Genomic DNA, 72089 nt, shown 5'->3' on the forward strand with positions numbered 1-72089 from the left:
TGCCACACAGCAGAAGTGAGTAGCCAGGAGGAATGCTCAATCACTCCACAGGAATGTGCCAATAGAAAGTACACTAACATTCATGAAGCCACCACCTGGAACAGTAGAGCTCCACTGTGGCTGCTGAAGATGAACTTAACATCTTCATAACCATGCTTTCCAGGAGAGGCTTGTGGCCTCACAGAATTTACCTGGCTTTTCCAAATCTCACAAGGTGGGTCTGCTTTTTTGAAGTTAGTCACATGCAAAGCATTCTTGAAATGGAAGTTTTTTGGATTCTCTTTGGGAAAAGCATAATCCATAATACAGAAAATTACCAAAATGGTGAGACAGATTAATAAAATCATTGGCAGCCACAAATGAGAGCGGTCTGTTGCATCATCCCTCAGACTTTTTGCCCCCTGAAAGTTTGATCAAAGTTTTAGAATTTAATGACATTCACAGATTGGCTTGGTACAGAATAACACTTCATTGTCTTTCCAGGGATAGCAGAGCAGCCTGGACTTTATTGGAATATGTCAAAGAAAAACAAAGATAGTCAGGATTTGAGCTCCCTATGTGCTTTACTTCTGTCTGTCCCTTGTGTTCCTGGATTTGGAGGCTCTCTGCCAGACATTATAACCCTGGATGACTTACAGTTGTTTCCACTTCTTCCCTGAAGACATGTAATATAGTAGCCTCTCCTGTGTTCAGAGTATATATTACTCATCTCTAGATGAATCAGGTAGGACTAACTAGAGACCAAAATTAAACGCTTTGGTATTGCAACTCTCTATAGTTGTTTTAATTAGAATTTTGTATAAAGGAACACAAATCCTATCTTCCTGGCCCAAACTTGAGGAAAGTTTGATTTTAATGATATCAAGAGGCTTCATTGAATGCCCAGGCCTCCAAGAGTATAAGACAAGGGCAGCAGAAGTCTATGGATTATCACCAATAACATAAGTCCATTGCATTTTGTTTCTGTTCTGTCACTAATTATTTCTAGAATAACAATTCAATTGGTCCAGATGACCTTTCTGTTCCGAGGCACAGGTTGCTAACAAGCCCTGGGAAGTCCCCTCTTCAGGTCAAGGGTTCACCCTTGGTCCAATCAACTATGTTATGATTGGGAAAAGAGGCTACATGATCTACTACCCATTTAGCACAGGCTGATTTTCTGAGAAGGAACATGTTCAGGCCAGTCCACCAAAGCCTTTGTGATACAAAGCAAAACTCTTTGAGGCTTTTGAATTGGCCCTTGCACATAGCTGGCAGGCTGGTAGGGAAGGGAAACTAAGGTCTGTTTGCATGAGGACCTCAACAGCCATTAGAGAGGGAGCTTATCTCAAGTTAAAAGAGAGCCAAGCATGTGGCAATTGATTAAGTAGTGGCCATTGATGGGGCAAACTGTGTGGTGACTGTTACAGTCCTTCAGCCTGGATTGTTCTCAGACCAGGGCCCTACTGGAGAAGACAGAGGTGAAATTTGAGAGGCCTGTTTGAAACCCCAACACCCATGTTTTTAATTCTCCAAGAGAATATAATATATGGAGGAGTGATATTCTCTCTCCTTAGCCTCAGAACATGGACACTCTTTCGTCCTCATAGGCATCAGCTATTGCCAGCAGAAGAGGCAGTATCCTGACTAGGATAATAGGTCAACAGATTGTACCTATTTTAGGAGAATCCCAGGAATTCCAGTCAAGTTTAGGAGGCACTTTCGAGGAGGTGGGTTCCTCATGATGCATTGGGAACAAGAGCCAGTGACATAGGGGCATTATCATTAATGTGATCCCATTTGTATCTGTGGGCTAACAGGCTAATAGTATATGGAGAGTTGTCTAGTGACAATTCAGTTAAATTACATTATGGTTATTTATGGCTAGTTTAAATCACTTCTTTCTTTCAAATAAGGTTATTTTATTTTATAATTTCTACATGTTTGCCATCAGATACATTCCTGAATTGACTGAGTTTATATATTCTTAAATATTTTAGGAGATGCTCAATTTTATTAAAACATAGGAATGACATTCCTATTAAAAAAACTATATATATACTGCTAATTAATGAACTTGCTGAAGCCACAGATAGAAAGTTTGGACTTCTTTGTTAGTATTCATCTCTACTTATCTAAATTCCATAAGGGATTCACTGATAGCTGTCCGTAGTCATTGTCCAGCACTTCCAAATACTGTTTACATGAACTCTCTGATCATGGCCTCCCACTTTTACCTCATTTAAGAACAAAGCACTAAGTTCCAAACTTTTAATATGTAGCACTGAATATTAAAATAGTAACATGGAAACAAAGCTAAACAAACATACAAATGACAAATAGTTGATTTAGATGAGTAAAGCCTCTGTACTTCTAGCCTTCTGCCAACGATTACAAGCTAGCTCTTTGGAGTGAATATTCTTAGTGGGATTGGTTGATTTCCAATGGATGAACCTATCAAAATCTGATTCATATTTTCTCTTTTAAAATCCTTTTTGTATGTAAATTCATTAACCCAAGTCTTTTTTGGAGGGGATGGAGTTAAGGATTTTGCTGTAAATTTTCATCTTTGAAACTAGGATGAGGCCTAGAGGAAGGTAGACAAATACATTTCTACTAACCATCTCCCTTTTTGTTTTTTATTTTCTCTATTTTTATATTTTATCTCTCTTCATCCTTTTCTTTGCCTCTCTCTTCCCCTATCTCCTTCCCCACTTGCTGTTTCCTTTTTTCCCTCCTTTTCTCTCCTTTTTTTATTTTTTTATTTCCTTCTTTCTGTTTTCTTTCCTCACAGTTTTTCATTGGAGTAGGGGTAGTAGTGGAGGGAGGATGGTCTCTTAAATCAGTGGCTTTCGACTGGAGGCAATTTCGTCTCTCGGGGGACATTTGACAATATTTGGAGAACTTTTTTGATTATCGCAACTCAAAGAAGGCATGGGGAGTGGTGATTCAGGCACCACCCCAGTAGAGAACACTGGGTAGAGGGCAGTGATACTGCTAAACATCCTACAGTCCACAGGACATCACCCACCCCCACCAACAAAAATGGTCCAGCTCCAAATATCAATAGAACAGTAGTTGAGAAACCCTACTTTCCATCAAGATGAATCTGTATTGATGAAGAACATAGAGGATAAGAAGAATGGAGACAGGGCCTTTTAGGGTCCTGGTTCTTTCTTTCTATCCACAATTGCTGGCTGGTTCTTTTAACTCTTCATCTACCACAATGAATATAAAGTTTATGTACATAGACCCACCTCTGCTGGTAGCAATGGCTATAGTTTCAAACAAGCAGATAGAAAAACCCATTAAAGTTGTGTTATGTGGGAAATGTGAAAGACAAAGCTTTCTCTTGATTTGTTTTCTCAGAATGTGTGTTTGGCAGAAGATATGCTAGGGAAAACAGATGTAAATAAATGCAACTGTGGTGAAAATTTTCATCTAGACATTTGACAGAGTTGGGGGAGATTACATATTCTTTGGGTTACTATGACAATTGTAACAGATAGGCTTAAAGGATTAAAGATTAAATTAATAAAGAGAACAAGGAAGTCTATAAATATCTGGTCTTATTGTAATTGAGATGGTTAACCATAAAGCAATGAAAGAAAACCCATGGAAAACATTTGGTTCGCAGTGGCAAAAACAGTTAAAACTTACATCGGTACAGGCAGGGAAGTTAAGATGATAAATACTTGTAGTACCAGTTCTAGTAACTCTATTTGATTGTGAACCAAATACCTAGATGCCATTGCACATAGGATGTGAATATTAGTGGCCCACTTTATCTAGGTCACTTGACCATAAGCAGACAGTGGAAGAATGGAAATTGGCATCAAAAATTTATTTTCTTTCCATATTACAAAACAGAAGAACTACTAGCCAGATTATAACCTAACTAAATTGGTCAGTAAAGCCAATCACAGTTTTATAAAGTCTACACTAAAGCTGAGGAAGATAAACTACAACTCGGCAGAAAATTTACCAACATGTCAGAGTTAAATAAGGGGAAAAAAGTTGTATGATACATACTGGTAACAGCTAACCTTAATAAAATTTGACACAGCAGTTGGGATGCCCAGGCCACTGGTTCGGGTATTATTAGAGGGGCCACTGGGCAGTTTCTGCACAGGACTGGAGAGGAAACTTCTGCAGAACTGGGCCCTACACCCCTCTGGCCCTTGGCCTTTTCTGGGCCCTAACAGTGTTACCCAGGTACTGGAAAACTGGAGACCAGTTAATTAAGTTCAAGTACAAAGTCTTGGACATCTTAGATATGCTGGCCCCCTATTACTAATTTTCCCTCAATCTTTTTTCCCTCCATATTTCTCTGGGACATTCACTCCCCTACTCCTATCCTCACCCAAGATCTTACTCTTCATCTTTTCCACTATGTCTCTGTACTTCAGACCCTTCTCACAGCATTCCTATTTTGTGGCTCCAACCATGGCTGGTTTCTCATGTATAGACATCTCTTGCCTTGTAGCCCTCCAGATGAGTGTACTTCTCCCTGTTCACAGCATCCCTCCTTCCCCACACCTTCTTTGATACTGTTCTCTTAATTCATGAATTATTCTCCCTGTCGTGAAGCTCTCACTGAGCTTGCTCTATCCTCTCCATGCTCTGTTATTGTAACCTCCTCCCCTTTTGATCCACCCCTTATTCAGTCTTTTCTCCTCTCCAACTTCTCTCAACACCTGAGTGAATTCTTTCATTCATATAGGCAATGCATTTAGCACCTTCTTTCCATTTCTTTGATCTCACCGCCAGTGGCCTTCATCACCACTCCACATCAGTAATTCTCATCTACATCAACACCTTGCTATCATGCAGACTATGCAATACCTGAGATCTCAAGCTCCATGACCCTTCTCTATGGTGGCAACTTCCTATCCTTCCTACTCTGTCACTCCAACAGTAGGCACTCCTCAAACTTCTCAGTTTGTTATAAACTGTGCATATTTGTGTCTGTACAAATTCATTGCTTCTAGTATCCTTTGGGCTTCAAGATCCCCTGCCACTTATCATTCTTTCTTTTCTGGTTAGTGTTTCCATTTCCCTCAACAGCTCTGTCCCCTCTCCAAGGCCTGTCTCTGTTAGTAGATGGACAGCCCTATTTAGCTACCTTAAATCATGTATGGAACATAATGGTGTTTAAATATAAATAGATGGCCTTGGTTTCTACTTACGAGAAGTTTGAGATTAATTGGGAACTCTTTAATTTCTTGTCTCCTCCCTGTCTGCAAACTTATTTATCTCTATATCCATTCTCTAGACCCAAAGGAGACATTATCTTTCCTGTTCCACCCATCTCATCTGGAACCCTACTCTATCAGCAATCTTTTTTTTTTTCTGTATCTTCAGCTTCTTTCTCTTTTCTTCTTCTCTTAGACTGAACTGTGATCAAGTTCTCCCATTCTAGGAAAAACCAGGACAAGATTTTTCTTTATTGTGTGATGCTTATGGATTTTTAGACAATCTTTTTCTTCCCTCCATTATAGCTCATTCTTTTTATGCTGCAACATCCTGTTTACTAAGCCCACTGCAACTTGACTTTGGCTGCTGATACTGTTCAGACCAAGCTTGTTGGTGACTTCCACATCGCCAGATGCTCTGGGGAATATTCTATCCTTGTGTTAGGTCACCTTCTCTGGAATACTTCACATTTGGGGGCCCACTCCTATTTTTAAGGCTCCCCCTCATCTCCTTCTTCTTTACATCAGTGGCATAGTATATGGATACACCACTGATTGCTCACATCTTTGTCTTGTATTTGCCATTCTCTCTTCTTGAGATATTTTTATCTCCATTCCCCTCTGTCTTCTCTACCTGGAAAAATCTCATTCATCCTTCAAATTCTAGCATAGACATCCTCCTCTTTGCTGCCTTGGCAGATTTAATTTCTCAGCATGAATATCTTACTACTAAGTATGCTTTAGCTGAAGACCTCTTTCTCCAAATTGGGTTTCCAAAAATCTTTCAGTCACAAAGTCTCCTATTTTAAGGTAGAAACATAAGAAGAAAAGATGAACGCTTACATCTTAATCTAATAAAACCTCATTTCATGTATCTTTCCATTTGCTTATGGAGGCAGTGTTGACACTGTAACTAGTCATTCCTTCCTCTACCTCTCTATCTTCTTTATCTTTCCCCTCCATTTTAGTGCATTTTTAATTAACATTGACTCTGGCTAATTAGCATTGACTTCTAACATTGAAGCTGGTTTAGCAGAAGTATTTACAATGTTTTGAAAACTCAAGCTAAATTCTTAATTTTTTCAGTCTGAGTTTTAAAATGGTCTTTGGGTTTTTCTTTAACAAATTGCATGATTTTTAAAAGACATGGTTTTCCTTATAGCAAACTACATGCCTCTGCTATGTAAGAGAAGCATAGGATTTGGGTATAGGTTCAAATGTAAACATGTAATTATATTAGACCAAAAAAAAAAAAAAGAACAATATAGTCATTTTGAAGGCCAATGATTAAGTCTCAAGTATAAATTACTATTCAGTGCAACTGAATAACATTTTATCAAGCCCCTTGTGTTAGATTTTAGTTTATAAATTTTCAGGAAAAAGTATTAGGTAAAAAAATGGACTATGATGACACTGAAGTCCTGTGTATAATTGGGGTAGAAAGATCTCTCCAGCTGTGCTTTTGGCTGTCTTATGTCTTTCTGTTGCTTATATGTTAGTGGCACTGGTGTCACTGATACTTCTGGGCCCCATTGCCATGCAGATTGATGGCAAAAACATTTCTGGCCAATATGGCTTTTAGATGTCGCCTGTCTAGACATAGTCAGGATTACTGGAAACCTGTCTCTTTTCTTTATTTCATGGATACTTTACCCATTTGCACTTAAACCTCAGTCTCTGGGGTATGGACATATTTTTTCAGCTTTGATATTTCATGGGCCTGATAGGTTTTGTTTTATGATTTTATAGTTAGCTATATTTGGCCCTGCTCTCTCTTCCTCACATCCTTACGAGTTAGTGAAGTAGGTTTACCCAGAAGGATATCCTAAATGTTTTGCACATTTTCAGTGTAATAGGTATAATAATTCTGAAACAACTCCTTTTTATAATCTTTTTTCATATTTCTTCCTCCTACACTCCACCATTATTATGGTTAGGGCAGGAGTGTATAATTTAAATGCTACCTCTGGAGGAGGAGAGCAGAACATGGGGGAGTTCTGTTCCAATGGGAAGAAAGAGGAGGAAGCCCACTGCTCCTGGATCCAGAGGGATCATCAAGAGAATGAGTGGGTCAGAGGGAGAGTGGAGGAGTCGGTATGTTCTTGAGAGGCCCTTGTGTGAAAGACGCTCAAGGTGGGTGGTGGGGGGATGCCACGTGGACTGAAAGTTGCTGTCTTCTCTCTGCAGTTAGGTCTTTCTGTATATCCAGATACCATTTTGAAGAAGAATAAGAGGAAATGTGAAATATTGTGTCTTTAAACCACACAAGGTGACATGGTTATCTAAAATACCTGCTCAAACCATAATGGTCCTTTTGAGTTTACTAGATTGGGCCAGATTTAACCCCTCTTACCTCTTCTGTCCTGGGTGCTGTGGGCTTGAGAGGAAGATTAGTTCAAATGTGAAAACAAAGAAATTACATTTTTCTTTGCACATGAATATATTTAAATATACTTGGGACCCTGTTATATATAGATGAGAAAACATGCCTTTCTCTCCCTACAGCATTGAGTCAATGGTCATGAATGTAGGTTGTGGGTATGGGCCAGAAAGGTCTTGTCCCAAGATGAAATTGTTTAGCACATCCTGAAAATGGAAAATAGCTGCATTAATGTTAGGTGTGGGGAAAGTATTTGGTAAAAGCAAGACCCCTGAGTGACTTCTGTTTGGGGATTGACCCTTGTTGGGGATGGTGTGAAAGTTTCTCTAGCCATTTGTATTGTCAGGCTGTTTGGAAACTGTGCTTGACTCTCCTACCTCCATTCCATACCAGCTGATCATTAGAGCCAATTACTGTGTTTTTAGTTTCATTGCTAGTAATTGGTTGAGGAATGGATAAGCTTACACTTACTTGAGCCAAAGAAAGTCAAGGAAAATCTTTCTTGGGACTCACAGAAAGAAGTTGTTCCCCTAAGAGAGAATTGATAGGTTAGCCTAATGATCTGGATGGCAAAGTGGAGAGATGATGAAATGGAGTCTCAGATGATGGGGTTGAACCATTGGATCAATTGACCCCTGAAGTGTGCTTCACCTCTGGACTGCTTCTAGGATGAGCTAATGTATTTCTTCATAGTTAAAGTAACTTGGAGATGAGATTCAGTTATTTGCAGTGCCAGACAACTTAACTGAGACATAGGCCACTGGTACTTTTCTCCATGGCAAAGAATAGAATTATTTAGAGAGACAAAACTTGTTTGATCATTGCTTTTATACCAAGTGTATATTATACAAGGTATTTTCTAAAAATCTATTTTTAATGCTCCCAGGTAGATAAGAAATTCATTAGCTTATTAGGAATATCTGATTCCATTCCTTATTTTTCTAGTAACTAGGGGTGCAAACATTAGTTTCTTTAGGTTTGTTTCCTCACTTGTGAGATGAAGGTGTTAGACATGAATCTCATTGGTTCTTAGAGCTTAGTGTACATTTTTAAAAATGTGTGGGCAAAGTGCTTAAAAAGCAGATTCTTGGGAACTTCCTCTAAAGATTCTGATTAATTCTTGGCAAATTAGTTCTAGAGCTATTCTAATGCAAGGTAGTTTAAGGATCACACTGAGGAAATCTGAACTAGAGACATAATAAGATCCTTTAAAGTTAGCTCTAAGTCCAATTTGTCTGACCCATCAACAGTTCGTACCTATACCATTTCTTTACTTTATTCTTTTCATTGTGAAGAAACCGTGGGTTCTAACAATGAAGCTTTATTGGGATGGATGACTAAATGTAGGAGGTTATAGAATCATCCTGTAGGAAGGAACCACAAGAGGTCAATGCAGCTCACCTCCTTGCTTCTGGGCTTGGCTCTATCAAGTGCCCAGACAAATGGGTATCTGCTTCTGTCCACCGGGATCTCAAGAAAGTGATGCCATATCTATCCTGGGTTGTTGATTTATGTGAGCGCTTTCTAAGCAGATAATTCAGGGAATCATATAGTCTGACTAATCATATGTTCACATTTGTGGATTTCAACATAACCTGGTATGGGTATCTGATTGTCAAAGATTTGGGAAATGAAATAAAACACCTGAAACTAATTTTGTCCTGAGTACCATTTAATCATTGGAGATTTGAAAAGGAATTCTTGACCTCATTAGAGGGAATGCTTGAACTGGCAGTTTAAAGGAAGTCTGGTTAAATTGACCTTCATAATTGAGAAAATACTAACTAATGGAAGTTCTTCCTTATAGTTGGTTTAATTTCCTCCTTCTGCGATTTAAGCTGGTTTTCTCTTACATTCTTCTCTATGGAGTGGGAATAACTGTAATTACCATTCTCTCTATAATAATCATTCATTCTTTTGAAGAGTTATTAACTTTCCCTTCAGTCTTCTCTTTATAAGGTTTAAAAAGTTCCACTTCTCTTAACCTATGTTCCATTTTTCAAATATTAGTAATTTTCATTATGTGTCCTTGGACTTGTTCCAGATTTTCTGCATCTTTAAGCAATAGTGTTGTAAATAGTACTAAAATAATAGCTCTGGCCATTATATAAGGTACAATTTCCAAGTTTCCATGCACTTTTTTTTCTTTCTGTAGAGAGACCAGTGTAGTGGATTCAAATCCCAGGTCTGACACTTTGGCAGGTTATTTAAACCCTGGCCCCAGTTTCCTTGTCTGTGAAGTGGGTATAATAATAGTGCCTCTCTCATAGGATATTTGGAGCATTAAATAAATTTATATACATAAAGAACTCATGACTACACCTGGAATATAGCTATTATCATAGAGTGGTAAGTCATGGAAAAAACGAGACTGCAGAAAGAATATTGGATTTCCAAAATAAAGCTAGTTCAATTCATGTAGAGACCACATTGTATGTAAATAGTATAAGGTTTATCAGCAATGGAAGAAGAACTTGCATTGTTTATAGTGAAAACCCTTAATGTTGCATATATTGCTAGCTGTGAGGAAAATGTTGCAAGATACTTGGGTTTCATGCTTTTCTCTGTTACTTATTAATAATAGAGACTTGTCTTGGGACTTAGTGGATGCATCCATAAAATAAGAATAACAAGCCTCATCCTCCTGAACTACATAAAGTTTTTAGTTTCTTTTGGAGGTCTAGTATGTGAATTTCTAAAACTAAGATTTGGTTAGCAGATGGTGGAAGATGGGAGAATAAAGCTGCAAATCATAACAGTAACAATATACTGAAAAAGAGGAAGAGAAGATGAAAATAAACAAGTCTCCCCTCTAAATACCAAAATTCAATGGCAGAGCCTGAATCCAGGTTGGTTTTAAATGCATGCTTTTCCATCTTATTTGTAGGTAATATGGTGTGGAGTTTTAGTGTATAGACACTGGCATTGACTTGAATTTAGATTATGACTGGTAGACTAGTCAGGTTACTTGTCTTCTTTGGGCTTCAAATGCCTATCTGTAAAATGGGGATATGTGTGCCTAACTTACAGGGTTGTTTTAAGAATGAAATAATACATATAAAAATGAGATAATACTTAACAGAGTGGCAGTACATTATTAGTGCTCAATAAATGGTACCTGTTATAATAATTATGATAGTTCTCTATTTTGGAAGTATCAGTATTCAAAATAATTAACTCTTCTTGGTCTTTCTGAACATGTGTGTTTCTGAATGCTATGCTGATAGCTTACCTGTGGGAGCCTAAGGTTTTGGGGAGTGAAGGTTTAAGTGATGAAGTAGGAACAGGGAATGGGATGGGAATATCTTCTTTCCAAATCTGAATACACTTGTTCAAGTGAAGTGTTGGTGGAGGATGAAGGGCAGCCCAGAGGAGAAGGGAGGTGGGGAAGGCAGAATGGGAAGCCACATATGATAATGCAAACCACATTTCCTGGCTTGACCACTTAGTTTTTTCCTCTTGGGAATTTTTTACTGGTATTTTGCCTTACTGTGAGTCTTTGCACTTCCTGTCATGAACTGGTTAAGAAGATAATTATACCATGGTTATGGGAAATGGTAATGAAATACACCTCACTACACAGCAAGAGAACAAGACCTCTGCCATTTGGGAGAGACTGGAAAAGCAAGCCCCCCCTTTTAAAAGTAACATTTGTTACTTTTAAAATTATAAAGTAATGTTATCTTATTTTAGAAATTTTTGAAAAACACAGAAATGGAAGGATTAATAAAATGACAAGTGTACCCACCATTCAGTAATAATTACTCTTAGCATTTTTTCTTTTTATCAATCTCTGTAATTGCATATGTAGTTATGCATATATTATGTATACAATGTACAATATTTAACCATTTTATGTAATATTGAAACAAAACCTGAGTCAAAATACACATATATAAAAATGTACATACATACATAATTTTTCATCCTGCTTTCAGTCATATGGTAAAAATTTCTTCATAGAATTACATTCTTTTTTCTTTTTAAAAAATATTTATTTATTTATTTTGAGAGAGAGAGAGAGAAAGAGAGAGAGAACAGGGGAAGGACAGAGAGAGAGGGTGAGAGAGAGAATCCCAAGCAGGCTTCATATTGTCCGTGCAGAGCTTGACGCAGGACTCTATCTCACAAACTTTGAGATCATGACCTGAGCCAAAATCAAGGGTTGGATACTCAACCAACTGAACCACCTAGCACCCCAAATTACATGTCTTTAAAGTGCATATTTTATTTTGTGTTTGTAATATAATTTATGTAGCCAGATTGGTAGTTAGTATTTTTCCATTTTTTATATTATAAATGAAACGGCAAACCCTTCCCTACAAATTCTATGCTTATCTGTGGTTTTTTCTTTGAGATAAATTTCTCTCCATATATGTTAGGTGACCATACATGCTGTCAAGTTAACTTCTAGGAAGACGGTGGCATGTTACAGGTTGCTAGCAGTATGTAAAAGTTCTTATTTTACTGTGTCATCACCAAATTAACATAAATTTTTTTGAGACTTGGTTAGTTTGCTACATAATAAAGAGTTTCTCATTGTTTCTGTAATGTGTGTATGTGTGTGCATGTGTTGGGTTTTGGAAAAAAGATGAGTTTGAAAGGATTGTTGTCTATTTGTATTTCTTTCATTTGTTAATTTCTATTAATGTACTTTGCCCATAAATGGAATATTTTTACTTATTTTCTTATGAGTTTATATATACACTTGCATATGTATGTGTTTATATTTCTCTTAAGGTTGCATCATAAATGTTACATTTTCCCCCAGTTTTTTAATTTGTATTTGCATTTTGTTTATGTTATTTGATATGACTTTTTCAAATTTGGTATATTCAACTCAATCAATACTTCTCTTGGTGTTTTTAATGCTTAGAAATTCTGAGATCAACATATTGCTTTTCTTTAAAAATCATTTTTATAGTTTATTTTTATTTGTAAAATAAAACCATTTAATCCACGTTGAATTTATTTTGGTAGAGGGTATAAGATATTATACAAGTTAACAATCTTTTCTTTTTGCATAAATTTAAAGCTTTCTTTTTGTTTTGTTTTGTTTCTTTTTGGTAAGAAACAAAGATTTCCCTAAGCCAAGAAAGACTGCTGAAGCAGAGCAATCTGTCTCCCAGCTGCTGCAGTCCATGCGAGGTGGGACAGAAAGGGTCAATCACTGGCCCCTGGATCTGGGGGAGTCTTAAACCACGGGCCAGTGTTGCTATAGCAGAGCTGGCCCGTTTCTGTATTAAGAGAGGCATTTAGACAATTATGCTCTCAAGGTTCCTAGTAAAGTCATAGAAGCAACAATCTTCTGTTGATTGAATTTTAACTTAATTTAATTTAATTTCCTTGGCAATCACAGATGGTGTCATCCAGCAGCTAGAGGCTAAAAAGGGGCACTCTACAAACCGAATGAAAACATATTGAGCTATAATCAGAAGCACAAGCAAATGGAAGCAAAAGTGTGATTATCAACAGTGAGTTGCAGTGTGTATTCTCAGTATAGCAAAAGGCCAAATTGTTTTCCAAGTGCTTTGTGCAAGTTTAAACAGTAACAGTGTAACAGTGATGTCACCTAGGAAGATTCTTCTCAGGGTTAGCATCTGCAAGAGAGGGTTCAAAAATGTTAAAACTGATGAAGAAAAGGTATTACCGTGTTCTTAAATGAGTAGAATCAATAGAGTTAAAATTGCATTTGATTGGAAGCAAGAGAAAAATTTTTAGTCGAGAGTAGAATTTTATCTCAGTCTAAATCACAGAGGGACAAACACCTTGGCTTCATTGATTGTGCTTTGTCTTATGAAAATATTTATTGCAAAAATTACCATTTTTTGATGTTTGGTATTTCATGTTGCCTGAAATTACAAGCTCTCTGTGTCTGATGAAGAGATAAGGACGGACGGTAAGCATCTCATGCAGGAAGAAAGCACTTGTACTCCACTGTGTTATACAGGAGAGTCAGACGGGAGGGTGTTCTGAATCATGTTAGGGCCTCTGCCTCCAGATGTGTTATTTATCCACCCAGTTAACAGCCATTTCCTGTAATCAGTAAAAGCTGATCAATCGTCCCTGATGAAGTTGGAGCCAAGAGGTTTCTGGCCAGGGAAATGTCTGTGTCGTTTCTAATCTACCCACACAGCGGACTGGTAGGAAAGTAGCTACAATCTTCTGGAAAATAAAACTAAGCTCTCTCCCCAGCTGTTGTGGTCCTTTTTGTGACAGGGTGTGGAAGCTCAGGCCTGGGCCATTTTCTGATGTAACACTGATATGATGATACTCCTTCTGTCAGTTTTTGCTATAGATTTGGATGTTTTAAGCCATATTCACTGGGATATGAACTCACCATTGTTCATTTTTTTTCCAATTTTGGTGAATAAATGGTATGCTTTCACAAAAATTTGTTAAGACGTAACCCAGATAAGCAAGTGGATCTGAAGGTGGCTGTCAAATATCCCCCTTTTTAAAATAGAAAACCGGCACTTTGAAATGCTCAAATTGTACTATTTTCTATACCCTTGTAACAGGTCAGGTGCCAAAGCTTGATGAACGAGATAGAATCGCACAATGGTATCAAAGGGACAGCCAGCCCAGTTTATTTCCAGAGGAAAAGCTTACCAGTACACAAAGGAGAAAAAAGGACTCGGCTTGAAACCAATTCTTTCCTGAAGTGCAAATATAAGAGAAAGGACATCACCAGGAGCAGTTATCTCTATGGTTATAGTAGTTGTGTATGGCAGGTCTGCTCATGAAGAAGTAAATTATTTGATGAACCAGGGAATTATAAGCAGTTCATCTGGATGAAAAGAAAACTCTTACCAAGACTATATCTTTAAAAATTATCTGGATAATTCAGGTGAAAGCAGCCTTTTCTCTCTTCTGAATTATTTAGGTAATTGATTATGCCCATCTGCTCCTCTTCAGAGAACTCGAGGACCAAATGCTTTTTTGGCATCTCCTTTTCTGTTCTTCTCTTTTATATGACTTACTCCTGTCTAGATCAGGAGTTTCTGTGAATAATCACTCACCAGCTGTTACCAGTTCTATTTTCACCTGTTGTATTTGCAAATCTGAGCAATCCGAACCTGCTTGGGTAACATTCCCCAACTGGCTGAGAGTAACTGATTGTTTAGCTGCAAGATTGTACTATCATTGGCCACTTGAAAAGTTGTGATTAGTCTGCCTTTTGGGCATGTGTAATCTAATTGGTGGTGCAGAGAGAATTTTATTCGGCAGAGAGAGCTTATTACAGGGCTGCTTGTGTTGACACATGAAAGTTCAGGAATGGTTTGTGTAAATCTTCAGGTGTGGTGGTTCTGGTCAGAATGGTCATTTGTTTAAAAGTGATAACTCCAGTCTTCCCATAGCTGTTTTTTGCCTACTGGCTTTGGTCCTATCCCACATGATGATGGAGCACTTCAAATTCAAGAAAGCAAATGGAAAATGGACAGGATCTGACTCTTGTGACAGCCTGCCCCTTGACAGGGTTCCCCATCAGCTGAGAGTTAAGACCACAGTGTAAATATGTGAGCCCATTCGTGGAATGAATAATCACCAGCTAAAATATCTAAGTGGCACAGGGTTAAAATGAGAGTGTTCATTTTAGGGTAATTTTCTAGCCAAAATTTTAAGTAAGCTGTGTGATTTACTTAAGCTGTTTGCATAAAAGGAAAGTCTCTAAACTTGAAACCCAAACCCTTGAGCTCAAGTCTCCCCTCTGATGATTATTAGGTTCATGGCCTTGGGTAAACCACATAAGTTCTCTGCGCCATGGGTTCTCCATCTATATAATGGGTATAATGGTATCTGCCAGACCTCCGTGGGTTGTCATGAGATTTTAATGAAAACCTGAAAAACACTTAGTGAGCTGTAAGTAAGCTGTGTAATTATATACCAAAGGGATAGCTTGTTTAGAATAATAAAAGGTATTAAGCACCTACTCTGTGTCAGGCATTATTCTATTCTAAACATCTAGTTATTTATTTGTCACCATAACCCTCGTGAGGTGGGTACTATTATTCTTTGTTCCATTTTTCAGATGGAGACACTAAGGCTCAGACAGGTTAAGTAACTTGTCTTAGAGAAGCCAGTAGAGAAGTGGTTGGGCTCTGGAGTCTGAGCTCTTTGCTTCTCTACCTATACTGCTTGTCTAGGAGCAGGTGGCTTTGGTAAGTGGTTGTGGGTCTTTGAAAAGTGCTACACTAGTCCTTGTTTTAGGTAAATTGGCTGACTGTCTCATTTAGTCAAGAGAAATCTTCTCTGTCAGGGGAGGCTGAGGTCTCAGTCATGTGGGAACACTGGGTATGGTATCTGTTGCTGAGATCAGTGTAACCATCTGAGTCCCCCTTCCAATCTTCCTTCTAGCCTCTCGCCCACCCTTCACACTCTGCCTAGAAGCTATTGGCAATAATGGCAAGGTTGTATGGGAAGTGGCAAGAACAGTTTAGAAGCCTCTGGGGCCACTTCACAGGTCTTCCTCAATTTAATCCTTTTTCTTAATTTTTAAGATTTATTCAGTCATGATTACTGCCTCCTGTAGGAACAGGAATTGAAAGATTGTCCTGCACTTAATGTTAGTGTATACCACCTTTCTTTGTCTTCTGGAGTTTTCTGGCAATTCTTCCTATGCCTTCCTATTAGGGGCTTACCACTTCAAGTCCAGGAGTCCTAATGATTGACTCTCCTTGGTCCCTCTTTCTTAGAGTGAACAAACAAATCATCAGGAATTTTGAACCCATATTACTTTGCTACTTGCTGAGAATGATGAAATTTCACATGATAAATCATAAGATCCTGGCAAGATTCTGTTGTTTGCCAATGAATTTTGATTTGGCTTTAAAACAGTGGGAAGTGCAAATACAATTAGGTTTGAAAATTATTCAAGAATCATTTTAATGCTCCCAGGAGATTACTCTGCTAACCCACATGGTTTTCTTTTCCCTATCAGAATTTAACCATTTCAGGGAAGGTTTTGATTGGAAAGAAGATGTAAAATCTTTTAGATTGAGACCATTGTGTGTGAACTGACATAAATTATTGGACAGCTGCTCACATTTGCTTAATGCTTTGGAAAGACAGAAAGCGTATTCAAGATTTTAAATTTCATATAATGTGACATCTAAAAACTTAACTTGGTTTACTTTATGAAAGGTTTTGCCTCATTATAAAAATAATAATGAATAATAATAGCTACTATTTATGAGTCACCTTCTCTGTATTAGGCACTTCATATAACCTCAGCTATTCCTCCTGGCCATTTTTACAAGGTAGAGACTATAATTTTTTTTATTTATTTTACATATGATAAAAGTTTATTGTACTCTTAGGGAAGTAACTTGCCTAGGGTCATGTAGCTGATCATCAGTAGAGCTGGAATTCAGATCCTGGACAAGGTAACTCTAACCTGACAGCATCTTAGACCTGCTGGCGCCTAAGAAGAAAGGGGAAGGCATGGAAATTCTGTCTTACCCCTTCTCTGACATCATTAGTTAGTAAGTCTGAAATCACAGCCTCAGCCTATGCTGGCCAAGTGCAGATAGGATTAGCCAGAGATTTTAAAGGAACTCAAGAGAAAATTCCAGAATATGTTCCTTTCATTTTAGATTAGTAAATAAGCAGGTCTTTGCCCCTTTGAAGTGTGGGATAGCAGAGCATAATGGTTAGAAGCTTAGGCTTGGAGTTACCAAGATTTGGTTCTAATCCCAGCCTTACCAATCTGGGCATGTTTCTTATCTGCTCTGCATTTCAGTTCTTTAGTTGTAAACGGGGCATAATAATTGTATACAGTTTACGTAGATTAAATGAGAGGTTGTAGATAAAGCATTTAACATAATGTTTGGCATGTGGTGGGCTCAACATTGTCATTATTATGATTGTTGTATGTTGCTCTGGAGGGAGAAGAAGTTAGCAGTTGGCAGAATTCATCTCCATTGCTCAGATTACAGCTTTATTCACATCTTTTCCTTGTTTCTCCTGTGTACCAAAAACTCTTAAATAGTTAACACTGAAAAGCTGCATATCTTTGAAGAAGAGGAAAGTGGATTTTAGCTTGTATTTGTGTTAATTTTACCAAATACTCTCATGTAGATACCATTTCATGTAATCTTCACAATGACAGTGAATAACCTATTAACAGGTATCGTTCCCATTTTCATAGATGAGGAAGCCTGGGGTCCGTTCAAATCATTCATTTTATGACTGCATCGCTATCTAATGGCAGAACCAAAACTTGATTCTTGGTATTTAAGTATCTACTTCCAGGGTTCTCTTTAGGACATGAAGGCAGGGTTTTGTGGAACCCTTAGGTGTCTGGTAATACCACCCAATATAATGATTACAAACATTCTTGTTGCACTTACTGTGGTAAACACTTTATACACATGATCTGATTTGGTCCTCAGCACAGCCTAAGCAGTAGATACTGCTATATTTATTCCTCTAGTGAGTAAACGAGTTTGGGGAGGTTAGGTAGCCTCCCATCACATGTTACATAAATGCGGAGCTGTTTGTCTTCAATACTGAGGTCTTACAGGGTGGTACCCTCTCTGGTGTAGTTCCTTTTGGAATGAAGAAACCTATAGGTCTGGGTAAGGACTGACCACTGAAGTGGCCATGAGACTTCCAAGCCTATCTTGCTTAGGCTTCTGGGGGTGTGTGGTTGCTTTCTTGGAGTGGGGTCCAGCTTCCTCTCTTGAATTGGAGCACATGAACCCCTTGAGGGCATGGTTCATGAGCTGGAGGCTCAGAGAATAACATGGAGATATGGGGAAATCTATTCTTTTTATATTAAGATCAATGTCGGAATAGTGTAGAATAAGATGCTAAATTTACATGAATGTTAAAGTGTAAACAGGAGACTTCAACTACATTTTGGGCTTTTTGGTTCTGTTTTTGGACCCCCTAGGGACATGAGGTTATTGACTACTGTTATCAGGCACTTTGGTGGAAAAGTTCTACAAATCCTGACTCAGCCAGTGTAACAAAGTCTACTCCCTGCTCTGGCAAATGATAAACGTGAAGATCACTGAGTTACGATTGCTTTTTGCAACTCATTGCAGCAAGAAGCTGTTGGCCATTGATTAGCAATGGGCACATTTTTCACCAAAGGCTTTGCCCTCCCCTTGCTCTGTTAATCCTGTTTGCAAGCATTTCCCCACAGAGATCGCTACTTCCTAATAATGAATAAGCTCGCAGTAGTGAGTTCAAACTGGCAAATTGCCACCAGACATTTATTAGCTCTGGATTAATGGATCAAGACTCAAACTTTCTAGTTAAAAGAACAAGACAAGCCCTCAGGATTCAAGACTCTTGAAAAAAAAAGAAAGATCCCCATTCACTTGGTATTGCTATTTCTTACAGTCCTAGGAGCTAGTTTCTTTCTTTCTTTTTTTTCTTTCCCTCCCTTGTAGAGTTTGATTTGTAAGTAAAGACTTATTTTTCAACCAATTTGGAGCAAGGAAAATTGTTAACCCCAGAAAATGTCCTCATTGTGGTCTGGGGAATTTTGAACAGGCTGGTGTTCTGGCAGAATTTACTGTGTATTGTGTAGTACACTGGAGTATGTTAGGAGACTAACATGGCTACTACATCATATGTTTGAGACAGCAAGAGGAGTCAAGGTGGTCAGTCTGGAGGAGAAACAACTCCAGGGTTATGTGAGTTGTCTGAAGATTGCTGACAGGCTACCCTGGGGAAGGGGGTTACTCCTATTCTTAATGCTCCAGGCAGCTGAGCAGGAACCACCAGGCAGGAGCCCTGGGAGACAGATTTTGATTCAGACAGAGAATCCAGACAGAGAATAGTCAAAGATACTCAAAGTTAAAATGGCTGCTTCAGGAAGCATTTGTTCCTCATTCTCAGAGGGAAAAGGGAGGGAAGGAGAAGTTTACCTTAAGGAGAACACATTATGAGCTGGGACTTTCCTAGATAATTTCTTTTCATCTGCTTAATACCATTGAAAACTTCATGCTGCCACTCTCATTGTTCGCAGAAGGAAAAAACTCTAAGAGCTACAGTGGGAATGACTGCTGACAGAGATAAGCAGGTTCATTGGGAGAGATGAACCCCATCATCCAGTCCCATCAATGCACTATTGATGTGAATGCAAACTGGTACAACCACTGTAGAAAATAGTATAGAATTGCCTCAAAAAATTAAATATAGAAATACCATATGATCCAGTAATTCCACCACTAGGTTTTTATCCAAGAAAAATAAAAACACTACTTTGAAAAGACATATGCATCCCTGTGTTTATTGCAGCATTATTTACAATAGCCAAGATATGTAAGCAGTGCAAATGTCCATCAATAGATGAATGGATAAAGAAGATGTGCTATGTATATACAATGGAATATTACTAAGACAGAAAAAAGAACGAGATTTTGCCATTTGCTACAACATCGATGGGCCTATGAGTATTATACTATGTGAAATAAGTCAGAAAAAGGCAGATACCATATAATGTCACTTATATGTGTAATCTAAAAACCAAAACAAATGAATAAACAAAAAGACTCTTAAATACAGACAACAAACTGATGATTGCCAGAGGGGATGGGTGGAGGGATGGATGAAATATATAAAGAGAATTAAGAGGTACAAACTTCCAGTTATAAAATAAATAAGTTATGGCAATGAAAGTACAGCATAGGGAATATAGTCAATAATATTGTGATAATGTATGGTGACAGATGGTGACTGCACTTACCATGGTGAGCATTTAGTAATGTATAGAATTGTCAAATTGATATGTTTTACACCTAAAACTAGTATAACATTGTATAGTAATTATACTTCAGTAAAAAGAAATATACAGAGAATTATGTGATCAGACCTAGAATCATAAGGGAGAAGGTACAATCACCATCCTGAAACTTTCAGGATGGAGAGAAAGAAGTGGATAATGTTGGACTTTAGAATAGGAGAGATTATTGATATTGGCAGAGAAACAATGATCTGGAAGCTGCCCCAGGAGTTCAATAACAAGCTATTACCCTCCCACCAATCCTAAATATTAATTGTCTGAATGTTTTTGCCTAGAGTCAGTGGGGACAAAAGAAGAAAACTCCTTTTGTCCTCAAGGAGTTCTGCATTCTGATTGAGTAGAAAAAACGTGTACTCATGCAGCAAAGGATGGGGCTCTTAGGTTTAGAGGAGCTTTTTGTACTTTTGAGTTTGGGCCTTGAGGGAGTTAGCCAAGGATGAGGCAGATGGACCTTGAAGTTAAGGAAAAGATCCCTTAAGGATTCTGCTGAACCTTGAGTAATACCACCGAGGGGGCAATTGTAACAGGGACTCAGAGCATGGTATGTGAATTTCCTGGAGCAGAGGGGACTGAATTGGTGAGTAACATGAGGAGGCTTGAGCCTTACTCAAATAAAGCTAAGAATCCTGAATTTAACCTTGATTCTGTGGTATTGGTCCCCAAATGAAGGGAAAAAAGATGGGAAGATCATAGTCAAAGGATAATTGCTCACTAGGGTGAAATTGAAAGTACAATTCATCTTCTCTCAGTGTTTCAGCTGCTGCTTCATGGCAGATGATTTTCAGATCTGTAGTATTAATGCTGATATTTCCCTCTCATCTTCATGAGCTGTTTTAATGATACCCACCTTGCCAAGTCAAGTGCCAGCATTGTTGTTATTCTTTCTCATAACTATTCCTTCCATGGTCATACTATTATTCTCAGCAGCCCTATCATGCTCTGAAACTCTTTGAGACTGAATCACCTGAGGTGATTCTCAAACTCTCTTTCTTCTTCCCTTTGGCATTTAATGGTTGACTATTCTGTATCAAGCAATGTGTTAGGGAAACCAAGTTTAGTAAGTCTTGGTTCCTGTCCTAGAGAAGCTTATGAGAAAGACAGAAACAAGGAGGCATATACAGATGGTTATGGGGGCAGGAGACCTCTGGGGTGAGAGAAGGAGGAGAGGCTATCTGAATGTGACACCCAGAGCTGAGGGTGAAGAGTTGAGTAGGAGCTAAAAGGGGAGAAGGGAGGATCATTTCAAAAGGAAAGAAATGTACATATGAAGCATAGAGATGAGAAAGATGACTGTATTGCTGGAGCATCAGGTGAGGCTGGGAGTGTTCAGAAATGAGGCTGGCCAGGTAGCTGTTACCTGGTGAATCAGGCCTGATAATACCTATCCACTTTCCCAGGTATTATTTTGACAGAGATGGATTATCTTATCACTGAGGCCACCCAGAAACACATGTTTAACCAATTTCTATGCCTATAGCTCATTCTATTTTTTAAAGTAATCTCTACACCCAACATGAGGCTTGAACTTACAACCCCAAGATCAAGAGTCCTATGCTATACTGAGCCAGCCAGGTGCTGCCTGTAGCTCATTCTAATCTTTAGTTCTTGTGATACCAAATGAGGTCACTGAAGAGAGTCCCAAATCTGTTTGACTTACATATAACTTCTCATTATTGTTTAAGGCCCTTTGTTGAAAATGCCTCCCCTCCTTACTCTATGTATTATCTAGCTGTTAGCATGATTCCAACTTGGTGGTGGGGGGGAGTGGACCTTGATGAGGACACCTTCCTATTCTGACACCACTCCTGCAGCATCCACTACCCTGCTCTCACTCAGGACATTGATTGTCCTTCCTTCAGGCCAACCATGCTCATCCTTTCCTTCCAACTCTGTGGAAGTTCCTGTCTTTCACTAACTGCTTCTGCCTAGAATTTGTCACTGCTCTTGGATTTTATTTTTTTGAGGATTGATATTTAGAAAATTCAAAAGGGGTAATTTTTTGCTTCTTTTTTAAACTGCAGAAGGAAATATCCATACTTTTCAGTGTTACTTATGTAATATTCATATAGAAAACTCCTCCAGGAATGTTTGTCTCTCTTGATTAAGTGGTGTACTTTCTAAAAAAAATCAGATCATGGGAACCATTTATCCTTTCCCCATTGTTTTCTTTCTGGAAGCTCACATCTAACTTTGATGTTAAACTGTAGTAACTATATTCACCAAAGTTTTTGGTATAAATATTTCCTCCCTTCCCTTATACAAGATATGAAAAAAATATTTAATGTTCATTTTTAAAATTTTTTATAGTGAGATGCCCCAGCTTGCTTCTTCCTTCCTTCCTTCCCTCCTTCCTTCAACAATTGTTTATTGTACTAGCTCTGGGTGGTTAGGTCTAGGGCATCTAGGTGGTTCACATTTGGTTTCTGTACAACAGGAATCATTAATAATGATAAATGCTACCTTTTATGTTGCACCTGTTTTATGACAAACCTAATACCAGGTAATTTGCATATGATATTTCATTAATTATGCAAAAAAATAAGACTCAAGTTTAGTGAGAAGATGGGAAGTGTTATTAGGCACATGGCAGGTCTGGAAAGCCTCATTTTAAAGAAGTCGACTGGGCTGAGGCTAACAGAGATGAGTAGATGTTGCCATGGTTGGGAACAGGGATGACATATATAATGGCAGAAAATCACTCAAGGGTCTGATCTCCTTAGGGCACAGGGAGAGGTTCAGTGTAATTGTGTTGAGGTTGCTGTAAGGTGACTGGCAAGAGATGGTACTGATGCAGGTTGGAGTTGGATAGTCAGATAATTTGTTAGCCAAACCAAATAATTTATCTCTAAGGAGTCATTAGAAGCTTTTTAAAAGGAGATTATTATTTAAAAAAAGGAGACTATGATGATGATGGTGATGATGATTTTTAGGATTACACTTCAGACAACAATGAGGAGCACAGGATGCTATGGCAAGGAGGATGTCAAGAAGGGGAGGGATTTAAAACAATGATTGGGATAAGAATGGCAGAATTTGGTATTTGATTAGATATAGAAGGTTAGGAAGAGGGGAGTTTGAAGATAACTTCAAGTTTCACCAGTCAGAGTGGCTAAAATTAACAACTCAGGAAACAACAGATGATGGCAAGGATGTGGAGAAATGGGAACTCTTCTTGCACTGTTGTTGAGAACGCAAACTGGTACAGCTGCTCTGGAAAGCAGTGTGAAGTTTCCTCAGAAAATTAAAAATAGAACTACCCTACGACCCAGCAATAGCACTGTTAGGAATTTATCCAAAGGATACACGAGTGCTGATTCATAGGGGCACCTGTACCCCAATGTTTATAGCAGTGCTTTCAACATTAGCCAAATCATGGAAAGAGCCCAAATGTCCACCAACAGAAGAATGGATAAAGAAGATGTGGTTTATATATACAATGGAATACTACTTAGCAATGAGAAAGAATAAAATCATTCCATTTGCAACAACGTGGATGGGACTGGAGGGCTTTTATGTTAAGTGAAATAAATCAGTCAGAAAAAAGACAGATATCGTATGTTTTCACCCATATGTGGAACTTGAGAAACTTAACAGAAGACCATGGAGGGGGGGAAGGGGAAAAAATAGTTTCAAAGAGAGAGGGAGGCAAACCCATAAGAGACTCTTGAATACAGAGAACAAACTGAGGGTTGATGAGGGGAGAGAGGGGGAAATGGGTGATGGGCATTGAGGAGGGCATTTGTTGGGATGAGAACTGGGTGTTGTATGTAAGTGATGAATCATGGGAATCTACCCCTGAAACCAAGAGCACACTGTATACACTCTATGTTAGCTAACTTGATAATAAATTATATTTAAAAAAAAATAACAACAATAAAAAGAAAAAAAGAAAGAAATAAAGAGAGTCCAGGGACCAGATAACATGTCTTGGAATGGAACTGGCCAGATTTGGGATTACAGGGCATTACACAGGAGTGGCAGATTAGACTGGCTGAGAGATTGTGACAAATTCTTTACAAGAATAAAATGGACTATTAACCTTACAATCTTTAAAAACAAACAAACAATAAAACCAAAAAACAAAAGTAGTCTGTTCTTATTAACACATTCTTTAAGTATTACCTGTGGTTTTTTTTCCTCAATTTTTCATCTTTTCCTCAAAAGCAGTCACATTTCATGCAGGGAAGTCATGTCTTAACTTTCTTTTCTCTCTTACAACAACAGCTAGGACAGTGGCTTCTTCATATGGTGCCAGCATTTATTGAGCCCTTGGCATGTACCCAGAAGTTTTAATGGCTTTGTATGTAGTAATTCATTTAATCCTCCCAACAGATCTTTGAGTTAGGTAGTATTATTATCTCTATTTTTACTAAAGAAATGAAGGCCAGAGAACTTAAATAGGTTCCCCATTTCTTCCAAACTGGAGCTGGATTTGAAGCCAGACAATCTCACTTTCAGAGTCCTTGTGCTTTTCCCAAGCAGAGGTCCCTCTGCTATGCAGAGGCAGTGAACTAGCTGGTCAAGAAGTCTGTTGTGGCCCACACTAGAATTCTGTTGAGTGAGTCTCATTGACAAGTTTCTGTGAATGCTGCCAAAAGACATTTTTGTAGTGAGTCAGACATAAAAAATAGAATGGCCAAAGCTTCAGGAGTGGGGCAATTATAATTTATTTTTGCAATTATATATAGAGAGACAAAAAAAATTGTTGATTGAACTATTAAGCAGACTGAGGATAAAATTTGTGTATTATTTAGAATAATGAGATTTTAGAGTTGGAATATCTCCAATTATTACAGAAACATTACTGAGTGATTAAGAAAGAGAAGATGTGGAAAGGGAGTATGTGCAGCAAAGTATCCATGGGAGGGAAAGCAGCCCCAAATGAGCTGCCTGTCTAAATAGTTTACTTTTTAGCACAGAGAGAGGGTGTTGGCAGCTCGTTCAATATGAGCATTGAGTTGATTTCTGCTCCAATGTGTGCATTGTACAGGTACAATGCCTGGGATATACTAATATTCAACATCTTCTTAATCCCAAAGCATTTATGAGATAAGGAGGGCATAACACTTAGGCTCAAAACTGGAAGGCAGGCAACAGAAGTTACAAAAGAAAAGTTTTTTTGGAGCTTATGTAGCAGGGGAAGTTTGTATTCCCAAATGCTGAAATGGCCATTCTAGGATCAGTGCTTTGAAGTCACAGGAAGCTAGACTTTTAGCTGAATATTGTATACTGAACTTTGTAACACAAGCTGCTCTGCAGCAAAGAAGCAAACTACCTGAGTAATGAACTTCCTATAATTAGAACTGTGCAAATTGAATTGGAGGAACACATGTCATAAATTTTTTATACCATACTTTATACTTGAATGCCTTCTCTGGAAGGTACAGAGAGGTTAAATAACAGCTAAAGTTGTAAGCAATAGAATAGAGATTTAAACCTACACAATGTAATTCTGTAGTTTTTTCTGTTAACTTCTATGCCAAGCTGCTCTCCCAAAGGAGAAGGATCCAAGAATATTAATGAATAAAAAGCATAGAAAGCAATTCTGAACCTAGGTATATATTTGAACAAAAGTTTAAAAATGTACTATGATTCACATCCTCTAATCTGTATACTTGATGCTGGTAACCAAATACCAATTTTGTAAAACACTTCTGAGGACCATATTTAGAGTATCTATGTCATAAGTGGCATGGTCTGTTTTTGCAGAAAAATGAGAAAATCTGCCAGCTACTGTCTACAATAGTAGACATTCTAAAATCTAAAATCCATTTAGAAGTCAGGGCATTGAGAATACATTTCCCCCATTAATTCATTCAATTAGCTTAGCAAATATTTATTGAGAACTTTCTATGTGCTAGGAAATGTTGTAGACATCAGGAACGTAGCAGTGAATAAAACTGACAAATATCTCTGTCTGCCTATAGTTTATACTTCAGGGAGACAGACAGTAAATATTAAATACAACAAGTAACTTATAAGGTATATCAGAAGATAATAGGTGATATGGATACTGAGATGGTCAGCGTAAGCCTCATTGAGAAGGTGACAGTTGAGTAAAGACTAGAGGGAGTTGTAGAAATAAGCTGGCTATGTGGCTGTCTGGATAATGCCAGGCAGAGGGAACAGCCAATGCAAAGGCCTTGAGGTGGAACCACGCTTGGTGTGTTTGAGAAACAGCAAGGAGGCCAATGTGGCTATAGCAGAGTGAATGAGTGGGGCAGTGGTAGGACATGAGGTCAGAGGTATAATTGGGCCCAAATAATTCAGGGTCTTGTAAACCATTTTAAGGACAATTTTTACTCTTAGTGAAACAGGGAGTCATTAGAGGGTTTTGAGCAGAAAAGTAACATGATGTTTTTCTGGTTGCTGTGTTGGGAATAGACTGTTGTGTGCAAGAATAGAAGCAGTTAGAGGGTTATTACAGTAATTCAGGAAGGATGATAGTGGCCCCCAAGGTTAGGAGTTAGAAGTAGCCATATTCTGGATATACTGTGAGACCAGCAAAATTTCCTGACAAACTGGAGAAGGTAGAGTATGAGAGAAGATGAGTCAAGAGTGATGCCAAGGACAAAGTGCAGTCAGCATTGTAAGAGGTAGAGTAAGACCACCAGGAGTTTGTTTTTAGACATTTTGATGTCAACGTATCTATTAGTTCAAGTAGACAGTTGGTTATTGAGTCTGGAATTCAGAAAAAGTCTGGTAGTTGTTAGCAAACAGATAGTGTGAAAAGACATGGGATCTGATGATATCAATAAAGAAGTGAGGGCAGCTGAAGAATAGAAAAGAACCAAGTAACTTCAACATTAAAAATTTGGGGAGGGTGGCTCAGTTGGTTAAGTGCCCAACTCTTGATTTCTGCTCAGATCATGATCTCATGGTTCTGAGATCAAGCCCCACATTGGGCTCTGAACTAGGGAAGGAGCTGTTTTGAGATTCTCCCTCTGCCCCTCCCCTGCTCATGTGCAATCTCTCTCCCTGCACTCCTACCCACCCCCCCTCCCCAAAATGGGGGAAGAATTGAGAAGGAGCCACCAGTGAGCAGGAGGAAAACCAAGAATGTGGTATACTGGAAACCAAGTGAATACAGCATATCGAGGAGGAGAAGGTTAACCAACTATGTAAAATACCAGTGACAGGTCAAGATGACCACTGGATTTATCAACATAGAAATTATTGGTGACTTTGACAAAATTATAGAAAGAAAATATGCTTAATGGTAATAGGCAAGACTATTTTATTTAACCCTGAATGAGTTTGCACTACAGCTATGCTACTTACAGCCATAGCTCTCAAGGAAAATATGCTTAGCAATACCATGAACAAGTATTTATTGGCCATCTACTGTGTACTCAGCATTCTGTGGAGCACTCTTGAGGGGGCTCAAGATTTGTGGTTAATGTTGCACCATACAATGGAGACTTAGGAGGAAGCATGACATTGAAAATGGAAAGCTACAAGGATATGAGGATGTGAACTGTCATCAGAGTTGAGAAGAAAGGAACCCAACCCCAGCTCTCCCACTTATGAAGAGCAGTATATCTGGGAAGATAATGAAGCCTAAAGATATATTTTCCTACATTCTTATGCACTTGTCCCTCCAAGTAAATATATTTAAGCAGCTAATGGACAAGCTTAATGAAACTTGCCTCATGGGGATCTTGTGTAAGTCACTATTGACTCGATTATGTTTTCTGTTAAGACCACATGTCATGGCTAGGGGTTGAGTGGTGGTGGGAATGCCAGAACAAGACAGACCAGGATAGGGAAGCAGGGCACACTCACAATGTAATTTCTTATCAGGAGATATTCTGAGGAGGAAGTCCAAACAGGCATTTTAGGCCATGTTAGGAAGCTCTGGTATTAGGCAAAAGCAAACATTTCTGAAAAAGCTAAAGTTGATAATAATGGCATACTGAGTACTTATTATGGAGCAAGCACTATACTAAATATTTTAATATTTTAATGCATTTATACTTATTAATCCTATGAGGTTATTAATATTTCCATTTTTTACAGGAGGAAATTCAGGGATCAAATGATTTATTTACATACAGGACTGTTAAGGATAGAGTCAAAACTCAAACTCAGGTGATTTGATTTCAGGTGATCTGCAGTCTTACCACTATACCATACTGCCTAGAAAGAGGCTGCTGTATTTTGGCCAAATACCAATCAAATACTCTCATAACATTATTTGAATATTCTAATAGACTTATTTATTTTTTGCAAAAGAGGAAATAGAGGTCAAATGCCTCATGCTAGGTCACACAGTGGATAAAGAGGCTGAGTGGACCCTCAAGCAGTATCAGTCTGGCTCCAAGCTTGGGGTGGATTTTCTATGACAGTGGGCTGCTTCCAACAGAAGAACTGATTTCCAAGTTTCAGGCAGGGATCGGCCTGCATGTGGCCCTGTCTACAGAGATTGGTGGCCTCGTAGGAATGACAGAGCCTTTAAAATTAGCCTGACCTAAGTCCCTGAGCTTCCCCTTCCTGAAGACTTGCTCTTGGGCACTTTAACCTCATTGGGCCTCCAGGAACTTCTCTTGACGATGAGAATAAAATATTTACATCATAAGGTTTTTGTATAGATTAATTGAACACAGTGAGAATCTATATAGTATAAGTTTCCTCAATGGTGGTGGATGTACTTATTTTACAGCCAAATTTTTATTGTATTCCTATAGAGGTGACCACAGTATCCACGTTCCAGACAATAGCAAAGTTTAGAATAAAACCCATGGAGCTCTCTGGAACATCCTTCCTTGTAACTGAATTCAGTGTAGTAATTGCTATACTTTCTAGTGTCTCGTATTCAATAACTTCAAATTTCAAATGCTAAGAATGGGAACAAATATTACATTCTTTGATAAAAGAAGAGAGAAAAAGTCTATTCATTGTTTGGCTTTTCTGAAGGCCTCTTGTGAATTTCAAAAGATGGCAAATCATTTGCCCTGGGAGACTCCAAAGCATGATTACTGACTCAGTGAGTTAAATATCAATTGATTGTTTTTTGTAACCAGCCTCTAATTGATCAAAAATTATGGGTTTCAATATCATGGGGAAATATGATCTCCCCTAGTACTAAGCAGTGTTAATTCGGTCTATGTGGGAGACTGGGGAATTAGTAATTCCATAGAGAAAGTCTTCTGCTTCTGGAAGTCACAACATAGTTGCACTGGAGTCAGTATGGACAAGCAAGGGGTTTATGGAAGGAGATAATATTACCCTCTTTTAAAGGGCAAATAGGAAGACTTTGTTCCACTATTGTCACAATATTTACTGAGAAATTCTCAATACAAAATATTGGATGAAAGCCATAGGATAAAGACTAGTAGTGTGGAAATTTTCATGCTGTGACAGCTTCATGAGCTTGGGAAAAGCACTATACTTCTGGGAAACTGTGTTTCCTCATATGTAAAAGTAGTTTCATAACACACTGATAGTCAACATTTAACAACTGCTTATGTTGTACCAGAAACTGTGCCAAACACTTTATATGATTAATGGCTTAAGCCTTATAATAACCCAATGAGACAGATCCATTTTCATCCTGATTTTAGTCATTTCAATCCCAAATGCAGTGCTCTTTCCTGCAGCATATTCAAATTCCAGGAGAGGAAGGGGATACAGAATTGCGTCATGCAGAAAAGATTCTAGGAGTTGCAAATGATTATGTTCTCTTATTTTAGCATTGGTGCCCTTGTCCTTAGTTTGGTGCTTCTAGTAGAGGGTCGTAAGCAGGTTCTATTCCTTTGATTTTAGTTTTTCTCTTTATGCTGAGATAGTTTATTTTTGATTCAATGTGCATTTGAATAATGGCCATAGTGCTATTTCTTTTTAGTGTGTACTTTTTTACATAATCAACAAATAAGCTGAATTTTAGAGATTGTGGCTTACACCTCAAATTCTGTTATTTTCCCTCTGCAGTTTAAGTGTTCACATTTTAGCTTGCAAATTGAGAACTCTATTGTCCTTAATTAACAAATAGAAAATGAAATGTATCCATTTTCCACACTGAAATCTTTTTAGCCAGGTTCCCAATTCATTTTTAATTGCCTCTAACTTGCCCTACCTTTCTCTCTTGTGCCTCAGGTACCCATCAGGGTCTCTGTTTCCTCCTTTGCACTCCCTATAGTGTCTTCTCCTCTTTATAAATATTATAAACTTTCTTCCTTTCTGATTTTTTATTATAAGAAGGATTCTTCCTTTGAGTGAGGGTGTGTGACTGCATTCTATCTGATCAATGTGGATGGATGTGATGTGCACCATTTCCATATTTCCAGGTCTGGCCTCTAAAATTCCACCATATCTCTCCCATTTTCCCTCTTTCTGGATGTGGAGCATCTAGTAGAGAATCCTGAGATATAGACTGAAGGAACCTAGATCCCTCACTCACTGCATGAAGCACCTTCCCACTCCACCCCCACAACCTGCAATGGACTAGGCATGAAAGAGACATGATCTTTTGTTAAGTTAAACAATTGAGATTTGGGGGATTATTACAGCACCTACCATTACTTATCCTGATTAGTACACTGATGTGGAATCCAGGCATGTGGGAAGGCAAGTTTGTCCTGTGGTTTTGAATGAGGCCTCCTAAATGCCATCTGTGGCCAGAGTGGCTGGGTGTTAGTATTTTTGAGGTAGCAGTCAGCTTAACATGGCCCTGTGAGAAGTATCGGTCTTATTATCTCAGATTCCTGACTTACGGAAGGGGTCCAACTGAGAATTTTCTAAATGCCCAACATAGGGTATACAGTTTTTCAGATAAAACAATAACCAACAGCAACAAAACAACAAAAAAACTTACCAAGGGCTTTTTCCCTTTTCCACCATTCTGTCCTGTCTTCTCAAATTAGATCTTTTTCTTTCCAAACTGTTTATGATGCTGGAAAATTCTCTATGGCTTTCCTGGATGGCTCCAATATCTAAAGATGTCCCTCACCTCTGGATTTATTACTGGGCCTCTCTGAGTGGGGTCAAAGGGCATCCCAAGCCCTATATTCTGAGCCTCCTCCTTCTCTTATGTGCTCCATAACTCTCCTTTGCCATTTATTGACATTTGAGACACTTGATCTATGACTGCCTTTCTCTCCCTCCCCCCTGTATCCATGCCTTGGTTTCCAGGGACAGCAGGAATATATTATTTCAAGAGTGAGGACAGGGCCAACTCATCTAGGCTCTGTGAGCAAATTATGGGTAGAATTTTGCGTAGGTTGACATTACATTTAAGTCTTAAGATTCAACATAGCATTTGACATATTATTCAGATTCTAGATCCCACATCCTAAGACTGGAATCAGAAATGAGTTCAAGATCCCAATAGTGTTTGCTGTCCTCTAAATCTTGGCTTACCTGGTTATCATCTCAGTGGTTCTATGAAGTAGGTGTTATCCCCACATTAGGAAGGACCAAGATTTAAAGACAGATTGATTGCTATGAGGGTAGAATTGGAAATGGGGCCAGGTGTTCCAGCTTTTTTCCCTGCACCACGGCAAACTTCCCCCTTTATAAAGGACAATTTCTTTAAACATTAGTATTTACATAGAGCATAAATTAGGAAGTGCTTAGAAAAGCAGACTGGATCTAAAATTTCCCAGTTTCTTCGAAAGTCAGCTTGGCCTTACGGCCAGGAATATCTGCAGTCCACACTGCTCAGGGTGAGTGTGTGTGGGGGGGTGTCCTGTACTTTGGCTGCTGGCCCTGCTCATCACATGTCACAACCCTGGTAAGCTGTATGCTGGACTGGACCAGAAGGGGCTGCTCTAGACTTGTGCACTTGGAAAGCTTTTGTTTCTTTATTCTTATTTCAAATCAGCCTTTAATTCTACGAAATGACTTAGAATATTGACTTTAAAAATTATCAGCTTCTAGGCTTTCCGGAGCTATGATGATATCAGGGACAGAAGAATAACCTAGCTCTGTGGTTTCTAAACTCTGATCCTTGGAGATATGCCTGTTTAAAATGGATCTTCTATTGGTGCACAGAAAATGAGAAAAATAAGGACAATAGTGAGTTTTCTTAATAAGGCTACTTTCATTCAATTTGAAGTCCTACCTTTTAGTCCAAGATTATATTTTTTTCTGTTTTTTGATGGCAAAATTATTGTGAGAATAGATTTTTGTTTTTAGATTTTTAATTGGTAAAATAAACAGAAACCCTGTATTCTAGTAATATATAAATTACTGGTCCATATATCAAAAATCTGGAAGCTACTTGTTTTACAGATATTTTTCCAGACACAGTAATCTCTGTCATTGGAGGAGAGGGGTCTTTTGATATGTAATCAGTCTCGGGCAATCAGTCTTTATTTTATCTGAGCAAAGTAAAAATTTTATCTTCATCTTCATATCAGTCATTTCGTATATGAAAGTGCTTTGGTCTCCTTTGGCTATAGGGACTAAGATCTCTTTCTCTTTGTATGTATGTTTTAGAGAATCAGAGTTGGAATTTTAAGGCTAGGCCACCAGAACTGATTTAGGGCAGTTAAGGTTTTTTGAGTCACAGGAATACATGAATTTGCTTACTGTCAGCAGTAGTGATATTGGATCAATTTCATTTTTTATACCTAATGCAATATTTTTAGTAAAGTAATTGAGTGAATCATTAAGAGACAAGAAGAAGGGGTTTAAGGTCTCTATTGCGTTTTGTAAAGTATAAATAGCTAATGCTCCATTAATAAATGTCCTTTATTAATAAATTAGATCAAATATATCGAGATTTAAATTATATTTACTTTTATGTTATATGTTGTCTATTTAAAAAAAAAAATTGGGACTAATTGTTAAGAATTGGTAGGGTCCCAGTCAGGAAATCACCGATATGTTCTTTATTGATTGTTGTGCATCTGAATATATAATAGAGTTGAGGAGCTGGATTCCATAATCACTCACTGTTGTTCAAATAAAACATCACTAACATGCACTTCTTTAAGACTCACTGCAGTCCTTCTTTGTGACATACAGGCACAATCGGGAGCATTTTAGTCTTTATTTATTGAGGCTGCATAATCTAATTATCTCTCATTAGTCCAGAGCTGATTATTTCATTTATCTTTGTAAGTGTGACAACAAAAGGCTCACTTTAATTAAGCAGATCAGCAATTAGCTCTTGTTTTATAGGAGTTTTAAACATCCCTGTACTAATAGCAGGCAGCATGATTATAATCAGAAGCCCAGGGAAAAATGGTGGCAGAGGACAGCTTGATTTAGAGCCCCCATTTAAGTGAAAGCTATGTAGGCAAAGTGGCTCTCCAATGACAAAGGTCCAGAAAAGGCTGGCCAAACCAGAGGACAGACTTGAGAGGCCCAGGCCAAGACCTTCTCACCTCCATTTATGATATAAGCAGTGACTTCATTCTTTTTTTCAAAAAAGTTTTATTCATTTATAATAGTGTTAGTATGCCCCAGGCTTTGCATATTATACTTTATATTTATCTTTTTAAAAGTTCACTATAGCCCTTGAAGTGGATTTTATTAACTTATATCCATTTTACAGATGAGCCACCTAAGGCTTAGAGAGGTTAAGTCACCTCTCCATGTCTATACAGCTAAGGATTAGAACACTTATCTGATTTTGCTACTCTGCAAATTGATTTCTTCTCCTCCATCTCCCTCCTTGCTCCTTCCTTTTTCTCTTCCATTTCTGCTTCCTTTTCCCTCCCAGCTTTCATTCATTTCCTTGTGATATGCCAGGCACTGTGTCCTGAGCTGGAGATAGTAAGATAAGCGAGATGTGGCCAGGACCTTTGAGAAACTGACACTGTAATGGAGACAGAGACGTAAACTAACCATTTGCAATGCCTGAGACAATGCTAGAATACAGCTAGATACAAAGGGCACAAAGTACCATGATTGACACAACTGGGTGCCAAATCAATATTTATTAGACTAAATTGCCCTGGCCCCTTTTATTATTGTATGTTAAGGTTTCTCCTCTTTTCATAGGAGTAGCTGCTTCTAATTGCTCAGAACTCTTTTGATTACCCACATTGGTTACACTTTAATGTTTGATGTAAGTGGGATTTACCTGTGGGCAGAAGTTTATTGTATGCTGGCATAGTTTATTGTATGCTAATCTGCAGTTTAGTTTTTCAGGAGTAGTTGGAGTAAGAATGAGGTGAATATGGATTTTTCAAAGAAGAGAAAAGAAAATGGGGAAATGAAAGGATACCTGGAAGAAAGAAAGAAGCCTCCCTCTGCTTGGAAAGAAGGGAAGAGTGAGCTGGAGTGAATGGAGGGTGGCTCCTGCCTTCCTTGGGGATGGGTTGGTGACCACCAGTACAGAGGAACAAATCAGTTAGGGACAGGCCAGGTCTTTTTTTTTTTTTTTTTTTTTTTTTTTTAGTTTATTTATTTAGAGAGAGACAGAGAGTGCAGTGGGGGAGGATCAGAGAGAAAGGGAGAGACACAGATTTCCAAGCAGGCTCCACACTGTCATCACAGAGCCTGGGCTGAACTCATGATGTGGGCTTGAACTCATGAGCCTTGAGATCATGACTTGAGCCAAAACCAAGAGTTGGATGCTTAACTGACTGAGCCACCTAGGTGAGCCTGACCTTACAATCTTAATCACCATTTAATAACTGTTGCCACTCTTCTTTGGATTTTATGACCCACCAAGGATACTTAGCCTAAAAAATGATGAAAAAAATTAATGTGGTTATTGCTTTCTGACAATCCTTCTTTTTATGTTTCTTGAGCCACAGATTGGAGACTCTTACTATAGGCCATAGGAAGCCATTGAAGGATCTAGACTGAGATATGACATGATCAATACAGTGTTTCAAGATGTGTGAGGATGATTTGGAAAGAAATAGTTCTAGAATTAGAGATGTTGGCTAGGTGGGTATGTTGGCTAGGAATGAATCCCAAGCACAAAGAGATGCAAACCTTGTGGTAGTTGGAATGGAGGGGAAAAGACCAACTATGAGAAAAAATATAAAGAATGGTTTTAGGTCTATAATCATAGGAGGAAAAGATGGAGGGCAATTAAAAAGTTACTGTGTTTTTGAGTCTGCACGACTAGTAGAAATCCAGCAGTCAAGTGCAATTGAGTAAATTAACTGTAGAAAAAAATGTTGAACGTGGTGATAGGTCTTTGGTGACCTAGGAAGTTTGGATTCAGTGAGGATAGAGCAATTTGGAGGGGATTAAGGAGAGGCTCGATGGCGAGGAGGGTATTAGAGAACATGTAGAATTGTTTTCAGGCCAGGGAGACGCATTCTGTTTCAAGGTAGAGTGATTACCCCCTTAGCCTACTTCTGCCCATGGAAAAACCTGTAAGATGGTAACCACCACCTCTCCTGTCCTGCTCACAAGATTGAAATGCAATGTAAAGGTAAGGATCTGAATTGCTTTATTCGCCTCTGCATTCTCAGCACTTAGAACAGTGCCTGGTGCAGAGTGAATGCTCAATAAATAATTGTTGACTGACTGAATAATGAATGAGTGAGAAACTGCTTCCAGAATGCTGGCTCTGGAATGACCTTGGGTGGACAGAGGCCAGAATAGGAATGAGAAAAACCAAGAGACTGAAGATGAGCATCAAAATGAGAGGAGTAGAATTTTATCATTGAGTCTTAGGGGTGAGCATTGCACAAGGAAACTATTGATAGTTTATCAATATAGTGGTCAATATAGTTTATCAACATAGTGGTAAAGGCACAGATTTGGGGGTACCAGAGAAAGGAGTAAGTGAAGTGAAAGAAATTAAGATGCTGGATGGAGAGGGGATAATCAAAGGCACAAGATCATTGAGTCACAGACTGTCATAGTCAGAAGGGATCTCCTATCTGTATACAAATATCTGTAGAAAATTCCAGAAAAACAATCATATGATATCAGGGAGTGGAAATAGTCAGGGAATAGGGAGCAGCATTCATTCTGATCTAGAGAAGGAATAGCTGCCTTTCTGGGAAAGGGTGGTACGTGAGAGGAGAGTCGACTGAACAGAAGTTATTTTGAAGTAGAGAGGAGGAATATTAGGACTTTATGTCTAGAAGTAGAAGTTTTACCTCTTTCTCCTCAAATATTACTTGTTTCTCTCCCTTCTTCCACACAAGGACTGTGAATGGCATGGGGCACGTATAGACTTTCACTTGTTCCAATTCACCTCTAACACCATGCAACAGATAACAGTGGGCCTACTGGCAATGGCAAGACCAAAGGCGCTCACATTCTGAAATTGAAACTTGAAGGGAAGTCCTAATTGTAAACACCTTTCAATTTCTTGAACAACAATTCTCTTACCTTGTTTTTCAAAAAAGAGAAAATTATTAGCTTCCCACAAAATAGTATTTCTTTCTAAGTACAACAATAAATAAAGGTTAAACACGTATATTTGTTAGACACACACACACACACACACACGCACACACACAATCTGTAGTCCAGGTGATTTTGCCACACACCAAAAGTTAAATAGCTAAACAAATATTCACAGCAATCTTGAGGTGGATTCAAAGTCTTTGTTTATACCAAAGCATGAAGACATAGGTGATATAAAGGACTAATTGTACATCCACAAAAACTCAGCAGGCTAGACTTTAAGGGCTCCATAAAGTGGATGGAAACAGATACGTACACAGGCACATCAAGGACAAAAGCCTTCTAGACCAAAAGACCAAGCTGGCAGAATTTACCTGGTGCCTAATTGAGGAGACTTATGAACGTGAAGAGTAAATGTATTGGTGGGGTGGGTGTAGGGTGGATCATCAAACTGGCAGTGTAAATGCCTACTCTGTGCCAGGAATTAGACATTATGATTTAATCCTCACAACAGCGCTGTGAAGCCATTCAGAAATTTTAGATAAGATTCAATGTGGTTGAGTAACTTGCATGAGGTCCTATGGCTTCAAAATAGAGGAATAATATCTAGTGCTTTGGGTTTCTGCTCCCAGATTTCATGCTCTTCCTCCTCACTGTGCTGCTTGATGCCTCTGGCCATGCCTCTGGCCTGACCTCTGGGGACCTGGAACTGACACTTGAAAAACATGCCCTAATGTTTCCCACTTGCTTTTGTTCATTTGCTTACTTCTCCTCTTCCAGATTAGTTTTTCAGCTTAATTCTTTTTGGCTTTGGGGCTTTTTACAATACCACTTTTCTGCCTACTTTGCTTAGAAATTGTATTCCATTTGATATTTTCTGACCTTACACTTGGGTGGAGGAATAATAGAGTATTTTACAGAGGAATGAATTGTGATGTCGTAGGTGAATGTGTGGGAGCTCATAAATCAACAGTGATCCCTGGGGACTATGGAGGGCCTCCTGGCCCTGGCCAGTGCTCTTTAGACCTCTTTATGCTAATAAAACAGAGATTTCTCTCTGAAGGGCTCCACCTTTGTAAATGACACTCATAATAAGCTTGGGGCAGTATTGCAGTGATAGGCTGTTTACCTGCTGGTAATTGGTAATTTAGCCAGTATAGAAGGGCTAATGGTTCATCTTCTCCATTTGGAGAATTAAGAAGTATAATTTTGTCCAAGTAAACTGCATTTGTCTATCTAAGGCCCTGGAGAGAGCCATGGACATTGAATATGTTTTCCAAGGGTACCCTTACTGAAAATAACAGATATGTGAAGGCATATACAATTATTCATTTCCAGATTTCTGTATGAGTTACTGAGTTTCTTTGAAGAGACTTTGCTCTTTTTTAGCCATCTTGATAAGTGGGAAATGGGGCAATTTATTAACATGGCAAAGAATAGATTACCCTGATTTCTTATATAGTAATTATGACATGGAACCATGAATGCTAGTGAAAGATTAGCATGATCATTTAAGATTTATTTTAGTCTATATAGGGCTAATATGGGTATATTCTAGGAATTGTGGGAGAAGGGGGGAGAAGAATGCTACTTTTCTAAACCAAATAATCACAAAAAGGGGTACTTGGGTGGCTCGGTTGGTTGTTTCTGACTCTTCATTTTGGCTCAGGTCGTGATCCAAAGTTTGTGGGATCAAGCCCTGTGTCAGGCTCTGTACTGACACCACAGACCTGCTTGGGATTCTTCTCTCCTTCTCTCTCTGCCCTTCTCCGGCTCTCTCTCTCAAAATAAATAAGTAAACTTAAAAAAAAATTGAAAAGTGAGGATAGTATGTCAATACATTGAAGAATTATGGATACATTAAAACGGTCACTAAGAAAACATTTAGAAATAAGGAAAATTTATATGATATGTACATAGTAAAAAAAAAGGTAGGATAACAAATTGTTTGTGTTTTTCGATAAAATATATGTAAAGTAAGTGTGTATGGACAAATACTGGGAAGCCATATGCAAATATGAAGATACTTGGGAGATAGCACATTTGTAAATTAAAGGCAAAGTACAAAGATTCATTTTGGCCAGTGGAACTCAGTGTATGGGCTAATTTGTTTTACCATTAGTAACAGCAGTCATATTTTTTCTAGTCAGACCATCTTGGTCTTAATTCATTTTTTTTTTTTGTGTGTGTGATCAACCTATTTTTGGATAAATTTTATTTATTTATTTTTAAATTTAATTTAATTTAATTTAATTTTTTTATAAGTGATAATTTTCTTTTTTTTCAATATATGAAGTTTATTGTCAAATTGGTTTCCATACAACACCCAGTCCTCATCCCAAAAGGTGCCCTCCTCAATACCCATCACCCACCCTCCCCTCCCTCCCACCCCCCATCAACCCTCAGTTTGTTCTCAGTTTTTAACAGTCTCTTATGTTTTGCTCTCTCCCACTCTAACCTCCTTTTTTTTTTTTTTTCCTTCCCTTCCCCCATGGGTTTCTGTTAAGTTTCTCAGGATCCACATAAGAGTGAAAACATATGGTATCTGTCTTTCTCTGTATGGCTTATTTCACTTAGCATCACACTCTCTAGTTCCATCCACGTTGCTACAAAGGGCCATATTTCATTCTTTCTCATTGCCACATAGTACTCCATTGTGTGTATAAACCACAATTTCTTTATCGATTCATCAGTTGATGGACATTAGGCTCTTTCCATAATTTGGCTATTGTTGAGAGTGCTGCTATAAACATTGGGGTTCAAGTGCCCCTATGCATCAGTACTCCTGTATCCCTTGGATAAATTCCTAGCAGTGCTATTGCTGGGTCATAGGGTAGGTCTAGTTTTAATTTTTTGAGGAACCTCCACACTGTTTTCCAGAGTGACTGCACCAATTTGCATTCCCACCAACAGTGCAAGAGGGTTCCTGTTTCTCCACATCCTCTCCAGCATCTTTGGTCTCCTGATTTGTTCATTTTGGCTACTCTGACTGGCGTGAGGTGATATCTGAGTGTGGTTTTGATTTGTATTTCCCTGATGAGAAGCGACGTTGAGCATCTTTTCATGTGCCTGTTGGCCATCCGGATGTCTTCTTTAGAGAAGTGTCTATTCATGTTTTCTGCCCATTTCTTCACTGGGTTGTTTTTTGGGTGTGGAGTTTGGTGAGCTCTTTATAGATTTTGGATACTAGCCCTTTGTCCGATATGTCATTTGCAAATACCTTTTCCCATCCCGTTGGTTGCCTTTAGTTTTGTTGGTTGTTTCCTTTGCTGTGCAGAAGCTTTTTATCTTCATAAGGTCCCAGTAGTTCATTTTTGCTTTTAATTCCCTTGCCTTTGGGGATGTGTCAAGTAAGACATTGCTACGGCTGAGGTCAGAGAGGTCTTTTCCTGCTTTCTCCTCTAGGGTTTGGATGGTTTCCTGTCTCACATTCAGGTCCTTTATCCATTTTGAGTTTATTTTTGTGAATGGTGTGAGAAAGTGGTCTAGTTTCAACCTTCTGCATGTTGCTGTCCAGTTCTCCCAGCACCATCTGTTAAAGAGACTGTCTTTTTTCCATTGGATGTTCTTTCCTGCTTTGTCAAAGATGAGTTGGCCGTACGTTTGTGGGTCTAGTTCTGGGGTTTCTATTCTATTCCATTGGTCTATGTGTCTGTTTTTGTGCCAATACCATGCTGTCTTGATGATGACAGCTTTGTAGTAGAGGCTAAAGTCTGGGATTGTGATGCCTCCTGCTTTGGTCTTCTTCTTCAAAATTACTTTGGCTATTCGGGGCCTTTTGTGGTTCCATATGAATTTTAGGATTGCTTGTTCTAGTTTTGAGAAGAATGCTGGTGCAATTTTGATTGGGATTGCATTGAATGTGTAGATAGCTTTGGGTAGTATTGACATTTTGACAATATTTATTCTTCCAATCCATGAGTATGGAATGTTTTTCCATTTCTTTATATCTTCTTCGATTACCTTCATAAGCTTTCTATAGTTTTCAGCATACAGATCTTTTACATCTTTGGTTAGATTTATCCCTAGGTATTTTATGCTTCTTGGTGCAACTGTGAATGGGATCAGTTTCTTTATTTGTCTTTCTGTTGCTTCATTATTAGTGTAAAGAATGCAACTGATTTCTGTACATTGATTTTGTATCCTGCGACTTTGCTGAGTTCATGTATCAGTTCTAGCAGACTTCTGGTGGAGTCTATCGGATTTTCCATGTATAATATCATGTCATCTGCAAAAAGTGAAAGCTTGACTTCATCTTTGCCAATTTTGATGCCTTTGATTTCCTTTTGTTGTCTGATTGCTGATGCTAGAACTTCCAACACTATGTTAAACAACAGCGGTGAGGGTGGACATGCCTGTCGTATTCCTGATCTCAGGGAAAAAGCTCTCAGTTTTTCCCCATTGAGGATGATGTTAGCTGTGGGCTTTTCATAAATGGCTTTTATGATGTTTAAGTATGTTCCTTCTATCCCGACTTTCTCAAGGGTTTTTATTAAGAAAGGGTGGTGAATTTTGTCAAAGGCCTTTTCTTCATCGATTGACAGGATCATATGGTTCTTATCTTTTCTTTTATTAATGTGATGTATCACGTTGATTGATTTGCGAATGTTGAACCAGCCCTGCATCCCAGGAATGAATCCCACTTGATCATGGTGGATAATTCTTTTTATATGCTGTTGAGTTTGATTTGCTAGTATCTTATTGAGAATTTTTGCATCCATATTCATCAGGGATATTGGCCTGTAGTTCTCTTTCTTTACTGGGTCTCTGTCTGGTTTAGGAATCAAAGTAATACTGGCTTCACAGAATGTGTCTGGAAGTTTTCCTTCCCTTTCTATTTTTTGGAATAGCTTGAGAAGGATAGGTATTATCTCTGCTTTCAATGTCTGGTAGAACTCCCCTGGGAAGCCATCTGGTCCTGGACTCTAATTTGTTGGGAGATTTTTGATGACTGATTCAATTTCTTCGCTGGTTATGGGTCTGTTCAAGCTTTCTATTTCCTCCTGATTGAGTTTTGGAAGCGTGTGAGTGTTTAGGAATTTGTCCATTTCTTCCAGGTTGTCCAGTTTGTTGGCATATAATTTTTCATAGTATTCCCTGATAATTGCTTGTATCTCTGAGGGACTGGTTGTAACAATTCCATTTTCATTTATGATTTTATCTATTTGGGTCATCTCCCTTTTCTTTTTGAGAAGCCTGGCTAGAGGTTTATCAATTTTGTTTATATTTTCAAAAAACCAACTCTTGGTTTTGTTGGTCTGCTCTACAGTTTTTTTAGATTCTATATTGTTTATTTCTGCTCTGATCTTTATTATTTCTCTTCTTCTGCTGGGTTTAGGCTGTCTTTGCTGTTCTGCTTCTATTTCCTTTAGGTGTGCTGTTAGATTTTGTATTTGGGATTTTTCTTGTTTCTTGAGATAGGCCTGGATTGCAATGTATTTTCCTCTCAGGACTGCCTTCTCTGCATCCCAAAGTGTTTGGATTGTTGTATTTTCATTTTCATTTGTTTCCATATATTTTTAAATTTCTTCTCTAATTGCCTGGTTGACCCACTCGTTCTTTAGTAGGGTGTTCTTTAACCTCCATGCTTTTGGAGGTTTTCCAGACTTTTTCCTGTGGTTGATTTCAAGCTTCATAGCATTGTGGTCTGAAAGTAGGCATAGTATGATTTCAATTCTTGTATACTTATGAAGGGCTGTTTTGTGACCCAGTATGTGATCTATCTTGGAGAATGTTCCATGTGCACTCGAGAAGAAAGTATATTTTGTTGCTTTGGGATGCAGAGTTCTAAATATATCTGTCAAGTCCATCTGATCCAATGTATCATTCAGGGCCCTTGTTTCTTTATTGACCGTGTGTCTAGATGATCTATCCATTTCTGTAAGTGAAGTGTTAAAGTCCCCTGCAATGACCACCTTCTTATCAATAAGGTTACTTATGTTTGTGAGTAATTGTTTTATATATTTGGGGGCTCCCGTATTCGGCGCATAGACATTTATAATTGTTAGCTCTTCCTGATGGATAGACCCTGTGATTATTACATAATGCCCTTCTTCATCTCTTGTTACAGCCTTTAATTTAAAGTCTATTTTGTCTGATATAAATATGGCTATTCCAGCTTTCTTCTGACTTCCAGTGGCATGATAAATAGTTCTCCATCCCCTCACTCTCAATCGGAAGGTGTCCTCAGGTCTAAAATGAGTCTCTTGTAGACAGCAAATAGATGGGTCTTGTTTTTTTATCCATTCTTAAACCCAATGTCTTTTGGTTGGCGCAGTTAGTCCATTTACATTCAATGTTATTATAGAAAGATATGGGTTTAGAGTCATTGTGATGTCTGTATGTTTCATGCTTGTAGTGATGTCTCTGGTACTTTGTCTCACAGGAGCCCCCTTAGGATCTCTTGTAGGGCTGGTTTAGTGGTGACGAATTCCTTCAGTTTTTGTTTGTTTGGGAAGACCTTTATCTCTCCTTCTATTCTAAATGACAGACTTGCTGGATAAAGGATTCTTGGCTGCATATTTTTTTGTGTTCATCACATTGAAGATCTCCTGCCATTCCTTTCTGGCCTGCCAAGTTTCAGTAGAGAGATCGGTCACGAGTCTTATAGGTCTCCCTTTATATGTTAGAGCACGTTTAGCTCTAGCTGCTTTCAGAATTTTCTCTTTATCCTTGTATTTTGCCAGTTTCACTATGATATGTCATGCAAAAAGTCGATTCAAGTTACGTCTGAAGGGAGTTCTCTGTGCCTCTTGGATTTCAATGCCTTTTTCCTTCCCCAGATCAGGGAAATTCTCAGCTATTATTTCTTCAAGTACACCTTCAGCACATTTCCCTCTCTCTTCCTCCTCTGGAATACCAATTATGCGTGTATTATTTCTCTTTAGTGCGTCACTTAGTTCTCTAATTTTCCACTCATACTCCTGGATTCATCTCTCTTTTTCTCAGCTTCTTTTTCCATAATTTTATATTCTAGTTCACCTATTCTCTCCTCTGCCTCTTCAATCCGAGCCGTGGTTGTCTCCATTTTATTTTGCAGCTCATCGATAGCATTTTTTAGCTCCTCCTGGCTGTTCTTTAGTCCCTTGATCTCTGTTCCAATAGAGTCTCTGCTGTCCTTTATACTGTTTTCAAGCCCAGCCATTAATTTTATGACTATTATTCTAAATTCACTTTCTGTAATATTGTTTAAATCATTTTTGATCAGTTCGTTAGCTGTTGTTATTTCCTGGACGTTTTTGAGGGGAATTCTTCTGTTTCGTCATTTTGGATAGTCCCTGGAGTGGTGCAGGACTTCGGGGCACTTCCCCTGTGCTGTCTTGAATAACTTGCATTGGTGGGCGGGGCCACAGTCAGACCTGATGTCTGCCCCCAGCCCGCTGCTGGGGCCACAGTCAGCCTGGTGTGTGCCTTCTCTTTCCCTCTCCTACCGGCGGGATTCAGTGTGGGATGGCATGGCCCGTCTGGGCTACTTGCACATTGCCAGGCTTGTGGTGCTGGGGATCTCGCGTATTAGCTGGGGTGGATCTGCAAGATGCACAGGGGCGGGAGGGGCAGGCTCACCTCTCTTTTCCTTCAGAGATCTGCTTCCGGAGGGGCCCTGCGGCACCAGGAGGGAGTCAGACCCGCCGGAGGGATGGATCCGCAGAAGCACAGCATTAGGTGTTTGCGGGGTGCAAGCAAGTTCCCTGGCAGGAACTGGTTCCCTTTGGGATTTTGGCTGGGGGATGGGCGAGGGAGATGGCGCTGGCAAGCGCCTTTGTTCCCCCCCAAGATGAGCTCTGTCGTCCGGGTCTCAACAACTCTCCCTCCCGTTGTCCTCCAGCCCTCCCGATTTCCGAGCAGAGCTATTAGCTTATAACCTTCCAGATGTCAAGTCCCATTTGCTGTCGGAACACACTCAGTCCGGCCCCTCCGCTTTTGCCAGCCAGACTTGAGGGTTATGCTTGGCCGGCGGGCCTCCCCTCTGCCCCGGCTCCCTCCTGCCAGTCCGTGGAGCGCACACAGCCTCTCTGCCCTTCCTACCCTCTTCCGTGAGCCTCTCGTCTGCGCTTGGCTCCGGAGACTCTGTTCTGCTAGTCTTCTGGCGGTTTTCTGGGTTATTTAGGCAGGTGTAGGTGGAATCTAAGTGATCAGCAGGACGCGGTGAGCCAAGCATCCTCCTACACTGCCATCTTCCCAGCAGTCTGGTCTTAGTTCATTTGAACAGTATGTTTCTTATAGGCCAATATAATCATAGAATGGAATAGTTTGGTGTTTTGGTAACTCAGAGAAAGGAGCATTTCCTTCTGCTTGGGACTCATAATGTTTTTTATGGAAATAAAAGAATTCACGCATTGTCCTCATGTACACTGAATTTTGGCAGATGGAACTGAAGATATTTCAAATACAGGAAGAATATGACTGAGAGCCTGGGGTAGGGAAATGTCATGTATGAAAATGCAGAGATGATAAAGTGCTTGGTTTGACAGAAGTCTGGGCATGAGAGGGAATGGGGAGACATTCTTAAGGGGTAAATGGGGGGCAGATTATGGATGGCCTTGGTGTATTACTACATACTTTATAGTCCCCCTGCTTTGCAGTTTCCATCTAGTAAAAATCTGTAATATATCTCAAAATGCAAAAGACTGAATATACTCATCACTTAGCAAACCAGACTTCCAGTGCATCAACTCTGCCCTGACATTAAACAAAATGCTCTTGGAGATTGCTTTCTCTCATACTGTTGACTTTTTCAGCACATTTGTGAACTAAAACAATAATGCTATGTGGGTGGTGCATAATCTAGTGGTTAGAAAAAGGTATTGGAATATTCATGTTTTTAACTTGACTAGCAGTAATATTTTAAGTCATTACTCTGATGTTGATCTTCCTTTCTCAAGAGGAGGACAGCACTCTTCCATCCACTAAGGTGCTCTTTAGCCTCAACTTTGCAAATAAACCATCTACTAGGAATGCCTCTTTCTCTCTATCGGCCTAAATACCTCTTATTTTTGAAGTGACGTTCAAATTCCACTACCTTCCCAAATCTCACTCTTGCCCATGTGTGTTTTCATCTTTGCACATTTGCATATTTCATTTCCTTTTTGCCTGTACCACACCACATACATGGTAAGTAAATTGTGTTTCACATTGTCCTCCATATTTTTATGAGAGTGGGTGTTTTGTTTGCTTTTCTTTTGTTTTGTTTTTTTAGAGGGAGAGAGCGTGAGCTGGAGAGGAGCAGAGGGAGAAGGAGAGAATCTTAAGTAGGCTCCACTCAGTGCCTGATGTGGAGCTTAATTCCATGACCCTGGGATCATGGTCTGAACATGGTCAGATGCTCAATCGACTAAGCCACCCAGGCCCACGGTCTTTGTAATCTTTAATTTTCTTTTTACAACTCAAGTGCCTGGAATGTAGTTGATTATATTACATAGAGTTCATGGCATGCTGTCAGCATTGGCCCACACAAGACTCTGTTGGTTTTTTATTTTATGATTTATTTCTCCTATATTAATTATCCTCAGTATTAATCCCACACCATTCCACAGACAACCACTCTTCAATTTTTAATGTTTGCTAGTCCAAGCTACCGTTTATATATTTAGTTACATATAGTAGTACGTGTAATGCTGTTTTTTTGTATGAATTTTTAAAGTTTACCTAATAGTACTGGGTTTTACATTCACTCTGTCTCTTGTTTGTTTTTAATTTATATTTTATCTATGTTGTGTTTTGTAACTCCAGCTCCTTTCTTCTGCATTGTAGTCCATCCTATATGTATTTACCCCTTCTTTTCCTTAGTAATAGACACTGAATTGTATAGCTCTGAGATGAACACCTTCTAGAGCAGCACCATCTAAGAGGAGGATAATGCAAGCCACAAATACAATTTTAAACTTTCTAGTAGCCTCATTAAGAAAGCAAAAAAAAGCAGGTTGAACTTAACTTTAATAATATACTCTGTTTAACCCAATATACCTAAAATATTATTTCACAAGTAATTAATATAAAAACATTATTGAGATGTTTCACGTTAATTTTTAAAGATTTTATTTTATTTTTTTGAGCAGTTTCAGGTTTACAACATAATTGAAAGGGAGTTATAGAGATTCCCCATGCCCTCCATGTCTCCACACATGCATAGCCTCCCTCATTATCAACATCACTCACTACAGTGGTGCATTTTCTACCAAGAATGAACCTACTTTGACACATCATAATCACTCAAAGTCCATAGTTTACCTTAGGGTTCACTCTTGGTGTTGCACATTCTATGTGTTTGGACAAATGTATTATAACATATATCCATCATTATAATACCATACAGAGTATTTTCACTGCCCTAAAAATCCTTTGTGCTCTACCTATTCATCTTTCCCCCCTCCCACCCCCTCCTCCCACAGCCACTGATCTTTTTATTGTCTCTCTACTTTTGCCTTTCCCAGAATGTCATATTGTTGGAATTAGATGGTATATAGCCTTTTCAGATTGGCTTCTCTTACTTGGTGAAATGCATTTAAGTTTCCTCCATGTCTGTTCATGGTTTGATAGCTCATTTCCTTTTAGTACTAAATAATATCCCATTGTCTGAATGTACCACATTTTTTTTATCTGTTTACCTACTGAAGGACATCTTGGTTGCTTCAAAGTTTTGGCAATTATGAATAAAGCTGCTATAAACATCTGTGTGCAGATGTTTTCACATAAGTTTTCAACTCCTTTGGGTAAATACCAAGACTTGTAATTTTTTATAATATGTTTAGTTTTGTAAGAAACCGTCAAACAGTCTTCTAAAGTGGCTGTGCCATTTTTACATCTTCACCAGCAATATAAGAGAATTCCTGGGCTCCACATCCATGTCAGCATTCAGTGTTTTCAGTGTTCGGGATTTTGACTGTTCTAATAAGTATATAGTAATATCTCGTTGTTTTAATTTGCATTTCCCTGATGACTTACAATTGAAGCATCTTTTCACATGCTTATTTTCTACCTGAGTATCTTCTTTGGTGAGGTATTTGTTATGGCCTTTGGCACATTGTTTAATTGAGCTGTTTGTTTTCTTATTGTTGGGTTTTAAGAGTTCTTTATATATCTTGGAAAACAGTCATTTTTCAGGTGCATTCTTTACAAATATTTTCTCCCAGTTTGTGACGTGTCTTCTCGTTATTTTGACATTGTCTTTCATAGAGAAGACATTTTTAATTTTAATTCCAGACAGTTTTAATGAAACTTAGCTTATCAATTATTTCTTCCTTTGGTTGTACCTTTGATGTTGCATTTAAGGCCACCAGCATACCCAGGATTATCTAGGTTTTCTCCTATCTTCCAGGAATTTTATAGTTTTGAATTCTTTTTAAGTTTGTGATCCATTTTGAGTTAATACTGAAGGATGTAAGGTCTGTATGTAGGTTAATATATATATATATTTTTTTTCTTTTTTTTTTTTTTATAGTTTTGGAGTTTTCCTCATATAGAGCTTATACATATTTTCTTAGATTTACACCTAAGTATGTTTTTTTGGATGCTAATGTAAATGACATTGTGTTTTTAATATCAAATCCCATTTGTCCATTGTTGGTATATAGGAAAGCAAATGACTTTTGTATATTAACATTGTGTCCTGCAACTTTAATAACTGCTTATTAGTTTCAGGAGCTCTTTGCCAGCACTTTTGGATTTTCTTTATAGATAATTATGTTATCTGTGAACAAATACAGTTTTATGTTTTCCTTCCCAATCTGTATACATTTTATTTTATTTTCTTGCCTTATTGCATTATAAAGGACTTCTAGTATGATGTTGGAAAGGAGTGGTGAGAAGGGGACATCTTTGCCTTATACTTGATCTTAGTGGGAAAGCTTCAAGTTTCTTATCATTAAGTATGTTAGCTGTAGGTTTCTTTGTAGATATTATTAATTGAGAAAGTTTCCTTCCATTCCTAGTTTACTACGAGTTTATATCATGAATGGGTGCTGGATTTTGTTAAATGCTTTTTCTGACATGTTGATTTTTTTTTATTTTGTTTTTAATTTTTTTTATCTTTATTTATTCTTGAGAGAGAGGGTGTGAACAGGGGAGGGACATAGAGAGAGGGAGACACAGAATCTGAAGCACACTCTAGGCTCTGAGCTGTCAGCGGAGAGCCCGACGCAGGGCTCGAACTCATGAATAGCGAGATCATGACCTGATCCAAAGTTGGATGTTCAACCAACTGAACCACCCAGGCATGCCATCTGCCATGTTAATTATTAACTAGATCTTCCATGTGTATTTTATATTTACAGATTTTCTCAATTTAGACTGGTCATATTTCCTTTTTCTAGACTAGTCATATGTTAAGTGCTACATAGACACACATGGTTAGTGGCTACTTTACTGGACAGTGTAGATACAGAACATAAGCTTCTTGTCTGTCTTATTTAGTGCTACCTTCCTAATGCCAAGAATAAGATTATTCTAATAGCCACTAATCAAAACTTTTACTGAATAAATGGATGTCTTTTATTCCCAGTTGTGTCTGTACCATTTTATACTTCCAGCAGAAATGTGTAAGGCTTCCATTTCCTATTTTCTTATTTTTGCCAGCCTACTTTATAAAAACAATGGCATTTTCATTTTCATTTTAATTTCTTTGATTATTGGTGAAGAAGAGCATTTTTTCCTGAAACAAACATATATTTTACCTATTTTTCTGTAAAGTTCCCTATATTTTGGGGGACTGGGGAGTCTTATTTGTTCTTGTTTGTTATTTTTTCCAGATATCAATTCTTCCTTGTGTGTAGATATTGTAAGATTTTTCTGTCAGTTGTCTGTTAAACTATCAGTAGTGTGAACAAAAATCCTCATCTTTAATGTAGTCAGTCCAGCACTTCCCTTCATGGCTGTGTTCTTGTTTTGTCGGACATTCTCCTGTATGTTTTACTAACTTTGCCATTTTGTCTTTAATATTTAGGTCCTTGCTCCGTATGGAGTTTATTTTTATGTGCACTCTAATGCAGTGATCCAACTTTATATTTTTTTTTATAAAGTGAACCAATTATTCCAATTCCATTTACTAAATAGTCCATCTGTTCCCCATTGATTTTTGATTCCCTTTCTAATATATGGCAAGTTTCCATATAAAACAAATAGATATGGCTCTGTATCTGAGCTCTCCGTTTTTTAAGACATTTCTTTGTCTTCTTACAATAATACTTCTCTGATATAATACTAATATTGTGCAGTTACTCTAATATCTGAAGTCTGATGTTTCACCCCTTCCTCTTCTTTTTCAAAAACTGCTTATTTATAGATTTTTACTTTTCTATATAAATTTCAGATATTTAAAAAAAATTAATACCTTCTCCCTCTATTGTTTTGGAATATTGACTGAGGTTACATTAAATTTGTAAGTGAATCTAGATATAATTGATTATTTTTAAAATGTTCATTTATTTTTGAGAGAGAGAGAGAGCATGAGTGGGGAATGGCAGAGAGAGAGGGAGACAGAGAATCCCAAGCAGTCTCTGTACTATCAGCACAGAGCCTAATGTGAGGCTCAAACTCATGAACTGTGAGATCATGCCCTGAGCCAAAACCACGAAGAGTTGGATGCTTAACTGACTGAGCCACCCAGGTGCCCCTAGATAGGAATAACATTTTTACAATGTGAAATTATCCCATCCATTAATATGATATGGCTGTCTCTTTATTGAGATTTTCTTTTATCTTAAAGTTTTATGCATTCTTGGTTAGGTTAATTCCTAGATTCATTACTGTAATGGTTATTTTGGTAGCTTATTTTCTTTTGCATTTTCTAATTAGTTTTTGCTGATATAGAGGGAAGTTGTTGATTTTTATGTACTCATCTTATACAGCCACCCGGATGAACTTTCTGATTGGTTCTAGTAGTTTATTCTCTTGCATTTTCTATGTGAATAATTGTATCATCTGCATATGAAAACTTTGTCTATTTCTTCCCAAGTCTTGTATTCTTTGTTTCTTTCTTCTTTTATTTAATTGTCCAGTAACCATCAGAACTTGGTTGAGCTATAACAGCAGGCATTGCTGTGATTTTTCTCTTTGGGTTCATTAATGTAGTAAATTGATAGTTTTCTTGTGTGTGTGTTTAATTCAGAAGGAATAAATTATATTTAATCATACTGTGTGGCAAATAATATACTGTTGATTTTAGTTAACTAGTTTTATTTAGGTTTTGGCATCTTTTTATATATGTAAATCTGGTCTATAATTTTTCTCTTTTTTTAATAACCTTTTTTTTGCTACAGCATGAAGGCATTGTTTACAAATGAGTTATAAACATTGTTTACAAACGAGTAAGTCCTTTTGCTATTTTCTGTAAAAAAATGTGATTGTGTAAGATAAAGATTATTTGCTTTGTTACAACACATTTGTAAAATAACGCCAGCTTTTTTTCTTTTAATGTAACTTGTCTTAGAGATTTTTAGAAAAATTTAATTGGAGTTTAGTTGACATACAATGTTATATTAGTTTCAGGTATACAACATGATTTGACAATTCTATACATTACACAGAGTTCACTGTGATAAGTATAGTTGCCATCTGTCACGATAAATGTTATTAAAATACTATTAATTATCTTCCCTATGCTGTACTTTTCATCCATGTTACTTATTTATTTTAGCTCGAAGTTTGTACCTTGTAATCCCCTTCACCTGTTTTGCCCATCCCCCTACCAGCCTCCCCTCTGACAACCGCCAGTTCTCTGTTTTTATGAGTCATTTCCTGTTTGTTTGCTTGTTCTTTTGTTTTTTAGATTCCACATATAAGTGAAGTCATATAGTATATAGCGGAGAAACTGTGGTAGAGAAAGATTCTGATGGCTGATTTCAGGTTCTTTATTGGCAATTTTATGTATTTCTGTATTAACGTTGATATTTTCTAATTTTATCAAAGTTTATCCATTTCATCCAGGTTGTCAAATTTTCTGGCAAGCGTTTATTAATAACATTCTTCTGTTTCCTTTTTTAATGTCTGAATTTGTTTATTTGCTGCTTCTTTCCTTTTTCTTTTTTAGATCAAACTTGCTAGCATCTTCTCCTCTTACCAGTGTTTTCACTGAACCATTTTGGGGAATTTGTTATTGACTTTTAATGTTTGGTTCTTTATTTCACTGATTTTAGCCTTGTCTTTACTATTTTCATTTTTTTGAGCTCTCTATCCATACATTGAACTCTCTATGTGTTTATATCAAAAGTCAAATTTGATCTTTGTTTTTTCTTGCTTTGTGTTTTTTTTATAGTCTTCTTAATCTTTCTGAGGTTATTTTTAATGTATATTTTAGCCTTTATTTCTGTTCCATGAGTTTTGCCTCTTCTGATACAACTTACTTCATCCATTGGTGGCCTCTCTTTCATATTCTTCATGCTTCTCAGGTTCTTGTAATGTTTCCATTTCGTATTATTTTTATCCTTTTGTGATGTCAGCTAACTTGATTGATAATGTCCTCTTGGAAGATGCACAAAAATGTAGGCCTTAGCCTCAGCTCCTTTGTGTGAACTAAAAGGTCAAAGGTATGCTTTAAGAAGGAGAGACTTGTGTAGTGGCTGAACATCGAACTTCAACTCAGGTAGATCATGGTCTAGCTAGCAGGTCTTGAGTTCAAGCCTCATGTTGTGCTCAGAGCCTGGAGCCTGCTTCAGATTCTGTGTCTTCCCCTCTATCTGTTCCTCCCCAACTCACACGTGCGCATGCGCACGCGCACGTGCTCTCTCTTTCTCTCAAAAATAAGTAAACATTAAAAAATTTGAATAAAGAATAAAAGAAGGAGTTTCTCTTCCAGATTCAGCCACTCTAGTTTTTTTTTTTTTTTTTTTTTTTTCTGCAGGTACGTCTCTTGTCTGCCAATAGACCACTGTGAAAGGATGACATAGGAAAATGGAGGGAGGAAACTATACCCTGCTGCTCTTGCTGATATATCTACTTCAGCATCAAAGCACTGAGAGAGTGAGCTGTGATCACTACAGTCTGGTGAGTCTGTTCATGCTCATGTAGGTGTGGTTTTTGTTGTTTTGTTTTGAGCAGAGTGGTTTTTTTGTTTTTTTTTGTTTTTTTTGTTTTTTTTTTTTTGCCAGCCTTTGAATCTCTGAACATCTCCTTTTATCCTCTAGATTTGTCCAAAGCAAAATAATAGAATTGTAGCATAGTATAGTAGAACAGTAATTAGACTATGATTCAGACAAGCCAGGTTCTAGTTTTGTATGTTCTATGGGCAAGCCACTTCATCTCTATCAAGAAGCATTTCTATAGCAATTAGTCTTGGAAGATGCTACACACATTAGGATCTGTGATCCTATATATTCTTTCCTTCCCTCCACCCCAAGATTTACAATGCACTTCATCCCTGATGTACTCTGAAACCTTTTGAACTTGTTTGATCTAGAGTTTCCCAAATTTATTTGACCTAGGAATCCTGTACCTGAGAACATCATGTTAGACCCTGGGAAAATATTATCGGGTAAGAAATTTTAGGAAGTGTTACTTTACAAACTCAATTTTCTCATCTATGAAAATTAGACTATATGAAATATATATTACTCCTAGTGATTGTGTCACTTTGCTCATGTCCATTCATTTTTTTTTTCTTGCCATATCATTGTGTCTTTTAATGTCCCACTTCTTCAGGTAGTAATAGGTAAATAGATGGCTTAAGGTATTAGACTCACCTTCTGCATTAATGACATATTAATTGGGTGGGGTTCTGAGTATCAGAAATGTTTCAAGATCTGATCCAAAGGAGTGGTTTGCTAATGGTGGAATTTCAGGCACTATGACAAGAGCATGACAAATGTTTTTTGGATCCATAGGGCTTTCTTATTGTCCCTCCAATAATGTCATCTATTTAGCTACCTCTTCATAAGACAAGGACTATTTTGCTCTAAGTGAAGAGGCAGAGCGTTAGCAGCCTCCAGTTAGTGATCCTTTCTTTGAACCACTTAATGGATATAAAAGCTCAACTTTACAAGAGGAACAGTTGTTATTCCCTCGCCTAGATAATGATTTCTTTATCCAAAATGTCCCCTTTGTATCTTCATGACAATAAAATGGGGAAAATGGATTTTTTTTAAAGTAATTACACAATTGAACATGTGATAAATCCACTTACTAGGCAAGAATTATCTGCTTTGGCTGCCTTCACAGCCCAAATTCACCAAGTAATTCACAACTCATTCAGTGGAATTCAGCCTTATCTTTTAACATGGGCCTTGAAATGAGACAGACTTAAAATAAGCTGCATGCCCTTTCCATTAAAGATGGCTATGAGGCCTCTTGAGAGATCAAGTGCTCTTGATTATCTAACCTGGTGCCACAGCACCAGAAAGTGAGACCCACCTTCCCTGGGAATGACATCTTCAACCCTTGGCTAGTGTGTGAGGACCTGGAATCCATTGTTACTGAACCCTGTCATGCCAAGAAGATGAAGAGGGTCCTGGTAGATGGACCCCTAAGATTCCATACCTGAGTGAATTACTTAGCTCTTTATCAGTCAGTCAAGCTTCTATCCAAAATCAGTTTCTTTAAATACTGATCGTGTCCACTTGTTTTTTTGGAAAAAGTAAGTTATCTTTGTTTTTAGTGTGATGGAGGAAAAGTTTATTACTATATATATATTTTTTTTATTAGGAAGCAATGTCCCACAGGGAAAGCAGATAGATGTTGGAATCTGAAGGGAATGCACTTCTGACACAGGAATATAATTTCCTGACCAAAGTCATATAGTAGCTGTTAGGACCATCAATTAGTTGTTGTTACAATACTCCATCTTCATACATTAAATATATGTTTACTATAAAGCATTCACTGTACGTAGCACAGTGATTAAGAGAATGGATTTTGAAGCAAAACAGATTTGGGGCTTAATCCTTTGTAGCTTGGGTTCCCCTGGAAATGGACTCTGAGACAGAGTTTCATAGGTGAGATTTTTATAAGGGAGTGCTTTTGATATCAACACCATGGAAGAGAGATGAGGGAAGCAGGAGTGGCCAAAGAAAGAAGCTGCACTGTGCCCAAATTTGGCTAACCTGTAAGGAATGCAAGCTAGTATGGCCCTTCAGAATCGTCTGGAAATGTCTGGGTCAAGATGGCCAGACCTTTATCCTCCATTCATCATTCATGGGTGGCACCATCCTGGGAAGGGGCCTGGCCTTGAAGCAGGCAGCTCTCTGCAGCGAGGCTGTCTGCCATCAGCAGAAAGGGGGTCTGGGTGGTTTATCATAATACCAACACCCCATTGTGTTTCTGTTGCGAGAATCTTTGAACTGCTAAACTGCTGGGAACCTCCGTGTGCTTTCAGTAAAATGGAGATAATAATATCTGTTAGGGTTGTTATAAGAATGCAATTAATTCTTATTCATTAATGAATTTAGAGTACAAAACATATAGCACAGATTATGTCACATAGTAAGTACTCAAGAAATGTTGATGACAATCATAATGGTTATATTAAACTGTTATGGTTCTGAGTATTAGATAATAGAACTTGGTCTTTGATTTCTCTTTTGGTCTCAAATTAGTTCTTTTGTTCTTGTATTTATGTTTTTATATTAAGTTATCTAAAATCCTAGTTTTGGAAGCAGATAAGGTATAAATCAGACAATGTAAAATATTGTTAGTAATAGAGGTACAATAGAATAATATTTGGCATACTATATTAAACTTATGTTTTTATTCTCAATAATTCCTGCTATTCTGTGACCCTCCTCCCGCCTAAGCAGCAGCCAGAGCTTTCCTGGGCTTATTGCTTCAGGAGGGATGATGCAGTTGAATAAAAGCCAAATTCTTGTTTTTGAGTTTCAAAAGCTGAGGTCCTGGCATAAATAATAGATTTAGGAGACTAAGTGATCAGTCAGTGCCCATTTGTTCCAGCCTAGAGGAAATGAAGTTTCTCTGGGAGGGAGAGGAAACAAAGTGGAGTTCAGATGCTGGTGGACCCTTGGGAAGGGCTTGTATCCTGCCATTCCCTCCATGACTTGGCTGAGGGAGAGTTGTATCTGAGTCAGTCAATGTGTACAGGCCATAAACCTGCAGACCACTTTCCCATCATTCCCCAAAGTGATGGGATCAAAGCCTAAGACCTAAGGTAGTACAGAGAAAAGGAGCTTTAGATTTTATCTTTAGAAAATAACCAGAAATGTTACCTAATATATACCTCTTATTTCCCAAAATGCATCATGAGGAAAACTTGTTCCTTAAAGATCACAAGGCACATTGGCATATTAAAGGCTCTGAGAAAATCTGTACTCAGGTCGTTTAACTATTTTTAACCAGTTCTTTTCAATAGAACTCTTTGGCTGTATTCACACCTTAGGAAGTTCTAGAATAGAAATGGAATTGTATATAAAACATCATCCAGTTCCTTTCCATTTATGTGGGTTTATAACATCCTAAAAAATTATCTAGCCTAGATCATTCAAACCATCCCCTGCCACCTTGGCAAGAGACAAAGAGTGGTGAATTAACTATTTGGCTAAATCTACTACCCAAATTTACTGGATAGAGGCCAACTCTAGACTTGACTTTAGTTCAACATAGACATGTCTCCAACATAATAACTCTCAGAGCGATTTAGAGGTAGACTAGGTTTCTTTTTATCCTGTGACTTGTTGTTTCAACCTTGACCCAGTAAAATTGCTCTTTTTCAGGAGGAATTGATAATAAAATCAGTGCCATCACTCAATTGCATATCCTTCAAAAGGCCAAGGGGGGAAAATAAGAGAATTTCTATGAGAGAAGTTCCAGTTTAATATTTTTAGCTATAGCAACCCAAGGGATTGGACTATTTTGTAAAAATCACTATAGCAAACATGGACACAAACTAACTCCAAATTTTAATGACAATACTACAAAAATCTTAGAAAATTCCATTTTTGGACGAAATGAGCCTTTTATAAGATTATATCATGGAATTAGAACATGATATGTGGAAACAAGCCTGGACCTTCTCTGAGCCATCAACTGTTGTTCTGTGTAATATAGTCAGGGGTCAGTGCAAATGACTGTGGGGGTCTTGTGCTTGTATAACTTTCCTTCAGGAAAGCAGTCAAAATTTTCCTCAAAAACTAATAAAAAAAAAGATTTTTAACCAATGGTTCTTAACTGGAAACAGTTTGTTCCCTAGGGGATATTTGGTAATATCTGGAGACAATTTTCATTGTTACTACTCAATTGGAAGGGAGTGTTACTGGCATCCAGTGGGTAGAAGCCAGAGATGCTAAACATCCTACAATACACAGGGCAGCCTCACAACAAGAAATTATCTGGCTCCAAATACCAATAGTGCCAAGGTTGAGAAGCCCTGCCCTAAATGGTGTCTTGCTTAAAGTGGTATATCTTAAAACATATACTAAGCCTGAGAACATATTTGCTAATTAAAGCCAGCATGTTTTGATTTAAAATGTTTGAGGATAAGGGGCTTAGAATTTTATGTCTCAAGCTATTCTGAAAATGTAACCATGTAAGAATAAGCATAAATATTACTCAGTTTCATTTTGTTCTTCTGACACATAAAATATACTCTCAGGAGCATATAAAGTGAAAACCTAGTGTTATCTGACTTAATTTGTGATGGGCTCATTACGTTCATCACTGCCGCTAAATAAAACTAATGTTCACAATGCATGGAAATGAATAATTCTAGTTTTCATCTCCCCCCATAAAATGAATGTCCAGTAATAGTTCCAGGGAAACCACACACAAGCAGATGAACATGTGCTCGCACACACTCACACACAATCACCCATACAATTGTGCAGTTCACGGTGTGCCTAAATTGTTTGTAAAGTATGAAAACAATTACAGAACAAATTCCCATTCTCAATCTGCGTCTGTAAAAGAGGTCTGGCTCAGAGGCTCTCCAAGTTATTTATGGCTGGAGCAAACAGAACGCTTAACTATGCAGATAAACTTCTCATTCTTTTATGTGAGGCAGCAAAATAAACACCTTAACAGTTCATGGTTCCCAGAGTGCATTAGTTAATTGGTCCAATATCATTCTAATTCTTCTCGTAGCTCATTGAATAGGAGCATGTGAACAGATAAAATGTGTCTTTAGCCACCATGTACTTATTCCAATGACTCTATGGTTGATGGATGACTTTCTGATTTTTTGAAACAATGCCAGCCCAGGGCCTCGTGTGGCTGCACAGCGCCCAGGATCTCTTGTTGTGCTTTGGGGCGCGGGGAGAGAGGGAGGGGGCTCTGCAGTACGAGGTCTGGCTCAGTCATTTTCAAAATCAATACTTGCTCTCCAAGCCTTGGATAATTTAGAGAACATAATTCAGAATTCTCCCTTTCAGCATGTATCCTCCATCAAAGGGGTGGTTTCATCCAGAGTCAGCACAATGCTTGTGTGACCCAGGAATGCACAGATAAGGTTAAAAAGAAAGAAAGAAAAAATACATTTATTCTTTTCCCCTCTCCCTCTCTCCAAGCATCTTTTATACCCAGTGTATATGTGTTTGTGTGTCTTATTATAAATATTTCTATTTAGAACAAAGAACCTAAATTATGGTTTCTCATGGTATTACTTCAGATTTAAGACTTTGGCGGTGTGTGTGTGTGTTGGGGGGGGGGGTGTTTTCCTTTATAAACTCTTAGCCTAAGGGATGTTAGCCTCAGATAATTTATTCCTGGCAGGTCAGATATAGGGTACAAAAATTTCTGCCCAAGGGTTGTTAAATCCTGCTTTTCACCTCATTTCAGAAAGTGCCATCAAAGTAGTGTTTTGTTGTAGTGATAAAATTTTGTGTTCTGTGCACAGAAACAACAGGCTTCATTTGCTTAAAAACCAGAATGACACCAATTACTTAATCTTTCAGACTCTATTCACCAGGTTGCTCTAAAAAAGGATCCCCAATGGAAAACATCTTGGTCATTTAAGTAGAAAGAGCTTGAGATTTTACAGCAATTTTCCAGTACTAATTACATTTCATACTATCTATCATATGCATGGTTTGCAAAACCCTATTGATTTTATGGATACTAGTGCATTGGGAACAGGTTATTTTATGACATGTTACGTTACAGGACCTCTATGATATAACCTAGATCTTAAACTGTGGGTACAGATATACTCTCAATTATCCACAAGTGGATTATCCACTTGGTCTATTACCCACAACATATTTTAAATTAAAGCTTCTGTCATTAGGTGACTCAGTAGCCCTAGGCCAATTTCTGTCATCAATATTCTGTGCTGCTGGAATGAAAACTCAATTTGATAGTCTTGGCTATATGACTAGTATGAATGTACTATTAGAGTTGTTGCCCAAAATGTAAACATAAAAGATTTGTGGATTATGTTTTATTTTGGATTATCCTTATCACAAATTCCCTTCTTTAGGAAGAAAAATCAAGAGACCTGTTACAAACATGGGCTCACTGACATGTTATAAATTGTCCTGAGAAATAAGCATAGTTTTGCACTATCTGTAAATGGTAAAATAGTTTGGATTAAAATGCCAACTGCTTTGTGGAAACTTCCTGCATTTTTGCCCTTCAGAATTGTTCACCTCTCCCTCTGCACAGTCTTGAGAGGTGACATAGGAGCATATGTTTTGGAATTAGAAAGAGCCTAAATTATGATTCTATAGCTTATTAGCTGAGTGATCTGGAAAAAGTATTTAACCTTGGTAAAACTCATTTTTCTTATATTTCAAAATTACCATAATAATATCTACCAAAATAATATATGTAAAGTTCATAGCTCGGTGTTGGCAATAGCATGCACTCAATATGTGCTTGTTTCTGTCCCTTTCCCTTTCGTATCTATTTTTCATTAGATTCTGAGTTCCTTGGAAACAGTGGCCATATTTAATTGATGTATGTATCCCCCCGACCAGCATTTAGTAAATTCTTATGTGGGATCTAATAATATTTGTGCAATTAAAGTATGAATTAAAATCATGTCTTGGTTTATATCTGAAATAAATTATAACAGTTTTGAATCTCCACAAATCTGTTATTTTGTTACAATTTTATAGAAAGACTGAGAGCTAGGTCAATGTTTTTATACGTAAATATCAACAATCAGGCATAAGATCTTTCTAAAATACAAATTTATTCTTAAGAATATTATTAACATATGTATATGGCTATATTATGTATGTTTTATACATATATGAAGACTGCACACCAAGTAACTTTACCAGAAGGAAAGACTCCTTAGCAAGTTCATAAATTGTTTTATTGCTTTATTTATTTATTTATTTATTTATTTATTTATTTATTTTTATTGCTTTTAGAGTTCTTTTCAAGGCTATGTGAAGAAACAGGAGTTTTTGCCATAATTAAAGTAATATTTTTAAATTTAAATTTACTCTGGTTTTCATTTTTCAATTTAAACACAATACAGTAAAGCTACAACCTTAACTTAAACAGTGGTGCTTAGTGTAGTAAACAATTAACCCTGGGAAGTCAAGGATCTTTTTTTTTTTTTCCATTGTGTTTCTTAGCCATGAACTTAAGCTTTCTCTCTTCATATGTGTACAGTTGAAGTAAGTGTCATAGTCATCCCTTAGATATTTATTTTGTGCCTTTTCTGTCTATGGCACTGAATGGTTCTTTAGGCATTGATCGAACATTGCAATGAAGCCAAGCTAGGGATAATTATGCTTACACCCCTGAGTGCTCAGTGTGGGAGACTGGCAGTGTAATCACAATGTCACTCTCTTCAATGTACTTATTTGTTAAGTTTTGGACTACGTACTTATTTTATTTAAAAACTGTAATTATAGAAGTAATATAAACAAAATATTATGAAAATATATATAATCAAGAAAGTTTCTCATTTGTTTAAGCAAGCATACTTTTATTTAGGGTTAATTGATGCTAAAAGCAAAATGGAATGAGCGAATTCATGGACATTCTTTATGTTTCATATCTGTAGCTATATTGTGCCAACATTTGTAGGTGCATCTTTGAAAAGAAGCACTCATGTCTGCATCCGTTTTTGACATCTGTACATTTAAAAAACACCAGGAACTTGGGTTTTCCCTTTTTTAAGTATTTCTGTTTTTTTTTTAATGTTTTAAAAGTTTTTATTTTAATTCCAGTTAGTTAACATACGGTATAATATTATTACTTTCAGGTGTATAGTATAGTGATTCAACACTTCCATACATCACCTGGTGCTCATCATGACAAGTGCACTCCTTAATCCCCATCACCTATTGGGCTTTCCCTTATTTACCTTGACATTTTGGGTAATTAGCTCTGAGACAGTGTTCCTCTTTATTTTAGTAACGAGAGATTCTACCTCTCTGAAAAGTGCATTACATTTTTTCTCCCCAACCCGGTACTAATGAAAGGGACAAGTAACTGGGTCTCTTGGTTGACCACATACAACAGCTTAAATACATAAGTGCATAGCAACAATGTGTGAATAACATATCAAAATAAATACGTTCAAGTGAAGCAGGTTGAGTGGGTCGTGTGGGGTCAGTGTCATAAATGGGGGTTAATTTCTGTTCAGTCAGGTGAGGTACAAAAGCATCAACTTTGCTGGAAAATGATTCCAATTGTAGCCGAATGGTCTAGTTTCCTGCGGGATGCAGGCAGCCTATTATTTCACATTTTAAAAGGCTTGTTCAGGTCTGACCATTTGGATGGGAATCAATACAATAGAGGATGAGAATGAACATCAGAGATCACACCAGGTGTGCCACTGTGGCCAGCCAGGTCCACGTGCCCATGATTTCTCCAGGAGATAAAATCCCTCTTGGTCTGGCAGCACCAGGAGCTAGATGGTCCAGTTCACTATTGCAGGCCTAATTTCATTACTGATAAGATGATTCAAGGTGGGAACAAAAGCTGGGAGTCCTTTGGCTAAGGACTTGAGCCATGATGGAAGTAAATCAATTGGGAGGTTACCAAGTCATTCCTCAGTGACTTTGGGCTGACCAGAATAGCTGCCTAGAAAAGGCAAGCTGCAACATGTGTTTATGTAAGTGATCTAGATTCTTTAAAAAAGTCTGCTCAAATTAGTATGAAATGTGCAGGGTCCTTTGGTTGTGCAGTAGGTGAGGTGGAGTTGTAAAGGAATGAGGCAGGTTTTCCATTATGGTTTGTGAAAATAGCCCCTTGCTTATATATTTGTAAAATTACTTATAATGAGTTATTTTAGTTTTAGAGGCATTTGCATGAAATTATGGTACACATAGAATAAGAGTCTTTCTTGAGATATCTAAGAGTCCCAAATCATTAGGCATTGAATTACTGGGATTTCACTTGGCAAGACTTGTATGTGAATCTTTGAGTCTAAAGATAGGCTTACACAGGCTAAGTTTTCTTTGAACAAAATGAGAGACAGCCATGATAACTTTGAGAGTATACTCAAGTTTTGCAAAAAGCAAAATATAATTTAGTAACACCCTAACTGGTAGAATATTTTCATAGCTTGATTTTGGTAGGTAATGGCCTCTTTTCTCTTTACCTGCCTTGAGATCTCATGTTTTCAGTGCAGTAAAATCTACCAAACCTGACAGATTCCAATATGAGTTGATTCTAAGTTCTAGGTCCCTGGTTGGAATGGTCTTTTTTGTTGTTGTTGTTCCATGAAATTGTTTGGACTTGCATAGCAAAGTGCCCTGTAGCAAATCAATCCCCCAGTTATCCCCTAGGCATATGTTGGAATGAGTTTCGATGCATCTGGTCTCTCTGTCCAAATCCACTAAGTGAGTGCCATATTTAAGCTGCAGACCTATAGAAGGATGACCTAGGGAAAATAACTTTGTGTCCCTGAGCCAGTTGTCAGTCTCTCTTATACATGCCTTATGGCTATTGGCAACTACAAATGAGAAATCTTGGCCATTTGGCCAAAATTTTACCTGAAAATGAATCTAGTTCAGAGACTACATTTGAGGGCAGCAACAAGAAAAAAGGCAGACAGAACATCCATACCTGACAGTTTTGCTCTGCAGATTCCTAGAAACACCTTTCTGGGAAAGTCACTCACTATGAAGATTTATTATCATATATTTTTAAAAAGAAAGAATAAAACAGTGGCCTTTTAAATGTTTGCTTGCTCTGATTCATGAGCTAGAGAGGCAAGACATAAAAACTCCAACTTGTATCTATGTAAGAAGTAATGAATTTTGTGAGAAACTCTAAGAGAAGTTGGGAAGTAAATAGGTGCTAAGTTAAAAAAGGTAATTCGTTAAATTTTGTTGAATTGTCCAAAATATATTTTAGATAGGCACTATATAGGAAAATTGAATTAAGGTGGCTTTTAAAAAATTCTAGAGGTATCAGTTTTTTTGTCTCTTTTAATTTGATAGCATTTAAATTTCTACTTTTATTAAAATTCATCTACAATGGTTGTATAAGAATAATACAAAATTATTTTTAAAAACTGGATATTTTCTTCTCTTGGAGACTACTTTGTATCTTAGACATCTCTATTTTTCCTTAAATGAATCTGCAATTATTCTTATATTCAAGTAAGAAACTGCTTCTAAGCCTCTTTATTTTTTGCTGTAGGAAAAATTGAAACACATTCTGGTGTCCATCCCACCTCCCCCACAGTCTGATTCACTTCATGGGCCTCATATCTCTTAAACCACCTGCTAATCATAACAATTGCTAATTTGAGCTCTTTTTAGTCACTTCTGGTGACACTGACAATGCCATCTAGTTTGCAGTGGCCATGTGGTCAGTCCCCCACCCATCCTAGCAGGCTGCTGCTACTGCTGTGCCTTTAGCTGGGGTCTCCATTGTTCTCCTGGCCTCTGCTGACCATAAGCAATTCCTCCTTCCCTAATCTCAAGGGATCTGCTTCTTTCACAATGGGGGCAGGGCCGTTTGCTTTGTGTGTGAGATAATCTTCCCTAGAATTGTTCACATATGCAAACATACACATAATAATAAAAAAAAAAAAACACCCTGATTGCCTGGATGTGGAAGGGTATATATATATATGTGCGGGTACACACATACACACAAACACACACATATATTTTAATGCTGGCCATAATAATCACTTATCGGTCCTGCCTAGATATTTTCAAGTCACTCAATAATACCTATTAAATTCAATTATTTGGATTTCTTCTTGCCTTATTTTTAAAATGTGATTTTTTTTTCTTCTTAGACATGGCAGTGGTACTTTTAAACATTACTAAATTCTTCTTCTCTTCAGTTCTTGAAGCCCCCACACACCTTGCCCACGCCTCAGGAAAGCATTTTGGGAATGAATTGGAGATGCAGGTAGATGCACATCCCTGGGATGAACGATTAGGAATTGAGGAATTGATCATCTAAACTCGGCAGGGCTGAGCTCTACTCAAGAATGTCCCTTGGCTGAGCAGCAGATAAAATTTACTGGATTTCCATATCTGAACCTTTGCAATCGTACTCTGTACTCCACTTTGATGGATTTAAAGCTGGTCATTATGTTACAGGGCAAGTTGTAGCAGGAATAAAAGCAGGTCGTTTCAACCAGCCATTTTAATCAGGAGACAACATTACTCTGTTATCGTTAAGGCTTGCCATATGCCATAGACAGGGAGAGAAACATACTCTGGACTTTTAGGGCAGATTTAAAAAAAAAACTGATTCTGTAGGAAGGCAGAAATGAAGTAATCCAATAATATATGTATTTCAAGTATTTCTCCACCTCAGTAAGCAAGGCACTTTTTGTAAGTCCCCTTTGGGATTGTGACCCTCCTTTACTCTAAAACGTTATAGTAAATTAAAAAGCGGAAACCCCCTGCTCTGTCATTTCGGTGGTTCTGCTGGAGCAGCGATGCTCCAGGGCTGCCGAGCACGTCGAGAGCGCCCCCTAGGCGTTGCCACGTGACATGGCGGGAGGACGCGCGGCTGATGGATAACTAACTGGCTGACTGTCCGTGGCCAAATCCACACACAAAGCTGGGGCAGTAACGCACAGAATGCCTGCTCTCTGTGCCCCCTAAGCGTGGATTCACGAGCGTCTCCACTTGTTTTAGAAGTTTCAGATTGAGTTCAGATGAGTTCCTTTCTTTGAGTACTTAAGGCTAAAATGCGGTGGAGAATGATGTTGAAATTAAAATGAGTGGCTTCCAGTGGTCCAGATTGGTGTCCCAACTAAAGCTTTGGGCACATGTTTAGTGATTCATCCAGTACTTCCTGGTGCTCTGGGACTTCACTGACCCTGTCTATATCTAGGTGGGAAGACCCCACTCAAGATATTTCAATGGGGCAAAGTTGTCTGCTTTCCAAAATCATGTATGACTCTTTAAACCTGTGGTCTGAGACTCAAGGAAGCTCCACCTGGGAGTAAGGAAAATGGCACTGGACTTAGAAACAAAGGTTCTGGTGTTAGTCCTGGCTCTGTTGCTTAGGAGCTGTGTGACTTTGTGCAAATCACTCTACGTCTCTGAGCTTCAGGTTGGTTCCTCTGTAAAAGGAAAAGATTTGACCAGATATCTCCATGTCTAGTTATAAACTCTGTCTCTTACCTCAGTATTAAAGATTTTTGTCTTAAAGTTTGCCACCTAAATTAATATAACACTTTACAGAATTCTTGAAAGACTCAAATTGGTCAAAAGAACAGAGTATATCTGTTTTGGGGGTCATGTCTATTGGCTGAACCCAGCAAAAAGCCAATCTGATCAACTGTGTGACATCTTCATAACCAACCTGAATTCCCATTTGATGTTAGTCATTCTTCAAAGGTGAGTCAGTTGTCCAAATTGAGCAACTTTCCTCCAATTCTGGCTGTCACTTTCTGGCTACATTGATCAGCTGTCAAACTGATCCAAGTGGTTGTGCTCTTGTCCCCTTTTTCATCTCTGTTGGGCATTTCCCTGATAACTGATGGGTAAGGGGTCCTCCATTCGCAGGGTCACTTGTGAGGAGCTTCTCTGGCATAGTAGCCTTTGGAGTCACTTTTCCTTGAGACTAGCTCATCCATAGGTGCTTGTTCAGAAAGCTACCTGGGAAAGACTTTTTTGTTTGTGAAAGCTGCTCTGATGCAAGCAATTGAAGGAGAGGAGCCTGTGTTCCTGCCTGAGTGGGGATAACAGGGAACTCACGCAGGGGTTGTTTGTGGTGAGGCTAAGGATGCAGGCCAGAGTAAGAGCAGAGATGGGGAAGGTCCAGTGCTTCAGCAATATGACCATTCTGGACTTACGGAAAAGCCACACAACTAATTACCACTTATGTGTTCAAGGGTGGTAATTTGTCTTTCTATCTAATAAAAAATGATTATAAGACTTACCACTCTCAATTTCTCACTTAAAACTCTATCTGCTTTCTTAAGCCTCTGTGGCTTTACCCAAGCTGTTTCCTTTATCTGCAAACCCTCTCTGAACTTGTATTACTGACAAGGTCTCAGATGCAAAGCTTCCATACCAAATAAGTATTCTGAGTAGTCCTAGCATCCTCTGACATAGCAGTGATACTTTTGTTATTTAATCAGGACTGATAGTCAACTGATAGTCATTGGTGTGGCTCTACAGTTGTTAAAATATTCCAACTATTTAAATTCTGGTTGGTAAATAGCTACAGCCCAAGCCCCCAGAACGCCCCCGTTGCCCCATACCACCTTTCTCAAGCTTCCCCAAATTCAGCAATTCAGCAATTCAGCAGTTAAGACTTGACCAGCAGAGGTGGGAATGTCTGGGACTCATAACCATGGCCAGCCTCTGCTAAATGTAGCTGAATCTTATAGACTATTGATTTTTTAAAATAACACTTCAATTGTATTTATTCTTTTATTTGTTTCTTCCGTTAGACTGAGAGTCTTATTCCCAATGCCAAAAATATGTAGCATTTATAATATTGTGGTTAATAGAATGGGGTTTTTGAATATTCTTTTATGTACCACACTCTGGGCTAGGTGATTTGCATATGTGACAAGAAGATGATTAATTTCTATTTCCTTCTCATTGTTGGAGAAGACTCAAGGAAGGATATTACCACCCCTGCTAGATAACCAAGTCTTGTGTTGCAGATGTCAAGGCTTGTTTTTGCCAGTGAAGTTAAAGTGTTGTAGAAGAGGATGAGCTCCAAGAGATGGAGAGAAAGAAGTGGTTTAACCAAGGGCACGTTTGTGTGTGTGTGTGTGTGTGTGTGTGTGCGCGCGCGCACGCGTGCGCCTGTGTGCACACGTGCATGCCTACATATGTAGCAAAGAGTAGTGCCCTACTTTCATGCAACATTCCCAGTGAGGCAGGCTTTCCCAGTCATACTATTTTGATGTTGGGAGGTGGACAGAAAGTGGGTGATTATTGAACTCTAGGAGCTATGACATTTGTGACGGGCAATCTGAGTGCCCTTATTAGTCAGAGGAAACTGAGCTTACTGCCTTTAAATATCCTACATAGTCTTGGGCAATGAGACATCAGCAGTAATGATCATAGACCAGGATTAGAAGCTCTGCACCTGTTTTTTGGTGCCACAAAAGCCCCATATTCTCCCTTCATCCCATAGAAGGATTGAAGAAAGAACACAAATAATGACTGAGGTTGAATTTCCACCATAGAGAGTAGGGGATTAGAACCAGATTTAAGATCTTATTTAGAAAAATAAGGCAATATAACATTTCTTTTGTTAATATGGCTAGTTCATACCAGTAACACATGTATTACTTCAAGAAATAAATTATTAGGCTTGAATCTATAGTTCATTTGTAACTATTGGTCCTTATGGATATGAGCTTCATCCTTTGTGGCAAGACTTTTGGTTAACTACTCCTCTGGGGATAAATTCTAGATGCATGTAGTTCATACTTGCAAAATTGTCATGTAGTTCTGTATTTAGAAAGATTTCTTTCTAAATCTTTATCCAAATTACTGTAAATCCTTTAAATAACTTCAGTTTTTAAAGATGTCACATGAACTGTTTGAACTGGTATTTCAAACCCAGTATTTGATCATGAATCTTGATTTAAAAACTGCAATTTCTCAGCCATTTCTAGAGAGTCACATGTTTAGAGTATGATTATGTAAGCTCAGTATATAATAGAAGCAAAAGAATTCTTTATGGGACTCTGTCAGTATAGTAGACAATCCTCTTGGTTACATTTGGCTTTTGTTTGGTTCAAGTGGATTCATAATATGAGCATGGATATAATAATTTTGGGAAGCATGTGTGGCTATGTGTATTACGTTCTTAGAGTTTTGTTTGAAATGACAACATATGGAAATGAAAATTTTCAATTTGCGATGACTGCAAAGTTATTGAAAGCTGCCTTTACTTTGAATAATAATAATGCCTTATATAAGAACCCCTTTAATCTTACTAAGAATTTTCACAATAATCCTGAGATATAATCATGGCAGGTAATATTATACCCATACCTCAGACAAAGAAACCCAGACTCAGGTAGGTTAAACGATTTTGGATAATGACACAGAAGTAAAGAGAGTAGTAGAGTTAGGTTGGGACCAAATTTGGCCTCCTTATTCTTTCTGTGATATGTGGTCACTATATTGGAAATGAGGGATCCACTATATGGAATCTGGGGATCGTATTGGCTTGTTAGGAGGGAAGTGACAAATTGGGGCCAATATAAGATCCATGCAAACTGTGTGTGTACAGGCACAGACTTGGGAGGTCAGCAGTGCTAGAGATGTAAGTCCTGAAAGTCATTTGAAACATGGACTGAGAAATACCCAGAACATGATTTGGCCCAGCATGCATATGATGAAGTGAATCATACTTTTTGTGAACAGGCTCTGTAGCCTCCAGGGAATGTTTCATCTTTGTTGCTCATGTCTTTCTCCATTTTCCCTTGGGCTTGAGCCATTTTGTCAGTCTTTCTACAAAAGAGAACCTAGAGGAGAAAGCAACAGCTCATGTGTAATCCATGTAAAGTGTAAAAGACACAGGGAAGAAACTCAGCATAGTTAGAGTACAGGGCCGAGGCTGGGATGCTGCTAGAAATGCATGCAGAGGTGGCTGCCTGTTCATTCTGTGTACTCCCTTTGCACATGCTCTTCTGTCAAAGAGGACACAAGTGCAGATTCAGAAGTCACCACTCAGGTACTAGTGCTGGCAGTTCTGAAGGAAGACCTTTATCTCATACAGAACTAATGGAGTTAAATATGACCACAGCCCTTTCTGGTAGGTTACTTGGCATTTTGGGTTACAATTTTATCAACATAGAAATATAAGCTTAGCTGCATGATGGTAGAACTAGAATTTTGCAGGCAGTGTGGTATGGGGAAGGACAGCACAGACTTTTCTTTCACTTTGGCATAGGTTCAAATTCTTTCTCTGGCATATAGTAGCTTTGTGGTCTTAGGCAAGTTTCTTAACCTCTCTGTCTCATCTTCACTCTCTGTAAACTGGGGATAATGATTGCCTCACAGAGTTTTTGGGAGGGGCAAATGAGAATGTATGTAGTGTACTTGGCATTGTGCTTGGCATATACATGTTCATCATTACCATAAGAGTTTAGGTTTCCTATGGGATTGGAATTGAGACTAAGGGCTAGGAGGCTAGCTTTAAGCCACCCCTGGTTATGGTGATGGTGATTATAGGGACAAAGAAAAGAAAAGAAAAGAAAAGAAAAGAAAGAAGGGGAGGGAAGGGAAGAAAAGAAAAGAAAATAGAAAAGAAAAAAGAAAAGAAGGGAGGGAGGAACCATAGGCTCTTCTCCAATCCTGATTCATCATTTCAATATCTATACATGTCTGTATAGGTGAGTTGAGTCTTTCTTCTTTATACCAGCTGATGTTTTAAGAATTTATGACCCCTATTAGGAAAGATGATTGTGGGAATGATCCTTTGGTTCTGTTTGACTTGGGTAGGGGTTTGAATTTGCTAGGAGGACACTCCTGCCTTCATTGTTAGACCAGATGCACCTCCTGCGAAGACCACATATATGGTTTCCCCCCAGGTTTACAAAGCTCCTTTAAAATGAAAAAAGCTCCCTGAGAAATAAGCAGAGGAGGCATCACACTCTCCACTGTATGCACAGGAAATCTGATGCTTAGAATAAAGCATTGGAAAGTCCCTCGCAGGTTGCCTACAACATCACAGATGCTGATTTCCTTTGTCATCATTATGCTGAGAAATGGCACAGCCATCTTCCAGGGAACTATAGCTCAAGGACTAACAGGACCCTTGGCTCTTGGTTTATGTTCTGCTCACCTCACAACTGCCTTTCTAAATGTCTTAACTTTGGATTGGGAGAACACTTTTTTGAATGTTATATCATTGAGACACAGGTCCCTTCTGGCAGTCTGGCCCTCAGGCCCTTTGCTTACCCTGGCCCAAGGTGCCTGTGGAAAGAGGGTCCCTGGTCCTGGCGAGAGCATATTGTCTTTATTGTGATGTGACCTGATCTATTGCCCATGCTTTTTCTGAGTTTGAAATGGCATCAGATGTGTGTGAGATTTCTCATCCAATTGCCAGGTGGTTCAGGGGCTTACAGCCCAGTAACTCCCTGGAAGTACCTTTAATATGAGTGCTGTAATGTGGGTGATCACATGGTCTGATTTGAGCTGGAGGTTAACCCAAGTGAATAAATAAGCTGGGTCACTCTGACTTAGCTGGGTAGGACAAGACATTGAGGTTTCCCCCAGCAAAGAAGGCCCTTATTTATTCTCATTGGGTATTCTTTCACCCTCATGAATACATTGGATACAGGATTAAGTGTTCTTCTGCCCACATTGAGAGTTTCATCTGCAAAATAGAAAACATCATGAAACAATATAAACCTTAGAAACCTATATTTATTTTGTTGCGAAGAATTCTAAGTACTTCCTTGCACTTGGAGGTCTGTTGCTTAAAGAAAGGGTTACCTAAAAATAGACTTGTTCTTGGAAACTGACTTAAAAGTTCTGTCCTGTTTCCTTTTTGCACAGGTCAGATTTCCACAGCCAGGCAATTTTCCAAACAAGGCAGACTTCACCCTCTTCCTCACCCTGTGTTTTCTGTGGCCTTGTTATCCAGATAACTGCTTCTCTTCTCTGCTTCCCCATGGTCTCTGTCCTCTGAATTATCTCAGGGGAAGGTCTCATTTGGCTGGCATGCCTTTGAGGATGAATTGATGAGGAAGAGGGTATAGAACTTTCTACTGGACCTCATGGAATCTGAAATGATGCTGGGGGTTGGTTCTACCTTAGTTCCAAAAGCCTTTATTTCGTTCTTTTGCTTTTGAAAGAGTGATGGGACTTTTATTTATTTTCCCTTTGTAACAAAATGTTAATTAATTTATTCATTATATTAGTAATTAGTCAATACATTGAATATTCATACCTATATCTATCTATCTATTGAGAGAGAGAGACAGAGAGAAAGAGAGACAAAGAGACAGAGGGAGAGAGAGAAGAAAGGTAATTTATGCTAGGCTGTGATGACACAGAGTTTACTGAGGCTAAATCTCTGTGTTTGAGGAGCTTGTTGTTCAGTATCATAGGGCTTGCTATGCCATTCATTGCAGGTAGGAACAATATAAAGAAATCTCTTTCCCTCTTTGTAGGTCTTTATCCATCACTCCAAGATCTCTCCTATCTCACAGGGCCAGGTCATATGTAGTCACCAAGACTAAGCTCTTACTGTCAGTTCTTCCATGAAACTGTTCATGGTCACCCCTCATCTGTACCCTCCTCTGAACACATATAATAGTTTATTTGCCTGGCTTTCATTTCTACATGTGTCACATAGTTATTTATGTATATGTCAATAGTCCTAAACTATAATCAGGTTTACATATAATAGGTGTTCAATAAATGTTTGTTGAATGTTGAACAAATGTTTCTACCATTTCTCTAAAAGCTGCTTTCAGCTGAAGTGAGGTTGAATGGCTGCCAGAAAAGACATGTTAGGTTATTCCAAGGTTAGCGAAATGAAAATCTTGAAAATGACAGCGTCATGCCCCTTTGGGGCTGTGATGCCAATCCTATGCATAAAAATAACAGTGGTATGCTGGATCATGGTGCTAAGAAGGGGAAGGCAATGAAATGAGAGTTTTCTCCTTCAATATGTAAATGGCTTGCCCATCTACCCTAGAGAACAGAGCTGGGTTCATAAGCACAATCAAATTCAAGTTTACTAAGCGGAAGGATATTGTCCTCTGGTAAACAATTGAGCAAAAAATCCCTTTTTATTTCATTTAATGTTGGGAAGTTTGCCAAAATGTCCACTTCTGTGGCTTATGAAATATATTAGAGGGGTAGTGCTGCAAACCGCATTCTTGTAGTATGTTTGGCTCATCATAGAAATTTTAATGATTGTGCTGGAGCATGGGCATAGATAAAAAAGGTGTGGGGGGTTGAGTTACATTTATACTGACCATAGGCGAAATATTTCCAGTTTTTTAAAACATGAAAATCCTTACTATCATTTTATTTTCTGTGGGTGTGACTTGCTAGAGGAATACTTGGTCTTGGAGAGAACTGGGTCTAAGCTCTTCCCTTTATGTGGAAACTTGGAGGTTTCTAAGAGTCAGTTTATTCATCTGAAAGTGGGAATAATAATAACTGTATTTTTCTCCATCATTTGTTATATGGATTAGATAAGATACTATGCAAAAATAGTATAGCACAGCCTGGTAAAGAGGGTCCAATAA

Source organism: Panthera uncia (assembly GCF_023721935.1).
Source record: "Panthera uncia isolate 11264 chromosome B3 unlocalized genomic scaffold, Puncia_PCG_1.0 HiC_scaffold_1, whole genome shotgun sequence".
Lineage (NCBI taxonomy): Eukaryota > Metazoa > Chordata > Mammalia > Carnivora > Felidae > Panthera > Panthera uncia.